General features: G+C 40.3%; 1 protein-coding gene and 1 pseudogene across 2 annotated transcripts; one reads left to right on the top strand and one right to left on the bottom strand.

Moving 5' to 3' along the window:
- The first annotated feature begins 5,292 nt into the window (after positions 1–5,292).
- FTCDNL1 (formiminotransferase cyclodeaminase N-terminal like) lies at positions 5,293–49,380 on the top strand. Of its 2 annotated transcripts, none has more exons than XM_055397698.2 (6): positions 5,293–5,375; positions 7,466–7,592; positions 10,261–10,356; positions 11,738–11,890; positions 38,642–38,827; positions 48,436–49,380. In XM_055397698.2, exons 2-6 carry the CDS (start codon positions 7,478–7,480, stop codon positions 48,870–48,872), a joined length of 987 nt encoding a protein of 328 aa, XP_055253673.1. In that variant the 5' UTR covers positions 5,293–5,375; positions 7,466–7,477; the 3' UTR covers positions 48,873–49,380. The 2 variants fall into 2 exon arrangements, with proteins under 2 accessions (XP_055253673.1, XP_055253671.1); XM_055397696.2 differs by lacking the exon at positions 5,293–5,375 and adding an exon at positions 5,571–5,710.
- LOC129537863 (deoxyuridine 5'-triphosphate nucleotidohydrolase-like) lies at positions 33,030–33,559 on the bottom strand (annotated as a pseudogene).
- Positions 49,381–72,089: the final 22,709 nt, after the last annotated feature.

A 72,089-nucleotide genomic window follows, 5' to 3' on the forward strand; every position in this document is an offset into this window, starting at 1 on the left:
TACTATTAAAACCAATCCAATAATTTTAAAAAGTAGTGTGGATTTTCTACAGTGCTTGTGTTTTGAGACAGTATCATAGATTCGATTCAATATAGAAGGTTAATCTTCAAAAGATGAGAACTTTGCATGATGTTACAAAAGGGTTTCAAATCCCAGAAAAGTAGTTGAACTAGTCAGTTGTTTTCAAAGGCACCTTAGAGTTCAGGGGGCCCATGGAAGCAGCAGTTGGGGGGTTAAAGTGCAGGACTGCAGGGACACCCCCACTGCCTAGCCTAACCCTACTCTATCACAAACTCTGCTTCCAACCCTACTTCCTATTTGTTCCAGGTCCAACACTGTTTGAACAAACATTACGAGAATTTCTAAGGTCCCTTCTGACCTTAGATTCTATGAGTTTTTATTTTCAAATCTTTTTTAAAAACACAGAACTTCAAGTAAGATTTCAATAATAATGGAGAGGCTGAGGTAGGATAAAGAAAATATGAAAAATAACAGTACCAAAAAGTTTTAACTTTTCCACTTCTTCCTCTGAAATTAGACATTTTCTATTTAAATGTAATGAAAAGACATGATTTTAAAAAGTTAAATCCTTTCAAACACCGAACCAGACAGTAAAAAACAAACAAATCAGCGGTACAAATCCAGAAGTTTCAAAATCCCGTGAACCTTCAGTTTGAATTCCCTGCAGAGACAGACCTTGCAGATCTGCCCAAGAACAGGAGAACTGGTTCTCTCCTTTTCAGAGCAAGGGATGGCTCTGAACATACGTGGGAATTAGGGCCTGCAGACATCACAGGACGCTTCTGCTCAGGGTCTCAGATTCCTGTGCATGCGAGAGGTTATCCTGTTGGTGTCAATAAGAGCTGGCATTCACTTGCATGTACCTAGGACATTAAACAACAATAACACAAAAGTACCTACAAGTGCACAGAGCATGACTGAACACCACTGGACTGTCTGTCACAAGATGTGTCATTTTTCTTAATGAAAGTTGGCAGTCATCACCTAGTTGGATTTCTTAAGTAGATACCGATTAAACCTCATAATGCACCAAAAATTCATGCTACTTAGAGGAAATGTTTCTAAAGATTCTCAGCGTTTTTGTGGATAAAATAAGATACATTTTATGAATTAATGTAGTCTCATAAATTAAAACAAATTTTCAGCAAAAACTCAAGTCAATTTAGGGATTGCTTCCTCTGCAATATAAACAATAGGTTGTGTTTTTTTTTTTTTTTAAAAAAAAACAGCTTTGGAGAGAGGCTCTGGGAGACACTTCCGTCCATTTGACACCTAGGCTGCATAATGAAGGAATGCATAAAGAAATGACCATGTGGAAGGCAGAAAAGGAAAGGATGAATAGATCATAGACTAAATTTTTTTTGGCTCGTTACAGGAGATATTCCAGCTATGAAGGAATAGAAAGCATAACAAGGGATTCCAACTTAAGCTAATAACTATGCTTACATCGTAGTCTACTGGTCTTTCATGATAAAGAGATCAGTCAACTAAAGAGGAAGAATCCAGTCCATGTTGTGTAAAGGGAAAGATATTTCCCAAATATTTATAAGGATGAACACTTGTTAATTCTGGCAATTTCTCTGTTTTTTTTTTTCCCCTTTCATTAAGACAAAAATGTCTAGAGATCCATTTCCCATAATTAAAGGTAAAAATGTAAGGCCAATGGAATTATTTCTCTTGTTTATTGTAACTTCTTTCTGGATATCAAGCTCCTTTTCTTTGTTTAAAATGAATATCACAGTTTCCCCACACTAAATAAGGGAGCACTGAAGCCTATTTGCTATTTAGAAAATGACTAATAGAACACATATTTCATAATATCACATAATTCAAATAATTTAATCCAAACAAGTAAATCCGCTTCTGCACTTAAACTTGTCCCAGAGTGACAACTAAAGTCGCTCTTTTTTAATTCTTCATTTGTCAAACCACATTTATATGAAAGAAGAAACAAAATTCTTCTCAAGTTCCCAGTGGAGGGAAGAAGGCAGAATGAAATCTGACATAGTGCAAAAATATGGTGAAAGTGTAATTTTATAAAAATTGCACAAGGAATTAGACTTCTTTTTTCCTTTTTTTTTTTTTCTGCACTGCTTAGGATCTTAATACCCACCTCAAGAATTGAACTGTGCTCCCTACTGTGGAAGCTCAGAGTTGTAACCACTGGACTGTCTGTCTTTCCAAGAGAAATTTTCTACTCATATTTCCCTGAACACAGATAAATGCTAGAAGATGAAAAGAGAAAATGATTCATTGTATTAATTAAAATGTTCTTTGAAACATTATTTCAAAATTCCACAGCACAATAGGAAGCTTTCTGATTATCACATTCTGAAATGCATCAGGTAAGTAGGTTGTGAAATGGATTGTTAGTAGAGTTGATTCTTTTGCTTGTCCTAATAAGGATCTGTCTTCAAATTGGCCAAGTCTCCTATACATGAAACTCTTGTGTGTGTGTTATGTGAGTTGCTCAGTCGTGTCTGACCCCCTGCGACCCCTTGGATTGTAGCCCATCAGGCTCCTCTGTCCATGGAATTCTCCAGGCAAGAGTAATGAAACTCTTGAACAAACTATAAATTATATGTATCTGCTTGCCTGGAAATTTCTACCCTTGATATTTTTGGTCTTGCTGCCCATTTTCAGGGGCAGAAGAGAGAATGTAGGCAAGGTAGAGTGGCGTGTTTCTTCTTAACCCTACAATCAGAAGCGGGCTGGCACGAAGCAGAACACAACCGCAGGATGAGGTGAGTGTGACTGAGCCGACAAGTGCAAAACAGGCTCCTGATGTGACTTAAAGTTTTGATATTTTGTTCAGCACTGATTTATTGTTTTGTATTGACTTCTTAAAGTATTGCATTACTAAAGTTTTTGGCACCACTTGTATTTTGTGCCTGAGCTGAATGGCTCCCTCACTCACCCTAGTCCCAGCCTCACTCAAGCAGCACTGGGCTCTGGATTCAAGTGGATCTGTGCAGCCCCGCCTGAACGCAGCCTCCCCCTTTGACCCGCCTCAACTCTGATGGGCCAAGAGCAAGAACTGTTTCCTCTCTGCTTGCAAAAATGAAAATGAAGAATATAGAAAAGTTTCCTTTTGTCTCACAGGGAAGCTATGGGAGTGTTCGGAAGCAGCTGTCATTGATAGAAGTGACACTGGGACTTTGAGCTGTTTTCTCTTTCCAGTCCTTACTTGTTTCTGGACAGAATCCACGATGAGCAAAACAACTAATGCCCAGAATGTGGATTTACAGCAGGAGAAATGAGGAATCAAAGTAACACACTCACTCAAACAGTATGAAAATGTCCCTCCAAAGCATGCTAAGTTAAACAAAAATGAGATGTTTAATATGTGTAATTGTAAATGTGACGTACACTCTTTTAAAACAGGGCAGAATTACATGTGATAAACTAACACCGAGGGTACTTTTCCATTCCTGAAGACAGCAAAAGACTTTCAATCTCAGTGCTAAACTTCGCATCAGTCTTGCTGCTATCCATCTCCTTGTCTTTTTCAAAAAGATATGCTTACAGTCCTCAGGCACGGGCAGATGCTGCCCCCACTTCTAAAAGAACCCTGGGCCCTGCTTTCTCTCCATTTGTGTTTGACATGACTAGAGTGGAGAAAAGGACAAGGTTTACTGAGTAACTCCTCTGTGTTGATGCTTTCAGAGGCCTTATCTTACTTGATGCCCCAGCAGTCCTGGAAGCAAGAGTGATTCTCACAAAGAGGATTAGGATATATGGCGAGGAAGATTTAGTCCTGGCAGATGCTACAGCTATAATCATGAAGCCCGTCTTCTCTGGAGGGATATGAGAAGACTAGGTGTAATGTTACTTCTCTGTTTTTTGTTTTAGCAAGTTATCTCATGGGATTGTTGGGAAGGTGAAAAATAAGGGCTTCACTTCTATTGTCCTCCATGGAAAGAAACTTTGGATACTTAGGTACTTTTTGGAAACTGGAAGTTAAAGCTATGGGCAATAAGAATTTCTGGAAAGCAGGGAAAGGTAGGGATGTTGATCTAGTTAAAGAGCTCTCAAAACTATCTGCTGACATTAGATAACAGACATATAAATCTATTTTATACATTTTCTTTGCAGATTCAATAGGAAAAAAACCCTCAAATATATATTTAATTCCTTAGGGTCCCAAAGCGCTTTGAGGATTTAAACTGATAAACCAACCTCAAAGGGACTGATTCTTGCAACTAAAACACAGACACCTCTGGGGTGAAATGTGGCAACAGTTTGACAGGCATAGCAGTAGCTTAGGCCAGAAAGGATTTATCCAATTAAAATTATGGGATGAATTTTGGCTGGCAGAATGTAATTACCAGCCTTGGAAAGGATCCAGGATCCTGAGGTTAACACCCCTCCTCTTGCCAACAACCCTCCTACCTGCCAACACTCTGAGATGGAGAAGGCTGGATCTGACACAATCGCACATAATACTGTTGTGACATCTAAGTACAATGATGATGATGTGAGAAGCATCATGAACCTGATTTTTTTTAACACTCATTATGTTACTTATTTTTATGCCACATTAGGCTAGAAACCAAATGTCCACATAAATGTTAATTTCCTCAAATCTGTGTTTAAAAAGTATAATTAGAAAATAAAAAATAGATTTAAAAATTAATGTATTCCGCCCAAGTAGTTATTTAGTGATTATTTCACTTCAGGAACAAAATTGGATCAAAATGGTGACATTTAATCCTTTTTACATTAAAAAGAAAAAAAGCAGGTCCTGATTTTTTTTTTTTTTTTTTTGGAAGAGAAATGTATTCTCAAGGTTCACTGGCCTAGAAAAAAGGGAAATGCTTAATGCCTGGTTCCTACTCGTTGTAATTTTGACTAAACGGGGATATTCTTTTGTCTTGGTCCAGATCATATTCACAGTCGCTCGCGGACAGTGTTTCTCAGGAGGGAATTTATCAAAGGGGGGGTGTGTGTGCGGGGGTGGGGGTGGGGGTGGGGAATGGGGGGCGGGGGGACGTGTGTTTCTGTAAATAGAGAAAAGAGCCCCCTGCTGGTGTACTATCAATGAGTAATGACCTCATCATTAGATTCTAATTCCCTTTTAAAAAGTCATTCATTTGCAAGAGAACCGTCGAGAGTTCCAAGTTAAAGCAGGCGGGGTGGGAAGGCACTTCTAGAAGAAAGGTTAAGCTCTCCCGGACGCAGCACGTGGTCGGGTCGGGTCGGGTAGGGTCCGGAAGGAAGCTCCGAGCCCAGCCAGCGGGCGGCGGGGCTGCAGCGCGCCCGGGAGGCGGGGCCGGCGGCGGAAGCGGCGCGCTGGTCACGCGCGGCGACTGGGGCTCTGCGCCGTCCTGCCCCGCCGCCGGCCGCGCGCGCAGGTGGGTTCCCTGCAAACCGCGGAGCGGCCGAGGTGGCTGCAAGCTCGAGGCGGGCCCCCGGCAGCGCCGCCGCTGGCCGCCTCTGGCTCCCGGCCCCGCCTCCCGCGGACGCTGACCCCCTTGCTGGTTTCCCCCGGGCGCCCACAGCGGGTCCCTCGGTTGTACCCCTCGGCCCACGCCTCGTCTCACGTGGCTCTGGGCCTCTCCACGCTGGAGCCCGCGCGGAACCGCACAGGGAGTGCCAGTGGCGGCGTCTGGCCCACACTGCGCTTTGCCTCCTGGACGAGCGTCTGCGGCCCTAAAAGTGCTCACGGTGGTGCGTGCGCCGGACGCAGGTGATGTGGCAGAGCGTTGGGGACTGCTCTGCTCCGCACAGGTCCACCCAGTTCCTCCGAGGGAGGCAGGTTTTGGGTCTCTAGCCGGAAGTAATCCCAAAGGTGATCGAAGGGGTGGGCGAATTACGATCATCCTCTCAAACCACAAGTGTTTGGGGTCTTGCTCGGGGTCAAATTTTTAGAGGAGGAGGAAGAGAAAGACTTGCCCTTTCTACTAATAAGCCTGAGTGCTTGCCAAAAGCCTGATATTGCCGCTAATTTCAGCTTTTGCAGTGAAGGTAGATTTTTCTAACACCATCTTTGTGTGATTTAGCTGTCCACAGGGAATCAAAATGTGGAATGAGAGGATGAAACTAATCCTTTCTTTTGCACTGTTAGGGGTTGCCATAAACACCATTTGTTAAAAAGCATAATTATGTTGGGAAAGTGCCTGATGAGACAATTAAGCTACATAAACACACTGAAAACAAATGAAAGCCAGAAGACGCCCACACCCCTTGTGTAAAGCAATTTTTTGTTTACATAAAAACGAGAGAGGTCTGAGCTGCTCTATTGCAACAGTGTTATTAATGTCTACAGAATCCTAATGACCCTGTTTTTTTCTGAATTTTCAGTTGTGAGATCATGGTCACAATGTGAAAACTTGAACGAACAGTGAAGCCCTGTTATCTCCTCTTAGGTTAAAATGATCAGGCCAATGAACAGTCCTAGTGAACAGAAGCCATTGGATTTATACACAGAGAACACTATTAATTACACCACAGCATGTTAGCTTTAACTTATGAGCTTAATGTGTGTCTCAGAGTTGTACACCATTCTCTGCAGTATTCCTAACAGGGAGGACTTTACCTGTCACAAAATGTTCCACAGTAAAATTTGCTAAACAAGTTCATGAGGGCCACGTTCACTTTAGCTATATTTAAAAGAGGTGGAAATATGATGACCTGATCTTAAAAAAGGGGAATTTTTTGTTTTGCAATATTTAAACTTAAGTTCATAATATAATTTGAAGTTTGGAAAGATAGCTAGTTGAAAATACCATTCTGGGGTACTGAAGAAAGTCAAAGCAAGCTCCAAAACTTGTATGATGATTCCATTTTCAAAGAAATCAGTCACATTTTTGGCTGATTGTTGAGTAACATACCCGAGTACTCCAGTTAACTTTCAGTTCAATGTACAAAGTCCTGTGAAAGATTTTAAACTGGTTTAGGGACTATGGAGATCAAAGTACAAGGGGAACTTAGTCAAATAGTTGTCATTTAAAACCTCCAAGTGAATCTCCTTTATTTGTTCATGTACTATCCATGGCATGGCTGGTGGAAGTACCCTTTCTGTCAGAATAGTTTTTGTAAGAATCAGCATATTACATAATCTCTCATTTCTCTTTTCTGTATTTCCCCAATAATCTTATAAACAGGATTAAACTATAGAAGGAAATATTTAAAAGAGAGTGACATACTTTAGTGAAAAAGTCTCCCATGATAGAATTCAGACTGAGTACTTGATGAGTATCTTCTGGTGTGTGACTGTCTTCACATGTTCATATGTGCATGACTGCATGTGCATGGTTCTTTGGCTGAGTCAATGTGAGATATTATCCTTTAGGTGTTACCTACGAATGAAATAGTAAAGTATTCATGTTATGGCTACCTGGCTTCCAAACAAACAGCTATGACTTTTTAAATGTTCAATGAATGTGAAAATATGAATAAACTGTGGAAACCAAAATGAAGACTCGTTTTTCCCCTTTTCTAGAAGAAAATCACCATGTCTTCTTGCCGAGTGGGGCTCCGTTTGGCTGCCTGTTTATTAAACATTTCAGAAGCCAGAAAAATGTACATTGTTGAGAACATAGCGAAAGCTGCTCTTCTTGAAAGAAATGGTAGGAACAACAGGCTATAGATGTGAATATGTAGTGTTTTGTTAATAAGAATAATTTTTTTATTCTGCTGACAGTGTCCATAGAACACACTTCTGCTTTCTTCCTGAATTTACTTCCTTGTTCTTGGGCTATCGTAGCTTGGCTCCAGAATGCTGAGATAGATCACTTACTCAGATGTCCGCATACACCCTCTTCCAAATGCCTGCATACCATCCATACGCAATTTCTTCACATTGGAGAGGGTGTCTGAAGTGCACATTGTCTGGGATATTGACAGACTCCTTAAGAGGATATATTTACATACAGGTTTAATGTTTCCCTCATGGGCCATGTGTATGATCATTAATAGAATGAGCATAATTCATTATGCTTTTTATTCAGCAGGTTAAATAAAAAATAAACTTGTCAAATACCAAGTATTTTCAAAAGCACTCCTGCCAGGAAAGCCCAAGCTGTCATTACAGCATTAATATTTCTACTCCATTTTCTCTGTATAAAGACTCTTAGGCATTTAAGTGATGTGTGTAAGATCATTCAGCCATTCAGATTCAGAAGACTGAAACTCAAGTCTCCTTTACCCCCTGGACCTCATTTACTATTAGAGATGCTACTCTTCTCTCTTTTCTTAAGCTTTGTTAAAATGTTCATGTGATGACATGTAGTTATAAATATTGTTTTTACTTTTACACAAACACAAAACAGTGTATTTACAGGTTTAGCATCACTTAAATACAAAAGCTTTGTTATTAAATCAACAGCTTTTTGGCAACAGGTGAGTATTAGGGTCATAGCTCTGAAGCATTTGAAACAATCTATTTTAATTTCTGATGGTCATTTTTGATTTGGTTATTGCTTTTCATGAGAGAGAGGTGCTTTTCCTAGGCCCATTTCTAACACTGAGCACATTTAAGTTACTATCTAGCAACTTTGGGGGGCTAGGAATGTTTGTAAAAATTCCTGATAATTGATAGGAAAACTCCTCTGGAGTCAGCATGCAGCTGTGCTTTTGCATTCTCTTTCTGGGAAGAGCCAGCTTGGGCCCCACGTTGTCAGATAGTACATCTGATGGGATTGGGTGAATGTGCAGAGACACATTCTGTGATTCAGTGACTGGGCAGAGACATTTGTGGAAGTCACACACTGATGGATGCCTGGGTCTCAACTCACAGTCTTTATCAGCTTATTAGTGGCAGCAGCTCAAATGGAATTATAGCTATTATACTCTATTACAAATACCAAACAATTTACTTCTGCTGAGATTCATACTGACAGCTCCTCCTGCCAGAAGTAATTTTTTTTTCTATATGCAGGCTTAAGAAATTGCAAGAGAGAGTGTTTCATTCTTTCAGCATTTGAATCAATTGAATCATATGAAACTGAGAATAAAAGCTTTTCAGAAGAAGATTTCGGATAAAAAAAATAAAATTATCTCTTTTCTTCTAAAAGCTAAAGTATGTTGAAAAAAAAAACACATAAAAAGGAGGTTGTATGGTCTCGTTCCTGCTCTGTCTTTCATAGTTTTAAAAATGCAGGGAAGGTAGCACTAGTTAAGAAAATGACCTGCTGTTTTACAGATACTTTAAAGGCATTTATTTTTAAGTGAGTGGAATCAAACTGTATCACCTATATTTTTTCCAATTAAGCAATGTGAAAACATTTAAATGGTCTGAAAGGTCTTATGTAAAGAAAGCTGAGTTATAAATTTTAGACCTACACCAGGGTAGGTCTCTGTAGATGCTCATTTGGCTATGAGTGAGTGACATAAGTTTATCTTTTCACATTATTAAAATTAATAGTGTAGGGCTGCTGTAAGCTCTGTAGTTCCGTATGTAACTTATTTTCCCTCTCCTTGAAAAGATTAATTGTTAAGCTGCCAGGGGACAGGGTGACAAAGGTATAATGGCATAGTGAAAGGCTTAATTACCGCCTGAAAACTTTTGTCCTTCACTTTGAATTTGCTTTTGTAGGCATACGAGTAACTTTTAAGGAGCTTGAGCAAGGCTTGTAAACTTCAAAAATAACTACAGGGTTATGGGTGGCCACCATACAAGGGTATGGCAGCTTTCTCCTCCAGGTTACACGTTTCAGTGAGTCACACGTGGCTGAAGGCTGGAAGTCGTTAACATCTAAAGGCTGTTGGTGGCCTTTGAAAAGGAGATGCTGGAGTCAGAACAGTTTCTAATAGGCAGGTGCATGTATCCCAGGAACCTCTGCTCTAGGCACTAATTGGCCTATCCTAGTTTTTCCAGATGTTATTTTTTGATCCGGTTTGATCTCTGGGTTTGGAAGGAAAATTTGACAAGGCATAGAAGATGAGATTGAAAGGGAACAGAATTTAGTGTGATACGATTTGGTAATAGAAGAGGCTATCATCTTGGACTAAGTTAAGAGAACTTTGACAAATTCAGAAGCAAGTGCAAGAGAAGGTCTCTGATAGACACCAAAGTCTAGTATCTGAGCTGAGCCGTCCGATTGTAAAGGAAGACAGTGTAGGAAGTGGACATTACTGTCTATGAATTTCATGACTAGTCAGTGTCACTTCAGAAGTCGCCCCTTTCCCCAAATTTTTCTGTTAAGCTAAATTTTGTTGTATCAAGAAAAATAAAGTGTTAAGGTTTCACCAGAGAAAAAAATTTCTTGCATTTACGTGTTGTTTTTTTTTATATAGGACAGAGACATCCTGAAGTATCAGTGCTCAATATATTTTCTGATCCAGAGTACAATAGATCAGTCATTACAATAGCAGCTTCTATTGATGAGTTAGGTAAGATTTCAGTTTCTTTTTCTATATATGTCTTTTGGTGAAGGGTCGGCTTCCAGTAGACCCAAATGCTCCTTAATCATTGATTTCCTGTGTTAATCTGAATACGCTTTTCCATACATAAGAAGTTTACCTCAAAATTGCATTTCTTCATTTTTCTGAACAGGTACATCTTTGAGAGATGCATTTCCTACTTCCTCTTCAATTAAAATGAATCTTGGGGTCCCGTATTTAATAACATTCTTTCCCTAAAGATGATCACATATTTTTTTGTGGTTAAGAAAAATATCTTCAGGTTTTAACCTGTGAAGTCGTAGTGTGGAATTTGATTTCACTAATAAGTTGACTTGAAATGAAACACACTAAGCAGTTGTGTTTTGAGTCAGGAGGCTGAAATCTTGAGATGGGCCACCGGGTGAAATGAAATGGGTTTCATGTGTCCTGTCGTAAGGTTTAGTGGGACAGCTTGAATTTGAAGGATCATAGTTGATTAAACAAAAATCTGTATTATCCTTAGCATTGCTTGGTAAAGAATTTAAATTATTTTTAGATAAACTTGGTTTCAACTTAGCAGATTGTCTTTTCTTAAAAGGTATGTTTGTTTGGAAAGCAAAGAGCTGATGGATGATTCTCAGCAAATGTAGGACCAAAATGGTCATACTGCACTGCTAATGAAAACTCAAGAGTAATAGCACTCTGAGGTGTCTATATGTATTTAGATAGAATAATCAACCTGGAGAAGGAAAATGCAACCCACTCCAACATTCATGCCAGGATAATTTTATGAACAGAGGAGCCTGGTAGGCTGCAGTCCATGGCTTTGCAAAGAGTTGGACAAGATTGAAGAGACTTAACACACACACAAAATTTAATGAAAATCTAGTTATAAGAGCAAAACTAAAATACTTATGGTATACTTTTAAAAATGTATTTTTGTCTTTGTTGTTCAGTCACTAAGTCATGTCCGACTCTTTGCATGAACTGTAGCACACCAGGCCTGACTGTCTCTTGCTATCTCCCGGAGTTTGCCCAAGTTCATGTTCATTGAATTGGTGATGCTATACTATGTTTGTCTATTTTAATATAAACTCATAAAATATTCTGAAGATAACAAAGAATTTTATCAGATTAATTTGATAAAGATGACAAATTTGAAAGTAACCAGTTGTTAAAAAAAGATACAAAGTTGTGAAACTTTATGACACTTGGGAGGTGGGGAGAGGGGAAATGTTGGATCTTTCATTTTTCTTTATTTTGGATGAAAAAACAATATACATTTTACAAAAGGAAAACAAACTGGTAGGACAGCAATAATTATAGCTGCTTCTTTAGATGCAATTGCGAGCTTAATGATTTTATTTTTTTTTAATTTTACATTTTTAAGGCAATTCCATTCTGGCTGCCTGCTTGGAAGCCTTCCAGTCTATCGATATGGAGGTTCAGGAGGGGATCCATCCTTGCCTGGGAGCGGTGGACCTGATTCCCATTTACCCTCTCTCTGGTGTCGGACTGGAAGAGTGTGGAGCTGTGGCCAGAAGTAAGAGAAAGTTTGGGGGAAGTGTGTTATTCCTTAATGGAAACCGTTTTTACAAATCAGAACAGCTTGTGACAATATAATCACTCCTCAGTTCCCTGGGAAAAATCGACCTTGAAGAACCGTGTCAACAGTAAGCTTTCAGGGGTTGCAGTGGCACACACTGTGTCTTTGTGACTCATCCTTCCACCTTCCACCCCACGACGCTGTGGAACGCTCAGTGCTGTGGATGCAGCCAGGCAGTCATTGTGTCCCCTTACAAATCCACGATAGACCACGAGGAAACAACACTAGTTTTTAATGAGTTCCTTAGACTCTTCAGGGCAGAACGATGGTGTGTTTCGCCCATCTGTGTTCTATTTTCTTGAGCAGGGGTAATGATGAGGTTGAAAACCCACTTAAATGTTAACTCCTACCCCTTTTTCCTCTGATTTTTTTTTCTCCCCTTTTTTTCTTGTTCACAACTCTCTTTAAGATTTTCTTTAGAATTGAACTGTCACATGCTTGATTTCAGCCCCAGGGGTAAGTTTAATTTGGAAAATTTGAGCTATGTCACTTGAGGTGTTTTTGAATTAAGCAAATTGGGAGAAAAGAAAGACCTTTTGCCTGGACTGTCTCGCTGGTTAATTATGAGATTCAGAGGCCCATAAGCTTTGGGGGAAAGTCCGCTGTAGGATGATTGCAGACTTCTCTCTATGACCTCAGAAATCCTCTGCGGTATTGCCTCATTTTTAGGTAACAGGGAGGTGTGTAACATTTGGAATGTAGATTTGGACTCTAGTTGAGCTACGTCAAGCCCTAGAAATAGGAAAGGAGGCTTGTTTCCAAAGGTGTACCTCACTGCTTCTGCTGCATTTTTAACATGACCTGACAATCTGTGGATTATTTCTCCAGGGAAATCTTGGCCCAAAATTTGGTTTACTTTTCCTCTAAGAAAGAGTTAAAATTTAGCATGGGGGGAAATACATTTCACACAAAAATGAAGAGTTCAGAATTGTTCAGACCAGAATAATGATTTTAATTGTCTTCAAAACAGTTATGTTTGGATATATTAAATCTCAAATTAGCTAGTACATGAAGTTCTTCATTACATCAGGACTGGTCCACCCCAGATTCTCGGCCAGCATAGGAGACGGTTGACAACAGGAGGGTCTGGACAGAGTATTTCTCCCTTCCTTTGCCCTTTTACTTCATTGGCAGCTACTGTACCTCATGATTTAAACATGGACATTTCTAATTAAATGTGAGCTCAGCTGCATTCTTGAACTAATTTATAACATTCAATTTGAAATGTAATAGCTTCAATCTTCATCTGATTAAAAACAGTCATATACTGTACATGGTTACTATTTTAATGCTCCAACATGCAGTTTTTGTTTTTACATTCTCCTTTCTACACAGCTGTTCATCTAATATCATCCAATTTTTTTAAGTTTTTAAAATTTTTTTGGTAACAGCATGCTCAGGCATTCTTATGAGGAAGAAGTGTACATATTCTAGGATCTCACTGTTCTCAGAACAGTGATAGGATGTTTTCTACTCGGATAACTGCTTCTCAGGGAAACTACATTAAAATAATATTTAACTAACTTTCTTTGGGAAGAAGGGCCATGGAGAACATTCCAGTGATATAGAATATAGTTAATATGTCTGATTCACGTATGCTTTATGTGCAAAAATTCTGAGTGATATATTTCAGGACTTTTTGATATCAGTTGGAAGCTTGCTTATTCCTTAAGGAAGGGATTCTTAAAGTAGGGTCCAAAGTTGGTATTCAGGGAACTTATAAATAATGTTACAGTCACTTGCAGTTTTTTATGATCTGCATTTGTGTATACATACATAGCTACACACACATCATTTTGCATATAATTTTAGTTTAAGAACTTACACCGCTCAGTTCAGTTCAGTTCAGTCGCTCAGTCGTGTCTGACTCTTTGCGACCCCATGAACCACAGCACGCCAGGCCCCCCCATCCATCTCCAACTCCTGGAGTCCACCCAAACCCATGTCCGTTGAGTCGGTGATGCCATCCAACCGTCTCATTCTCTGTCGTCCCCTTCTCCTCTTGCTTTCAATCTTTCCCAGCATCAGGGTCTTTTCAAATGAGTCAGCTCTTCGCATCAGGTGGCCAAAGGATTGGAGTTTCAGCTTCAACATCAGCCCTTCCAATGAACAGCCAGGACTGATCTCCTTTAGGATGGACTCATTGGATCTCCTTGCAGTCCAAGGGACTCTCAAGAGTCTTCTCCAGCACCACAGTTCAAAAGCATCAATTCTTCTGCGCTCAGCTTTCTTTATAGTCCAACTCTCACATCCATACATGACCACGGGAAAAACCATAGCCTTGACTAGATGAAACTTTGTTGACAAAGTAATGTCTCTGCTTTTTAATATGCTGTCTAGGTTGGTCATAACTTTTCCTTCCAAGGAGCAAGCATCTTTTAATTTCATGTCTGCAATCACCATCTGCAATGATTTTGGAGCCCAAAAAAATAAAGTCAGCCATTGTTTCATCAAGAGGCTCTTTAGTTCCTCTTCACTTTCTGCCATAAGGGTGGTATCATCTGCATATCTGAGGTTATTGATATTTCTCCAGGGAATCTTGATTCCAGCTTGTGCTTCCTCCAGCCTAGTGTTTCTCATGATGTACTCTGCATATAAGTTAAATAAGCAGGGTGACAATATACGGCCTTGACGTACTCCTTTTCCTATTTGGAACCAGTCTTTTGTTCCATGTCCAGTTCTAACTGTTGCTTCCTGACCTGCATACAGGTTTCTCAAGAGGCAGGTCAGGTGGTCTGGTATTCGCGTCTCTTTCAGAATTTTCCACAGTTTATTGTGACCCACACAGTCAAAAGATTTGGCATAGTCAATAAAACAGAAATAGATGTTTTTCTGGAACTCTCTTGCTTTTTCGATGACCCAGCAGATGTTGGCAATTTGATCTCTGGTTCCTCTGCCTTTTCTAAAACCAGCTTGAACATCTGGAAGTTCATGGTTCACGTATTTCCGAAGCCTGGCTTGGAGAATTTTAAGCATGACTTTACTAGCGTGTGAGATGAGTGCAATTGTGTGGTAGTTTGAGCATTCTTTGGCATTGCCTTTCTTTGGGATTGGAATGAAGACTGACCTTTTCCAGTCCTGTGGCCACTGCTGAGTTTTCCAAATTTGCTGGCATATTGAGTGCAGCACTTTCACAGCATCATCTTTCAGGATTTGAAATAGCTCAACTGGAATTCCATCACCTCCACTAGCTTTGTTCGTAATGATGCTTTCTAAGACCCACTTGAATTTGCATTCCAGGATTTCTGGCTCTAGGTGAGTGATCATACCATCGTGATTATCTGGGTCATGAAGATCTTTTTTGTACAGTTCTTCTGTGTATTCTTGCCACCTCTTCTTAATATCTTCTGCTTCTGTTGGGTCCACACCATTTCTGTCATTTATCGAGCCCATCTTTGCATGAAATGTTCCCGGAGCAACTGTGAAGAGATACCCCACGTCCAAGGTAAGAGAAACCCAAGTGAGAAGGTAGGCACTGAGAGAGGGCATCAGAGGGCAGATAGACTGAAACCACAATCACAGACAACTAGCCAATCTGATCACACAGACAACAGCCTTGTCTAACTCAGTGAAACTAAACCATGCTGTGTGGGGTCACCCAAGATGCATGGGTCATGGTGGAGAGGTCTGACAGAATGTGGTCCACTGGAGAAGGGAATGGCAAACCACTTCAATATTCTTGCCTTGAGAACCCCATGAACAGTATGAAAAGGCAAAAATATAGGACACTGATAGATGAACTCCCCAGGTCAGTAGGTGTCCAATATGCTACTGGAAATCAGCGGAGAAATAACTCCAGAAAGAATGAAGGGATGGAGCCAAAGCAAAAACAACACCCAATTGTGGATGGGACTGGTGATAGAAGCAAGGTTCGATGCAGTAAAAAGCAGTATTGCATAGGAACCTGGAATGTTAGGTCCATGAATCAAGGCAAATTGGAAGTGGTCAAACAGGAGATGGCAAGAGTGAACATCGACATTCTAGGAATCAGTGGACTAAGATGGACTGAAATTGGTGAATTTAACTCAGATGACCATTTTATCTACTACTGTGGGCAGGAATCTCTTAGAAGAAATGTAGTAGCCATCATAGTCAACGAAAGAGTCCAGAATGCAGTACTTCCATCTCCAGGATGCAGCAATACAGCATTCTAGAGGTGAAAGCAGCCTGGACCTACAAAGGATTGCAGTGTGCCTGAGTGGAGCTCAGAGATGGGGAATGTTTAGAAATAAAGCTCCAAAGGTGATCAGAGGTGAAATCATGACATCTTATATACCAGGTTAATGAGTTCAAACCTTATCCTAAAGGCAGTGGAAACTGTTGAAGAGTTTTAAGAAAGAAAGTCTGTGATTGGCTTTGAACTTTAGAAAGATTACTTGCCTTCCTGGTGGAGTTTGGGCAAGAAGCAGGCAGACCAGTTTGGAAAGGAGATAGCCTAAGATAACAGAAAAGGGAGAGAGTGGGGAGACTCTGTAGGAGGCTGAGGCATGGGGAGCAAAGCAGTGATGAGAAAGTGTCTTCACTTACCAATACTGCCATGGAAAAAAGCAGACACAGGGATCTAGTCTATATTTAGTTAAAGCTTATAATTTTAAAAAGAACTTTGATTCGTTTTCTCTAAAAACCATATCTGATCTATTAGGCCTCATTTCATTTTTATCCATATTATTTCTCTTAACACTTTTCTCCTGCCTGCTTTCCCTTCCCTCACTTCATCCTTCCCTCTCCCCCTTCTTTCTTCCTTCCTTCCTTTCCTCCCTTTGCTTCTTTTTCTTGCTGTCAAAAGGATGCCTAAACATGGTTAAAAGTCACATGTACATAGTTTGTTCCCCAAACTCTGAAGACCTACATAACTTCCCTTTCCCCCTCACGATGCACATGTTTCTGTTTCCTTCTCCCCTGAGCCAGGTACTTTCAATTCTTTTATCTTGTTATTTAGGATTCAAATCCTATTTTGGTACTTCATTTCTTTGTTTGTTTGTTTTAAATTTTAGGCATTGTCTATTGACTTCTCACTGCAGAAGATGAGAATTTAGCTTCCTTTTACCACATCCCTCACCCCCAGTGTGCGTGCAGACACACACACTCTTACATTTTTTGGATCAGTATATAGTGGTCACATTATTGTCACTATGTAAACATTATTCACAACGAAGCATTTAGACTTTTATTATTTTACCCTTTCTGTAAAACCTTTTTGCTAGAATTGATTATCTTTTTGATTTTTTGTTTACTTACGTTTTTTATATACATACCACTGATTTCGGAGAAGGCAATGGCAAGCCACTCCAGTACTATTGCCTAGAAAATCCCATGGATGGAGGAGCCTGGTAGGCTGCAGTCTGTGGGGTCGCTAAGGGTCAGACACGACTGAGCGACTTCACTTTCACTTTTCACTTTCACACATTGGAGAAGGAAATGGCAACCCACTCCAGTGTTCTTGCCTGGAGAATCCCAGGGATGGGGGAGCCTAGTGGGCTTCCGTCTATGGGGTCACACAGAGTCGGACACGACTGAAGTGACGCAGCAGCAGCAGCAGCAGCAGCAGCACCACTGATTTAACCCCAGATTCTGTCAATAATAACATTTATCTATGCATTCGGATAAAACACATCATGTATTGACTCTTCTATAATTTTTGTCTTCTTAAACAACTATCTTCTAGAACTCTTTGATCTGATCCAGTTAGAACCAGTTACTCTAAATTGGTTGAGGATAACTGTCATCATAGCATTTCCTATTACGATTTTCCTAGGTTTTCCCTTCATCTTTTTGCATTTTGGATACCCTGGTTCCTGAAGCCCACATTTTCTCTCCCCCCACCTTATTTTATGCCCTTGTTTTAGTGGAATGTATCCTCTTCTGGCTTTCTATAAAAAGGAGGAGAGGAGGAGAATAAATTTTTGAGAACTTACATGTCTGAAAATGCCATTATTTTGCCTTCATACTTAGTTTTTAGTTTGCCTAGGTATAGAATTATACGCTAGCAATGATTTTCCTTTATTTTGAAGACATTGTATCAATTCATATTTCCATGTTACTGTTGAGACTTCTGAAGCCATTATGATTCCTGATCTTTGTATCTGATCTGTCCCTTCTCTCTGGAAGCTTTTAAGATCTTCACTTTGTTTCTAGTGTTCTCGAATTTCTATGATGCGCCTTTGCATGCGTCTGTTTTCATCCATTATGCTGGACACACGGTAGGTCCTTTGAGTCCTTGAAACTCCTCCCTCATTGCTGGAACTTCTCTTGAGTTATTCCATTGATGACTTCTGTTTTCCCAGTTCTTTCTGGAAGCCCCATTATTTCGTTACTGGAACTCTGTACCGGTTCTCTGCACTTACTTTCTCTCTCTTTTTTTTTTAATCACTTTGCATTTTTACAATAATTACTTGCAAATATCCTCTACTTTATATCGAAAGCCTTCAATAAGTTTTTCATTTCTTCTATATTGGTTTCCAGGTGCTTTTATTTACTCTCTGAGTGTTCGTTTTTCTAAATAACATCCTGGTCACACCTCACGAATATAGTAGCAATGTATAGTTTTTGAGAGTTTCTTCTTTCCACATGTTGTCTGTTTCCCACCTTCCTACCCCCATTTACACCCCCAGGTTGCTTTCTCCTGTTTTAAAACCTTCCTCAGATGTCGGATGACCATTGGTTGGCTGCTTACTCCAAGAGTGGACACTGAAAGACTGAGTGGGTAATCTTGAGGATGTAAGTGAGGTTTGTGGCCAGGTTGTTTCTTTGGAGAACTCCTATTTCAGTATCTTTGGGGTCTTTCTTCTTGGGTTTTTCAGGTTTCCTAAAGAAGAATCCACCAGTCTTCAGCCTGGAGTATTCAGCTGTCCATGATTTAGGAACTGAGTTGCAGAAGAGGCTAGAAAAGTCTCAGTAGTTAGTATGTCAGTGTTCCCTTTGTTCCCCTCTTTTCATGAATCCCCACTGCCCTCAGCTGTATCCCCTAGTCCAGACACACATAGTGTTTCCCTCTTATGTCTTCTGCCAGTTGCCCATCCGTGTGGAGGTGGTGGGATCTAACTGCTGCTTAAACAGACTTTCCACCAGTCTCCCTGTTTGGAGCTGTGCCTTTAGCTTCTATCCCAGAGTGAGGTCACCAGTTCTGACCGTTTCCAAGTGCCTGTGCTGTAAGTCAGGCTGCTTCTCTGCTGTCCACGGTCTCCTGCTCATCTTATATCCGTTCTCCAGGTTCCAGTGTCATCGCTTCCTCTTCCATTTCTGTTTGTTTGAGGGAATCAGTGCTCTCAAATAGATCTCTTTGACATCTTTTTTCTGGGAATTTTGGAAGAAGTGAAAGTAAGCATAGAGATGGATCTGTACTCTCATCTTTACTTGGAAGTCCCTACTTCTCTGATTCCTCTTGGTGATTTTGATTACCTTGGATCCTTCAAGAGCGCAATGAATTCACCTAATTGGAACCAAAGATAAATTTACAGGAACATTATTCTTTTTTCTGACTTCTAACTCATAATCAAAGGTATTTAGTCTCAATTTCTAGACTTCAGTTATTTTTTTATAGACTGATTGTTGTGGTCCATTGCACTGCGTGTATGTTTTCCACTTCTTCCTTGCTCAGTGTTTCACGTGCCAGAGACAGTGTCTCTGAAATGTGACCTTGTTTCTCACTCACACTCAAACCTTCCTAAGAAGGACTAAATGAAGATGGAGGGGCGGGGTCAGAGCAGGAGGTGCTCAGACAAATACCCCCAATGATCTGTCAGTGAAAGTGGGCTTAACTAACCTGTGATTTCATAATATTCTGCTTTGAAAGTCTAGACCATAGCTATGAATATTGTAAATCATATGGAAACTTGCTTTTTGTTTTATGTCATTAATCAAATGAAATGACGTTTATATAATGCTTTGTGAATTGACATTATTTAGAAGATTAGAAAGATAAAATGCTAGTTAAATAAGTTACATAAATAAAGATTTAGCTCTTACATGATGGGATTTTTTAATTTACCTTAAAATATATGACCATTAATGAATTTGATTAGATTTATCAGCCTTGTTAGGTGATGTTTCAAGTGTCTTTATGTCTTGGAGAACATGTGCCATGACAGATTCACACGACATCAACACTTGTGTGGTAGTCTTAAGACCCTTCGATTACCTTATTACAGATTGTCAAAACATGGGCTTATCTGGCAAATCAGGAACAACTTTTCACTTCAAGAATTTCCTACTCTGATTCTCCAGTTGCTATGGAGATTGTCTCATAAAACAGCCTTGGATTTCATTGCGATTAGTGAGTTTAGATGTAGAGTTCTGATATTGTTCTGTCTACCATTAACACTACCCTCATTGCATAGCATAAAAACAATGGTTGATTTTACAAGCATATGTTAAGATAGTTAGCATTTACTTTGAGATTTACAGGATACTGCCATCAGACAAAAAGCTGGAAAAAAAGGGATTATGCATTGGGAAAGTACTTAAAATATCCAAATTGATTTCCAGCAACTTGAGTATATTTTAACTACAAAGAAGGGTTATTAGGTTGTTCATAAATGCATATTGCTACAGGCTTAATAAATGCAACAAGATTATATCTACCACTGTAAAACAGAGCTACTCATGAGGAGGAAAAAGTCCAAATGAGAGGACTGGAATAAACTAGGTTATTCTGCCATGACTGGCAGTTACCGACACACACTGTCATACTTGCAGAAGCTGCTCTCTTTCTATCACTTTGGCTCGGCAGCAACCTGAAGTCCAAGTAAATTAACAAATATTCTGTGGGCACCCCTTGGCCAGTGGGGTACCTGAGCTTGTGGATGGACAATTCTAAGGCCCATTCCAGCAAGACCAAGCCCCAGTTGCTCACAGCAATGACTGGTGTGATAAGACACCCTTGTATTGGCTTTTCTTTCTTCCCTGTTTCACTCTTAGTGTGTACTGAATAGACTTTATTGAAAATTGTGACAGGAATAAGTGTATTATTACTTTATTTAATTAATAAAATAATTGTTATGCTTCCCAGTTGGTGCTAGTGGTAAAGAACCCACCTGCCAATACAGGAGACATGAGACACCGGTTTGATCCCTGGGTTGAGAAGATCCTCTGGAGAAGGAAATGGCAACCCACTCCAGTATTCTTGGTGTGTAGGCAGGTCTGGGGTCTCAAAGTTTAGAGGTTCTAAGTTTTCTGATTTTCAGTGTGTGTGTGTGTTTGTGTGTGTGTGTGTGTGTCTCAAAGTTTAGAGGTTCTAAGTTTTCTGATTTTCTGTGTGTGTGTGTGTTCAGTTGAGTTCAGTTCAGTCGCTCAGTCGTGTCCAACTCTCCGCGACCCCATGAATCACAGCATGCCAGGCCTCCCTGTCCATCACCAACTCCTGGAGTTCACTCAAACTCATGTCCACAGAGTCAGTGATGCCATCCAGCCATCTCATTCTCTGTCATCTCCTTCTCCTCCTTCCCCCAACCTTTCCTAGCATCAGAGTCTTTTCCAGTGAGTCAACTCGTCGCATGAGGTGGCCAAAGTATTGGAGCTTCAGCTTTAGCATCAGTCCTTCCAATGAACACCCAGGATTGATCTCCTTTAGAATGGACTGGTTGGATCTCCTTGCAGTAAATTACATTTCTGTTATTGCTAATGTTGTGTGTGTGTGTAGCACCCAGAAATTACATTTATGTTATTGCTAATGTTGTTTTAGATAATATTGCCCGATTGGTATGATGCTAACTTTTTTGAGCCTAGACCTCTAACCTTGGCTATGCTTTTCCTGAATTTGTTTCCATCTCCTTCCTAGTATATGCAGTGATTTCCAGGCCACTAGGATAAAAATGTTCTGAAGAAATAATGTAGTGATGCTAGTGGCATTGATGGGCCTGTAAAATTAAGTGCATCAGCACAAGTCTCTGTACACCCTCATGTGTCCACCAGCCTATCCCCCTGGTCTCCACTTGGCAAGTGAGGGTGTGCTTCTCAGGAGACCCAGAGTATGTGATAATAGTAATGATGACAACAGTGGTTATCGTGAAATGCTTTTATAATAATTACAGCATTATTTATTAGATTTTCCTTTATTGTGTGATTCAAAATTGCATATATTAAATAACTCACACTCCAATTTTAATTAACCAAAATATATCATCAGGTAATATCTCAAGATAAAAATGGTTGTGCCTCTTACCCTCATAGTCTATACATGACAGTTTCCTGGATAGTCTAAGTTATCTGCTACCTTGACGGAAATAGAATTGTTATAATGAGAGTGAGGAAGTAGCTGTGAATTTCTAGGAGTCATTTAATTTTTAAATTTTTTCTTAATTTATACATTTCATTGAAGTATAGTTGACTTACAATGTTTTAGGTGCACAGCAAAATGATTCAGTTATACCTATACACATATATTATTTTTCATTATAGGTTATTATAAGATTGATTATAGCTCCCTGTGCTATACAGTAAATCTTTGTTGCTTATTGCATATCTATTGTTTTCATTAGAAATCTAGCATTCTTTTCACACTAAGTCAAACACGTGAGTCAAAATGTTATAAATTTTTTAGTTAGGCAAACATTCATAAATTTTCTAAGATATATTATTCATAAAATTTATATATGTATATACAAAAGCTTTTCTACTATGCTTGATAAAAGCTTGGAAAAAACATCAGAAAAATAAAGGAGAGATGGAGAAATTGGAAAACATAAACAAAATAAAATGGGAGCACTGAATATAAAATGGAAAAAGTGAAACAAAAAAGTAAAAGATCATCATATAGTCCGGTTGTTTTTAAACATGAGTACTCATTAGAAATATATCTGGAGCTTTGGAGAAAAAAAGCAGTATCTGGGCCTTTGTATTTTTCAAAATATTCCAAGATAACTCTGATTTTCATCTGGATGTTAAAAAGTGATCACAGGTTTTTCTATTAAATGATAGTTTTGGTGATGTAGAATTCTATTGTTTTTCTGTTGACCAGTCATGATACAGTGGTATTAAGTGAGTAATAGTTACATAATCACAGTAGTAAAAGATGTTAACCAGTTTTTACAGTCAACTGCAGGACAAAAAAGATAATTACAATTGCAAGCCATAATGGGAACGTGATTAACCTAACAATATAAAATAATTACATACAGTTTTGGGGGGATCAGTCTGAATGATGTGGTAAGTGGAAGTACATACAAGCACATTTTCATCCACCAAGCCAGTCTGTGTCTTTTGGTTGGTGCATTTAATCCATTTACATTTAAAGTAATTATTGAGATGTCTGATCCTGTTACCATTTTCTTAATTGTTTTGAGTTTATTTTCTGTAGGTCTTTTCCTTCTCTTATGTTTCCTGCCTAGAGAAGTTCCTTTAGCATTTGATTTAAAGCTGATTTGGTGGCGCTGAATTCTCTTTTGCTTGTCTGGAAAGCTTTTGATATCTCCATGAAATCTAAAGGAGAGTCTTGCCAGGTTGAGTATTCTTGGTTGTAGCTTCTTTGTTTTCATCACTTTAAATATATCTTGCCATTCCCTTCTGGCTTGTAGAGTTTCTGTTGAGAAATCAGCTGATAACTAGGTGGGCGTTTCCTTGTAAGTTTTTTGTCATTTTTCCCATGTTGCTTTTAATATTTTATCTTTGTCTTTAATTTTTATCATTTTAACTGCTATGTGTTTCGATATTCTTCCTTGGGTTTATCCTTCCTGAGACTCTGTGCTTCCTGGACTTGGTTGACTATTTCCTTTCCCATGTTAGGTAAATTTTCAGCTATTATCTCTTCAAATATTTTCTCAGGTCCTTTCTGTTTCTCTTCTGCTTCTTCAGTTCAGTTCAGTTCAGTCACTCAGTCATGTCCGACTCTTTGCGATCCCATGAATCACAGCACGCCAGGCCTCCCTGTCCATCACCAACTCCCGGAGTTCACTCCAACTCATGTCCATCGAGTTGGTGATGCCATCCAGCCATCTCATTCTTTGTCGTCCCCTTCTCCTCCTGCCCCCAATCCCTCCCAGCATCAGAGTCTTTTCCAGCAACTCGTCGCATGAGGTGGCCAAAGTATTGGAGTTTCAGCTTTAGCATCAGTCCTTCCAATGAACACCCAGGATTGATCTCCCTTAGAATGGACTGGTTGGATCTCCTTGCAGTCCAAGGGACTCTCAAGGGTCTTCTCCAGCACCACAGTTCAAAAGCATCAATTCTTCGGCACTCAGCTTTCTTCACAGTCCAACTCTCACATCCATGCATGACCACTGGAAAAACCATAGCCTTGACTAGACAGACCTTGATTGGCAAAGTAATGTCTCTACTTTTTAATATGCTGTCTAGGTTGGTCATAGCTTTCCTTCCAAGGAGTAAGCGTCTTTTAATTTCATGGCTGCGAATGTTGATGTGTTTAATGTTGTCCCAGAGGTCTCTTGGGAGAAGGCAATGGCACCCCACTCCAGTGATCTTGCCTGGAAAATCCCATGGATGGAGGAGCTGGTAGGCTGTAGTCCATGAGGTCGCTAAGAGTCGGACATGACTGAGCGACTTCACTTTCACTTTTCACTTTCACACATTGGAGAAAGAAATGGCAACCCACTCCAGTGTTCTTGCCTGGAGAATCCCAGGGACGGGGGAGCCTGGTAGGAGGCCGTCTATGGGGTCACACAGAGTCAGACACGACTGAAGTGACTTAGCAGCAGCAGCAGCAAAGGTCTCTTAGGCTGTCTTCATTTTCTTTTCATTCTTTTTTTCTGTATTCTGTACTGTGGTAGTAATTTCCACCATTCTGTCTTCCATCATTTATCCATGCTTCTGCCTCAGTTATTCTACTATGGATTCCTAGCATAGTGTATTATTCATCTCTGCTTGTTTGTTCACTGGTTCGTCTAGGTCTTTGGTAAACATTTCTTGCATCTTCTCCATTGTTTCCCTGAGACCCTGGATCCTCTTCACTATCATTATTCTGAATTCTTTTTCTGGAAGGTGCCTGTATCCGCTTTATTTAGTTTTTCTGGGATTTTATCTTATATCTTCATCTGGGACATAACTTTCTGCTTTTTCACCCTGATTAACTTTCTGTAATGTGATTTTTGTTCTAGTTGTGGGATTGCAGTTCTTCCTTCTTCTGTCTACCCTCTAGAGGAGGTAGCTAGGAGGCTTATGTAAGCTTCCTGAGGGAAAAACTGGGTCTTGCCATGGTGGTCAGGGCCTTGCTCAGTAAAATTTTAATCCAATGATCTACTGATGGGTGGGGTTGCACCTTGTTGAGTGTTTGGCCTCAGGTGACCCAGCTCTGGGGTCTGTGGGCTGTATAGTAGGGTTAATGGTGACCTCCAAGAGGACTTACACCAAAAAGCACCTTCCAGTATTGCTGCTGCCAGTGTCCCTATCCCTGTGGTGAGCCCTTGCTGACCCACACCTCCACAGGAGACCCTCCCACACTGGCAGGCAGCTTTGGTTCAGTCTCCTGTGGGGTCACTGCTCCTTTCCTCTGGGTCATGGTGAGCACAAGATTTTGTTTGTGCCCTCCAAGACTGGAGTCTCTGTTTCCCCCAGTCCTCTGGAAGTCCTATAATCAAATCCCACTGGCCTTCAAAGTCAGATTCCCTGGTGATCCGTGGTCTCTTTGTCAGATCCCTAGGCTGGGAAGCCTGACATGAGGTTCAGAATCTTCACAACAATGGGAGAGCTTCTTTGGGATTATTGTTCTCCAGTCTGTGAGCCACCCACATGGTGGGTATGGGATTTGACTTTATTGTGACTGTGCCCTTCCTGTCGTCTTGCTGTGATTTCTTCTTTGTCTTTGGACTAGGGTGTCTTTTTATAGTGGGTTCCAGCATCCTTCTCTTGATGGTTGTTCAACATGCACATGTCCTTCCACTCTGCCATCTTGAACCAGAGTATCATACATTTTTTAGTTAGGCAAAAATCAGTAAGTGTTTTAAAATATAGATAATATATATAGTGTGTATATATATATATATGTATACAAAGGTTTTGATAAAGGCCTTTTGCTATAAGCCTTTTGATAAAGGCTTGAGAAAGAAAATTTTTCAAAAAGAAAAGATGGAGAAATTGGAAAACATTAAGTCGTGTGTGAATTTTTGACAACCAAAAGGATAGGACTTGTGAAAGCAGGTTACAAAGTGTATTCCATAGCAATATAGTCAAGAAAGAAGGAAGGCCACCTCACTGTTTGCTCCCAGGAAGATGAGGACTGGGGCTGGGCTTTGGGAGGAGAGCATTACAAATAGTACTTGTCTTCCTTTCCCAAATCTTGAACCAATTTAACAGTAGAGAAAGGCAGATGAGAAGTGGAAATACTAACTTTATTACTGATAAAAACTAATGTGACAGCTTAGCTTACCCACCTGGAGAATTAGACATCCAGCCAGTTGCAAGTAGCACTAGACAGCACAGGCCTGACCCTGGCAAGCTAATGGCAAGGAGGAGACAGAATGGAATGGACGTTTCCTGCTGACAGCTAGCTCTGAAGAAGGAAGAAAGGAGGGAGGAGCAGGCCTCTGCACACCCACTTCCCTCCCAAACTCTGCATCAGGGAATGGATGTTGGGAGTGAGCAAGGCCAAGTGTTGTAACTTCCTAAAGGCTGCAGTAACAAAAGTGCCACAGACTAGGTGATATGGGAATTTATCATCTCACAGTTCTGGGGGCTAGAAGTCCAAGCTCAGGGTGTCGTCAGGCCTGGTTCCTTCTGAGCACTGGGTGGGAAGGAAGGATCGGTTCCATTTTGGCTTGTGGATGGCTCTCTTCGTGTTCACATGGCATCCTTCTTGTATATTGTCTGTGTACAAATTTCCCTTTTTTATGAGGACACGAGTTGTGTTGGATTAGGGACCTGTTCTAATCCAATATGTGACATCATGTTAACTAATTATATCTCAATGACCCTACTTCCAAATAAGGTCACATTCTCATATCCTCAGGGCTGTGACTTCTACAGATGATTTTGGCAGGAGCACAGTTTAACTCATAACAGCCAGTAAGACCAGCAGTACTCTACATGTGGAAATAAACATCAGTAGTGAGCAAGAAGGCAATGGCAAGCCACTCCAGTACTCTTGCCTAGAAAATCCCATGGATGGAGGAGCCTGGTAGGCTGCAATCCATGGGGTCGCTAAGGGTCGGAAACGACTGAGCGACTTCACTTTCACTTTTCACTTTCACACATTGGGGAAGGAAATGGCAACCCACTCCAGTGTTCTTGCCTGGAGAATCCCAGGGACGGGGGACCCTGGTGGGGTTCTGTCTATGGGGTCACACAGAGTCGGACATGACTGAAGTGACGCAGCAGCAGTGAGCAAGAAGCATTTTCCTTTGAAAGGAGATTTATTTATTTATTATCCCACACATGGTACACTTTATTGTGTTTAAATAGCACAGAGTTCTGACACATGTTATTGATGGTAGATAAAATATTGTCTTCACTGAGTCTATGAAATATTTATTTTTACTTGTGAGAGATATTTTATTATTTTTTTAAATTAATTTATTTTAATTGGAGGCTAATTACTTTACAATATTGTGGTGGTTTTTGCCATACGTCAACGTGAATCAACCATGGGTGTACATATGTACCCCTATCCTGAACCCCCCTCCCACTCCCTCCCTATCCCATCCCTCTGGGTTGTCCCAGAGCACCGGCTTTGAGTGCCCTGCTTCTTGCATTGAACTTGCACGTCATCTGTTTTACATATGGTAATATACATGTTTCAGTGCTATTCTCTCAAATTATCCCAGTCTTGCCGTCTCCCACAGAGTCCAAAAGTCTGTTCTTTATATCTGTGTCTCTTTTGCTGTCTTGCATATAGGGTCATCGTTACTGTCTTTCTAAATTCCATATATATGCAATCAGATGCATTCTTTTTTATAGCTGAGTAATACTCCATTGTGTATATGTAGCACAACTTCCTTATCCATTCATCTGCTGATGGACATCTAGGTTGCTTCCATGGCCGAGCTATTGTAAACAGTGCTGCAGTGAACATTGAGGTACACGTGTCTTCTTCAATTCTGGTTTCCTTGCTGTGTATGCCCAGCAGTGGAATTGCTGGGTTGTACGGCAGTTCTGTTTCCAGTTTTTTAAGGAATCTCCACATTGTTCTCCGTAGTGGCTGTACTAGTTTGCATTGCCACCAACAGTGTAAGAGGGTTCCCTTTTCTCCACACCCTCTCCAGCGTTTATTGTTTGTAGGAGATTTAAAGTGGTGGGTATGGGTGCCTGGAAATGGGCATCCCTGAGAGGTGATAAAAAGGGCACAGATTGTGGATGGGGGATGGGAGAACTTGCCCTGTTTTGGGGGCAAGTGATGAGAGTTAGGGCTAGAAGTGAGACTACTAAGAGGTTGTTGAGTGTTGACACTGGCCAGTGGCCAGGAAGATGGAAGATGTATGAGAGTCAGACACGCATGAAGAGACCAAACTATTTGTTTGGCATTTGGGTATCTCTGGTTGGGTGGAAGAGCCACCTTTACTGTCCCTTGCTGTGGGGAGTTGACTTTATACTGAAGGCTGTTTACACATTGCTGATCCGTTGGCCAGCAGAAGGATTCCTGGCCATGCCAAAGCTTAGCCATGTCTCAGCTGAACTACTCTTTTGGGGAGTCCCAGCTTCTTAACATCCTCACTGAAAGAGAATGAGAAGTCCTTATGAAATGGATGCACCATAAGGAAGCCACAGGCCAATTTCAATCCCACCCACCATTTACAATATACATATGCCCATGAGTTTTTGATCAGTGTGACCTAAACAGTTACATCATATTGAATGGCTAGACAGGGAAGCCAGAGGGTAAGCAAACAAAGTAAGGATTTTGGAGCTGAATAAACCTGAGCTCAGACCTAGATGTTCTACTTACTTGCCAACTGACTTAAGGAAAATTGTCTAATCTCTTTTATAGTCTTTTTTGGTCTTATAGCTATACCATGGGGAATAATATCGTCCTGTCAGGATGGTTATGAAAAATAATGCCCATAAGTAAAGCCCCTGGTCCCCTGCCTTGCACCAGGAAAGAGCTGTCACTATTTTTAGTGATTCTCTGTGGCCTCATGGAGGGGGTTGCTGAGCAGTGGGCTAGGCTATCCCCCTCCACCATAAAGAGAGTGGGTTCCTCTTCTCTGTTTTGTATTATTGAAATTCTAAATAAAGTACCTCTTGAGAAAGGAATTGCACGCCAAGATGTTTGCAAACCTCTCAGGCAGAAGATCTGTGAAGTGCTTTCAACTCTAAAATTCTAAGTCCTATAGCAGACAGCTTCTTCCATGTCAGTTCTTATCTTGCAGAATGGTATTCGGCTCCTATTTCAGAGAACTGCTATGCAGGTAAATGAAGAGGTATTTGTGAGCATCCAAGCAGTGTTGGAGTGCCTGTTATGTTTCCATTTACCGTAGGACAGGCTAGGGGACTATAGGAGAAGCTAATAGAGCTTCTGCTCCCAAGAAAGCTGGGCCGTGAAATCTGCACCTGAAAGAGGTGAGAGCACCATTTGTTGTTGTTTACATGGGACACAATAAAGCAAGTGACTGAATGCAGTGTAAGTTCCATATGTTAGGTCACTCAAGGAAGTATAATTCTTTAAAGAAAGAGTATCATGTCTGCACGAAATCTGCAGCATATTCCCTACAAAGGAATAACAAGTTCTCTGTATACTCATCTCCATGAAAGTATATGTTATGTGCAAGGAAACAGTAACATTCTTGGATATAAAGATCTATGTGTGGGGGAGTTCCCTGGTGGCCTAGTGGTTGGTGTTCTGGACTCTCACTGCTGTGGCCCAGGTTCAGTCCCTGGTCGGGGAACTGAGATCCAACAAGCCATGTGGCACAACCAAGAAATAAAAAATAAAAAGTAAATGCATATGTGTAAAATGTGTCCTAGACTACTAATACACCATATGCATGCGTGCTGTGTCACTTCAGTCCTGTCTGACTGTGTTGCCCTATGGACTATAGCGTGTCAGGCTTCTCTGTCCATGGGATTCTCCAGGCAAGAATATTGGAGTAGGTTGCCATGCCCTCCTCTAGAGGATCTTCCTGACCCAGGGATCGAACCTGCATCTCTTATGTCTACCTGCATTGGCAGGTGGGTTCATGTATTTTTATGGATACCTATATTGCCATGAAATTATATAATTTGCTAAGGTTTTTGGGGCACATGAGGATAGGTCCAGTTTTTTCATTCTATAGCTGGAAAACAGACCGAGAAATATTAAGAAACTTACTCATAGTTTTCCAACAAGACAGCAACAGAATAGAGGATCCTCACAATTGTTTATTTACTCGACCTTGCCTAGAACTTTTTGTTCTTTTTCAAAATTTCAACATTACAGATGTGGTTAAAGTTCACCTCTGTCCACCAGCTACATCCCTGCCGAGTTATGGCATAGTATGCTCACATTCAGTCAAGAATTTTCCCCATACTTTTATTTCTACCTATGTATATACTCATAAGTCCAATATAGTATTTGTTGTATGTGTCTGTAGTCTAAATGCTATTGTACTATCACTTAAAATTTTTTTATTTTATTTTTTTTGAAGTGTAGTTGATTTACAATTGTTTGAAGTATATGACAAAGTGATTGTGTTTTATATATGTATAGTGTATATATAATATATATACATGTTGAAGATTCTTATGCTATAACTTTTATATTCAGCAGGATATCATGGAAATCTATCTATCTAGTTCATTCCCTTTAACTGCTGTATAGTTATCATAATATGCATATATCACATTTTTTCTATTCTATTTATAGACATTCAGGTTGTTTCTCATTTTTTCCAATACAAATAATGTAGCAGTGAACATTCTTGAATATACTTTCCTGTATACAAATGTAAGGATTTCTTCAGAGCAAAAAAATAAAGAATGGAATCTTTAGGTACAAATGTTTCAAAATATTTTCACAGATTAATTTTTATATGAAAATCAAGTGTTTATTCTGACCTTGTTTCCATTAATACATAACAAGTTTTTTTCTTTGCATTTTATTTTTTACTGCCATGCCAATGGTAAATTGACAGCTCAGAGACACAAGTGAAATGAGGTTCTTTTAGCAAGTACTATTCATTTTGAATTACAGACACTGTTGTCAGCGTAGCATTATTTATAAGCTTATTTGTCCTTTAGAAAGGAAATGCGATAGAGTAAACAGTAGCGTCCAGTGATATGCAGCAGAGTTTTGCGCCCCCCACCCCCAACCTGGCTAAATTGTTTTCTGCTCCCTCAAGAAAGAACAGACCACAGAATGTGTCAGTAGAAATGCAATTTAGGAATTGCACTTGATCTTGTTTTTCAGAATAATGTTTCTGTTCTTTCATCATAAAGATCAACTGCATTTTATTTTTTTCCAGTCCGTTAGAATAACATCCAGTTCTAGTCAGCATGTTTAATGTACTTCTCAATGATGTTCTAGCACAATAAATTTTTGTATCTCGTGCATGTGTACATATGGTAAAAATTTCTCCAAGTTCTAGCCATGTGGGGGAGGAATATTGTGGTTGCTTTGTTAATGCAGTGTTTGTGTTGGAGTGGTTATGGCCCCGCGCTTTAACTCTCAGCGCTGGGCATAATGAGATGGCTTTGATGGTGGCGTAAGAGTCTGGTGGGATGGTCACAGCTTCACACTTCAAAGCCGAGCATATGGGGCGAATACTGGGTAGCTTTGTGCTCTTTGGGGATGGTTGGGAGACAATTCTTAACAGCTCTGTTTAATGAAGACATTGGAAAAGAAACACTCCATCTTTAAAATAATTTTGAATTGCAAAGAGAGAAATTACCACCACCCCCCTTCCATAGACTAAACTAAGAATAATTTTTCCTAGTCTGCACTTAATTAGAGAGAGTGAAGCATCACAACTACACTGTATTTTCAAATGTCTTCTTTTTCAAAGTAGTGTAGCAAGATTAATCGGCCAGTTTTATTTTAGGTATGTGTATGAATTTAGGCAAAAACTTTTAGGGCTATCTGTTTTACCATCTGAGAGATTTTTATGGCTTCTGGTAGAGAATTTTTTTTTTTTCCTTCTCATTAAAAAATACATAAATAAAAAAATCAACTAAACAAGAAACTTGGCTATATTAAGATAGCTATACTAAAACTAGAGGATGCTTGTAAGATTTCAAGTCTAGCACTCAGTTTAATTTTTAGATTCTGTGCTTTTTTTCCCTCTGCTTTTTATTGAGTATGAGGTGATGGGGTTGAAAAATACACTTTTTGATTGGTATGTCCTGATGAGAATGTTTCAGTAGGCTTTTTTGAGTATCATTAGAGTTCTGGTTTAAAAATAATAATAATAAGCCTTACTTTCAGACTGTGGGCCAGGGAAATAGAATTTATCTATTCCTAGTGGAAAGGGAATGACAGGCTTGAGGTTTTTCCTAGCTGTGCATTTTGACTGCTATCAAAAATGTAACAAAACCAAGCATATCAGTTATGTTCTTTGAGCTTCTGAAATGCAGTTTCTGTTTAACAGTTAAATCTTAACTCCATTTACATCAGTAGTCCTGAAATGCTCCTGACAGAAACAAAAGCAGAAAGAGAAAGAATGATGTCAGATACCTCTATAGACATGAAGTATGTGTTAATGTAAGGCAGGTGAATACCTTTAATAAAATGGATTCTTAAATACTGCCTTAAATATTGTACATTCTCAATAAACTACTACATTTCAGGCACAGTTGAGTCTGTTACGGGCTCAGAAATAAGCATTTGTGTTAGGGGTATGAAGCTCCTGTCTCACTGTGCTGATCCTCCTTTTGCAAAGAGTAATAACGAAACTAATAGAAGTCTCTAGAGGTAAGGCTGTAAATGATAGTTATACGTGTGCAGAAATGACTAAAAATCATTTTCAAGTACAGAAGATCAGCTAACTGTAAAGGTTGCATTATGTTTTATAATACTGTCATTAAATTAGCCTTTTTAGAATATGACTAGTGAAAATGGAAAGATCAGAAATATGAATAATAATGATAGGGAAAAGTTGTCAAGAATGGCAGAGAAACTAGGAAATACTGGTCTTTTATTTTATTTTTTATATTTTTCACTTTAAGCAAAGTCTTTATTTTCAAGAAAAAAGTACATTCTCATTTCCTGTTCTTGGCATAAGTTTTAATTACTTCCAGTGGAACCAAAGCCTCCTGAACCCCTTTCAGTGTCATCTAAAACTTGGAACTTCCTCTATTTCTGGGTAAAATATCCGTTCACAAATGAGCTATGCAATTCGATCACCCTTTTTGACTTCAAACTTCTCTTTGCCAAAATTAAACAGGACAACACCAACATTTCCTCTATAGTCTTCATCTATGACACCAGCTCCTACATCTATGAAGTGTTTTGCTGCCAAGCCAGAACGAGGAGCCACTCTTCCATAGCACCCAGAAGGAAGGGCTATCTGAATGTCAGTTTTCACAAGCACTTTCTCCATCGGTGGTAATGTGTAATCATAGGCACTGTACAGGTCGTAGCCCGTGGCGCGCGCGGACCCCTTGGTGGGGGCCGTGGCGTGCTCCGAGAGCCGGGCAAAGTGGAGACGCATATCGCCCGCCTCTGTCGCCCAGGCCCGCTTGCTGGGGGAGACGACTTGTGCCTCTTGGGAGCAGGGCATGGCAGCGTAGAACGTGGGCACAAGAGGGAGCAGGGTGAGCTGGTCTTTTAATAAAGAACAATTTAGGAAGCTGCAGTTTTGCTTTATCTGTTTCAAGCCAGCATGATGACATCATACCCTGTTGGCACAAGGTGATTCAGATGTTTTTCCTCTCTGAGGCGACTGACTGTCTCAGGTAGTCCACAGCTGCAAGAGTCTCTGACAGCTGGGGGCTGGAAGACAGCTCGTAAACACGATGGAAAACTGATCATACGGTGTCTCACTGGGGATGCATCGAATGCCTGCTCGTCTTAAACCCTGTTCTCCTTTTGTTGGCATAGCGACCCCTTCCTCTCATGTGTAGGTTTGGAATGGATGCTGCTATTTTCAGGTCCCACATCTGCAAAGTGCTTCGGAACCAAATTCAATTCATTCAGCTTAACAAATGTTGATCGTTTAGGGAGTTTAAAACCTAGATAGAGGAAAAAAGTCCACGATTAACTGTATAATACAAGTAGATTAGATTTGATGTTCTATCAATAAAAGAGAACATGTGTTCTCCAGGTAAGAATACTGGAGTGGGTAGCTATTTCCTTCTCCAGGGGCTCTTCCCGACCCAAGGATCAAACCCAGGTCTCCTGTATTGCAGGTGGATTTTTTTTTTTTTTTAACCATCTGAGCAACCAGGAAGCCCACTATATGAACATGAGAGGGAGAAATGAAATCAGTGGAAGACAGGGGGAGTGCAGTGACAAAGCAGGGATAAGGTCAGAAGTTCTGGTTTCTTGGGACTCCTTGAAAATGTGGAAAGTCCCTGCTCTGGAAATGCCTGGTTCCACTATTGGGGGAACACCCGATTTACAGGAAATGCACACAGAACTATTCCTTTAAACAATGCCACTTACCTAAAAACTGTGAGACTTGAGCTTGAAGATTCAATAATTTTATCTTCTTTAACAGGCCTGTTTGCATGATGTGAGCATTTGTAATTATAGTACAGGGGATAATTTTTACACAGATTAATTGTGAAAATAAAATGATAAAATTAAAACCCTTTTTAAAAATGCAGTTCATATAACAAGTAAAATACCTTGCTAGCAAGTATACTTCTGACCAAATTTGAGATACTTCTCTGAAATTCAGGCAATCTAATTTACTCTTCAACGACGTTACAAATACTTAACCTTCCATGGGCCTTGGGGTTACAGTCATTAGAAACATAAAAGTTACTTCCTTGAGTATGAAGAGTATAGTGTACTATCTCTAATGTTAAATATTATTTTAGCCTTGGTTGTTTTTCATTGCATGAGAATAATGAAATGTCTTATTCATTATTAGAATTATAAGAATATAAATTAAGAATTTATAAGAAAAAAATTTCATTACAAGAATAAAAATTAATTCTTTCCATCACGAATTGCTGTAGAAGAGATAATGGCAGAGGAGTGCTGTTTAAATATGTGGGAATTTCGAGTAAGTAGGGACACACCAATCCAGGAAGGTATTCGGAATTTTCAGAATTCAGAACAGTGGGGTAGGCTTGCAGAGGGGAAAGGAAGCAATGTATACTAGGTACTGTGCACCCAGCATTGTGTTCAATCCATGCTTTTCTTAGTTTATCTATTCTTAATCTCTCTATCCATTCTATGGGATAGCTTCTTTTCTTTCTTGTTTCTTTACTTCCTTTATTTTTTTTTTCCTTTCCTCTCTCTATCTCCCTCTTTTATCTTTTAGTTTTATTAAAGGTTTTTTAAAGCAGGTTTCAGAAGTCATATTCTTTCACCCTGGCTTATTTAAAATATCTAAGCAATGTGGACATATTTTTATATCACCACAATGCCATTATCTATCAAAATGATCATTTTTTTGGTACCATCTAATATCCAGTATGTAATCCAAGCAAATGTCTTTCTGTGATTGGCTTGTCTGAATCTGAATCTATACGTGATTCACACATAGAGGCGATTGTTGTATCCCTGTCTCTTTTGACACAATCCAGTTCCCCGCATGCGCCCCCCCCCTCCCCGCACCTTTTCCCTTTTGATTCACTGGTTGCAGAAACTGGGTCAGTTTTCCTGTGGAATTCCCACTTTCCGGATCTGTTTGCACCCTGGTGGTGTCATGTAATTTGTATCTTTATCCCTCTCTTTTCCTACAAACTTTAGGTTAGCCCCAGAGATTTGATTGGCTTGAAGGGTTTTTTGTTTTTGTTTTTTTGGCAAAAGTTTTTCAGGCGTAGGCTGTGAGCTTTGTATGTATCCTATGAGGAAGCCATAGTATCTGATTATCTCACATCTAGTGATGTAAAGATGAACTGCCTTTGTTCGTAATTGATTTTTCAGGAGGGTTTCATCCATTGATGATCTTTGCCCTGAAACAGTTATTTTCTTAGGAGATCCAAAATAGTGATCTTCTAATACTTTCTTCCACATTTACTAGTTAAGAGTTTTTTCCTAAGTTAAAAAATCTTTCCCTCATCAGTTCAGGCTATCTGGCTACCCTGAAATACAGTTTATATAGGAAAGGGAAGGTAAATGCTTATTTTTGTTCCTTTTAATCACCAGATTTCTAGATAAGGATTTGGTGCTTTAGAGGAAGTTTTTTTTTTTTTTTTCATCTTATAGATAGAGAACTTGAAGCTCAGAGATGGCAAAAAACAAAAATTTGCTCAAGATCTCAAACAGCTCTTAAGGAACAGAAAAGGATTTCAAGCCAGTATCTTCTGGCCTCAAAAGCTTGTGCTATTTCTGCTATGTACCCCTGCCCTCAACCCTGTCAACTGCTACTGCAGCTGTCTTTGTCCCTTGCTTTGCTCTTCAGGAACCAGCTTCAAGACGACTCCTTTACAGCACTGTGGGCTTTGTACGCTTATACAGTACTCTAGAGCTGTAGTTCCAAATGGAGGCACTGGCCTTTCTAGGTCAGAAGCTGGGCCAAGCCAGGAGACAGGTCACATTGTCTCTACTTAGGAGAGGCTTTCCCATCACAGTTTGTGCTTTAGGCTCCTGCAACAGCCAAAGTGTGAGTCACTGTAAGTGACGGTTGGACCGAATATCAGTGATGGGAACAATTTGGAGAGTCGTCAGATGTTAAGATGTCTTAACTAACTCTTCTAAACCATTTTCCCTTTCTTCTGCCACCCCAGCTCTCTGCCATTCCAGACTTGAGGGGAGTATTTAGGTAACTGCCTAAAGATTATCCTGCAATTCCTAAAGCCCTGTAGACTGTTTGTGTCCCTGGCATCTGGCCCCAGCCACCCCCCAGAAACCTGTGGTCCATTTGTATCTTAAAGTAGTGTTAAAAAAGCAGAGATCACTTAGTGAATTTGGGAGATTTTCTTGGCTTTGTGGTGTCGACAATATCATGGGTTTCCAATGCTGGTGTCTCTACCTGACTCAGAGAAAGAACATTTCCCTAGATTTTGTACCACCCAGAGGTACAAAATCTTTTCTTTAATGTCCTCCACATTTTACCCCTCCCAGTCAACGTGGCAACCTACATTATAAAGAAACGAATACCAGGCTTCACAATTGCAGTTTGAGGTTTCCTGTGCTACAAGGAAATCCAACCAGTCCATTCTAAAGGAGATCAATCCTGGGTGTTCATTGGAAGGACTGATGCTAAAACTGAAACTCCAATACTTTGGCCACTTCATGCGACGAGTTGACTCACTGGAAAAGAGTCTGATGCTGGGAAGGATTGAGGGTAGGAGGAGACGGGGACGACAGAGAATGAGATGGCTGGATGGCATCACCGACTCGATGGACATGAGTTTGAGTGAACTCTGGGAGTTGGTGATGGACAGGGAGGCCTGGCGTGCTGTGGTTCATGGGGTCGCAAAGAGTCGGACACGACTAAGCGACTGAACTGAACTGAACTGATGCTTGTTATGGCTAAAGATTCCGTCTCAGCCTTGGATGTCCTGTGATGCACCTCTAAATCAAGGAGGCCCACCCTCTTGCTGTCCCAGGCCAGCACCCAAACTCCCTAAATACCTACAATAAAATTCCTAAAATAAAATATCAGGAAAATAAGTTATGTTATCTCTATCTTTGCTTACCAGGGACTATACTGAGTGACATGAAAACAGCAGTTCCCTGAAGCAGTTCTCTAGAAAAAAACAGGAATACAATTCTGTAATCTGCTTTGAGAAGATATGGTCAGAGACAGAATCTAGATATAAAAGTAGAAGAAGGTGAAAAAGCATTGATATTCAGAGTAGCCTCCATAAAATTGTATTTAGATACTAGGCTTCTTACAGAATATCTGTCACAGTGCTTCTATCCAGAAGGACTTTCTGTGATGATGGCAATGTTCTGTATCTATGCTGTCCAATAGGGAGACCACGTGTGGTTACTGAGCACTTGAAATGTGGCTACTGCAACTGAAAAAAAACTTACTGCATTTTAATTAATTAAAATTTAATGGCACATGTGGCTAGGAGGTGGCATATTGGACAGTGCAGATCTGGCCCTTGTATTCTTAAATTTTTCTTTCTTCTAACAGTATACACATTTTGGAGCTGTTATTGTTCAAAAATTGAAGGTACCGATTTCATTCATCTTGGTGATAAATTTTCCTTATGGGATTAGATTTGTAATGACTTAGAAATTCTAGCCTCCTTTAAAGTGTAAAGTGTTGCTCAGTGGTGTTCCACTCTTTGCGACCCCATGGACTGTAGCACACCAGGCCCCTCTGTCCATGGAATTCTCCAGGCAAGAATACTGGAGAGGGTTGCCATTTCCTTCTCCAGGGGATCTTCCTTTGCCCTTTTTCAGGGGATCTTCCTGACCCAGGGATTGAACCCAGGTCTCCCGCATCACAGGCAGATTCTTTACCATCTGAGCCACCAGGGAAGCCTTGTACATAAATTTTATTATGAGACTGACCAAGGAAAAGTTAATTATGCTCAAGCTTTGAGTTTTAAAATTTGTGTGAATTATATACCCTTTAGTGGTGATGATTATAACAGTGATGGGAATGCAGTTAATGTGACTAAACTATACACCTAGAAATGGTAAAAATGGTAAATTTTGTGTTAAGTGTATTTTAGCACAATAAGAAAATTCTGTGCTTTATTTTCTTTCACCAGAACTGATTTTGATTTAGTCTTGTTAAAATTTCCCGCTGCCCATAGGCCTCGCTGAGAATCTGGTCCTGAGTGTTCCTGGCTGCAGTGTGTTTCTCTTTGGTGAGGCCGACCTGCCCGAGAAGCGCCCCCTTGTCCAGAGAAGGAAGCAGCTGGGCTGGTTCACAAGGAGGGATTTCAGCGCTCTTAAGCCTGACCTGGGAGCTGCACCTGCCAGAAGATGTGGTTTGACAGGTTCGCAGTCTGGATTTTTTTCTGCTTTGGTTTTTAAACTTGAGAATCCTGAGGTTGCCTTCATTTGGTCTCTCCCCACATAGTGTAGGAGGGTTACAGCTGGAACTTTCTTGACTCGCTTGAAGGTCTTCTCTCAGCTTTTTCTACTCACGCCTTCATGAGCTGCTTGGGGAGGCTGGAAGCCCTCACTGGATACTCGATAAGAGCCCCCAAGAGGGATGTTCAAGATAGACCATGAGCCCTGCTCATCAGTGGCTGTACTGATGATGAGAATGGTTATCACTGGGACGATGGGTCCTGTTGGCCAGGCATGAGGCTGTATCTGAAGACACCTGGCGGCTCAGCATGTGGGTGTAGCTTAGTTTTAGCTGGTGGGAAAGGCTTTCAGTACTTAAACATCCAGAGTGTCCAGGTTGATGCTTACACCTGACAGTCGGTGGTGGAGGCACCCTAGAGAGAGGCTTTTCTACACTGCAGGGCTCTAGAACAGAGAAAACAAACAGAGGGAGCAGTATTCTCCCTTGCCCTGGATCTCATCCACTCTTGTCTCTCTCTGCTACTCCTGCCCACTCCTTGCTTACAGCATATCTTCAGAAAAGGCAGTGGCACCCTGTCAAAAACTTCATCCCTATTTGCTGCACTTCACACATCCCAAGGCCATTTATTTGAGTCTTGATTCTTTTATCCTCTAATATCTTCTGTAGGGATCACTAGTTAAACCATGTTAGGTCACATTTTGGTAGTTAATATTTTAGCTGTTACTAAAATACTAGGTCCCAAGAAGCAAGAGGTGGGCAACCATAAGAAACACATTTCCTCAAAGCACAGTTACACATAGGCTTTTGGTTACTAATCCCTGGTGCAGAATTCTGCTCTCAAACCAGTGACATCTATCATCAGCTAGAGCAGTGCAGTGCAAAGATTACAGGCTTTGAAAGTGAAAGTCACTTAGTTGTGTCCCACTCTTTGTGACTACCTCATGGACTGCAGCACACCAGGTTCCTCTGTTTGTGGAATTCTCCAGGCAAGAATACTAGTTGCCATTTCCTTGTCTGCGGGATCTTCCTGACTCAGAGGTAGAACATGGGTCTCCTGCGTTACAGGCTGATTCTTTACCATCTAAGCCACCAGAAAAGCTCAGAATGCAGGCTTTGAGGCTGTGCTCAAATCCTGACCTTGCTCTTCATTGGCCATGTGACTTCAGAATATTCCTTAGCTCAAGAAGCCTCAGTTCCCATATCTTTAAAATGGCCATATTAATTATTTTTCCCTCATGAGACTGTAAAGTTGAAATGATGGCTATTAAGTGCCAAATGTGGTACCAAGGGACCATTTTTTCCTTCCGTTTAGAGAAAAGACTTATTTTAAAAGTGATTATAAGTGTGTTTTAGTCTTTACTTGTGGAAAAAAAGGAAGAAGCTGATTGCTCCCTGCCAATTTGAACCTCACATATTTTCCCACGATTTGTCTCACAAATGGAGAAGTGTAAGTTTGTGACTAAGTTTTCAGAAAGCTATGTCCTGGTTTCTACTTTGAGCCTCACTGAAGACTGAAAGGATTATTCCACAAACCTAGTCAGCACAGTGCCGGGTGACTGAGATTACAATTAGAGGACGGGAATTAGAAGCAGGAATTCTAGTACTAGAGAACAGAAAAACTGGATTTAGTGTTGGGTTAGACAGTCCCTGGGAAAACTTAACTCTCATTTCTGCAGTGTTGTGGGGCTGAATGGGTTGGTGTTTGGGAAGAACTTTAACCTGCTCTAAAAATCATATCTGAATTAAAAACTAAATTTTCATGTTATCACTAATCATGTTCAATCTTCTAAGAACTGACTCAGTTTGTAACTGTTTAAACCAAAATGAACAGTGCTCCCCCCCATCTCACCTAATGATTGTCTGATAATCTCACCTATTTTATATTGTTTGTTTGGAATGGACAACCCATTGGGGATTTTGATTCCTTCTCAATTTTTTACTCCACATGGAGATCTGTGATTTACATGGAGAATTTCATCAACATCTGAAAATCCTAAGTTTACTTTAAAATGCCAAGATTGACACAGAAATGTTTAAAGATGGTATTTTAAAGGTAATATTTGACACTGGTAAAGATAGTTAGAGGCACTCACGTGACTAATGTTCAGCATCAAGTGGTATAAACTTTTTGGAAGTGAGTTGGTGATGTGTATCAAAAGCTCTAAAAATATATGTAACTGCTTTGCAGAAATTCTAGTTCTAGATTTATCTTAAGTAAATAGATTTATTCCCGAGGAAGCAATAAAAGGTACATGCATTTATGTACCAATATGTTTATCAAAGAACTATTTATAATAATAAATACTGGAAATAATATAAATGTTCAGAATTTGAGAGTGATTAAATAAATTATGGAATAACTTGGTGAGAGAACATTATGCAAGCAATTAAGTGTGAAGGTTTGGAGGAATTTTTAGACAAGTGGAAAATACAGTACAATGAATACAGAATTTTTAATTTATTAATTAACACAACAAATATTTGTTAAGTACCTAAATGTGCCAGGCACTATTGTCAGTGGGAAAAATAGAATTTATTTGCTTTCAAAGAATTTATATTCAGTGGGGAAGGGGTGAAGAGAGTGAAAAGAGAAACAATAAGTTACAAACTTAATAAATAATTAATTATATAATATGTCAGAAAATAAGTGTTGTTGTTTAATCACTAAGTCATGTCCTACTCTTTTGTGACCCCATGGACTGCAAGCCTCCCAGGTTCCTCTGTCTATGGAATTTTCCAGGCAAGAATACTGGAGTGGGTTGCCATTTCCTTCTCCAGGGGACCTTCCCAACCCAGGGATCGAACCCAGGTCTTCTTTTCTGCTGAGCCATGGGGGAAGCCCCTAGAAAATAAATGCTACAGCCAAAAAAAAAAAGAAAAATTAGACAGGACAATGGACATCATGTGCCCGGAATGGGAGTGAACTATGGTTTTTCAGATGGGATAAACCAAAGTAGGTCTCATTGTGAAGGCAGCATTGGAGTAAAGACCAGGAGAGAGGCAGCTGGCCATGTGGAAATGTGGACAGGAGACTCAGGCGGAAGGAGCATCCATGGTCAAGGCCAAAGGATATAAAGCAGCATAGTGTGATTTCAATGTTGTAAAATATATATGCACTTGTTTATTTTATTTATCTTATATGTTTGTAAGGGAAGGATATTCTTAAAGCTTCCAACTTATTTTCACTATTTCTCTAAATTGATCTTGTTATTATTTCCATTATGTTTTATAAAGGGCAATTGTTGAGGTTTATCAGGTCTGTAGAAGCTGGGTTTCAGTGCATTCATTCATATTGCTGACAAAAGAGTCAAATAAGAAAGGAAAAGCAGCAAAACTTTCCCCCCATATGTCTTTTTTGCTAATACCTCCTTTCAAGTGGTCGACTCTTTAGTTTGTGCAAAAGACATGAAAATTATAAGTTGCCAAGTTTAGGTAGCCCGTTGCTCCTTGAGGGACTCATTTAATAGGCTCAAAGCAGATTCTAATAGAAAATTAAAATGTTTCAGAGAGGAACATAGATAGAGTATAGATAAATGGTTTCATGAACAAGATTGTAATTTGAGTTTAAGTCACATGATCAACTGAAATCTTAGGTTACCTTTACTTGCCCAAATTATCTGTTAAGAAAGTCTTATGTAAGAAGGAGTAAAGCGGTTTCATTTTTAAAAGTAATATCTGTTGCAGTAGAATTTCTAGCACCTCTGTCACTAGGGTAGAAATATTATTCATCTAATTTTTCAACAAGCTTAGTTCCCAACCATGGCAATTTCCCTCCTTATTTTTAAATTTAATGGCTTTATATATTTTTCTAACATTCTTTATTTACATCAGTGTTTCTCAACATAATTTTCCACTTTTCCCATCAAAACAGAAAAGCTTCAACACATTGTTGCTATGTTTATTTCTTTTCCTAAAAAATTTAAATAGAAATGATTGGTGCTATGAACTGAACACTTACAGTTAACTTTCCAGTGACAAATTAATCTATACAGTACCCGAAAGGAAGCAGCATCTATAAGGGAACAGGTTTCTGTTTTGAAGTTCCTTGAGAATATTATAAACAGAAAAGAAAAAAGTGAGCTCAGAAATGATTAACACCCAGAGTCAGTGCCAAACACACAAAATCTTTTAAACCAAATTCCTTTTAAAAGTTTGTAGTTGGCCAGCTCATGAAGAACATAAATAAGGACAAAGCAATAATAGTTGATACTTTTAGATATATAAATAAATACTTTATACATATATATTTTAAAACCCTAAACATTTATGGGATAATTTAAACACTGCTGGCTGATATATTGTATGACTGGCCTGTATATATGCATCATTGTTTAAAAATGAGGGACAATTCTTTGAACTGTAGTTTCCCATGATGCCGTAGGAATCATAGACGGAGGTAATTGGCACATCTTGGAATCAGGGACTTCTGTTTAGTTATTTCAGTGGGTTACTGAGAGCTGCCCCTGCTTACTTCTTTCTTGCTGTAAATGAGAAGCTGCAGCATCAGGCACTTTTCTTGACATTGAATAATGCCATTTACTGCATACCCCAAATTTTACCTAGTCTTTGAAAAATAATTTCTAGCCTTAGAATGAGTCCTGTTTTCAGGAGCCTATATCTGTAATTTTCTATGTTTGCTTGTAAATCTATTTGAGATGATGGAAGATGAAAGTCTCAATGTGTAATTAAGTGTGTCACCCGTAATTGAAACATGAAGGACTATGTCTCTGCATGAGCTAGTGATAGGCAATTTTCTGTAGAAAACCCGGGAGCAGGGAAGTCACCTGAGGTTGCTTTCACCTGGACTGGCTTCATTCCATGATGATATTAACATGTGTCTACCTCTGTGGTTTCGTTTCTGAATTGCTGTTACTCTGAAAGATTCAGAGTTGAGAAATTGAGGCTTACGGTTCCTCACAGAGTGGGAAAATGTCATAGCTATTTTGCAGAAAGACAGCTGGGCAGAGGCAGTGTCCCTGAAGAAGTGGAACTTGAACTCAGACCCCTGGGGAGCCGTTCCCAGCCCTGTGCCCCACAGTGTCACTTAGCTTTCTCTTCTGTGGATTTGGCCACATGCACAAGAGTCCTGCGTTCTTCCCACCGTGGGAGTATCGGACTTAGCAATTATGTTTGAGTTTTATGGCTTTAGTCATCAAATGTCCTGTTTCAGCTGTGGTTTCTCTTTAATACACGTTCTAAAAAATGTAAAATACCAATATGTAATGATGACTAATTGCTTTCAGTGTAATAACAGCTGTTTATATTTTTGAACCTGGGCTCCAAGTCTGTCGTCTTGCTCTGTTACCCTGAAGCAAGGCCCACAGTTAGGCTAGGTTTTATCTTTGTTTAACCTTCATGTTTTTACACCCAGTAACCTGCATGGTTCCTGGCACTCAGCAGGTTTCAGTAAAAACATATTTAATAAGAGAGCCACACATTAGTTCATGAGAATCTCTTTCTTTATTCAAACTGTAATGCAATCCATAAATTTGAAGTTTTCTCTTCAGACATAAAAATGCCAGATACTCCAAAACACCACCTCGGCTCCCTCCTCACGCATCTTTTAAAGCTAAGCCATCAAAGAGGAGCTTAATATAATAAAGAGAACTTTAAAATACATCCCTTAGCAAACTTCTGACCCCCTAAAACAAAACCCTTTCTGTTGGAGGAGAATATTGAGAATCTTTTCACCATTAATTGATTGAAGGTGATGGTGCCTGGAACAATTTTCGATAATAATTTTGATCTAAAGGGAAAAAACAATGTTTTTTCTGAGTGCTGCTTTTCCATTTTTCTAATGGGCTCTTCACTATTGTTTTGTCTGAATGCAGTTTTTTATTTGTGTTATTCCAGACATGGTCCTACCACAAGCATCTTTAAACCAGACATTAATAGCATAGTTCACAGTCATTACTGCCAGTGCTCAAACACAAATATTGCATTTGTGTTTGTAAAAACTACACATCAGATGTTAATTAAGTGCATTTGTTTTTTTTATGCTTAAACAATCTGGCATAAAGAGTTTACATCTATATCAGTTCACCATAAGGTCTCTACAATATCTGAATCACCAGCCGTACAGTATATGATAAATACAGTGTTTCCACACAGGAAAATAACAGAATTGTCAGGAAAACATCAGGCCTGTTATATTTCCCTGTGAAATAATAGCAACTGAATCTCAGTTTCTTTTTGATAAAAAAAAGTATTTAACTAGGAGTAAACACCAATATTTAGAATGATAAATTTTTCATTAAAGAACACATGGAAAGTGAAATCATACCAAAGATTTTTTTCCTTGTTTTTAGCTTGCTTCAGGGCGTTGTGACAGTTGCTTTGGAATAAAATTGGAATTTCAGCTTTGCAGTGAGATTCATGCTGCCGCCAGAGCAGCCGAGTGCCAATCTGCGGGAGGCAGGAGCCGAGCGAAACCGCAAACTGAGAAACAAACTTTCACATCAGGTTTCTAATTTTAGAGTAAAAAATGGAATTACTTTAATTATATGACATTTAACTAGAAATACGATTTGCTGGGATTAATTGCCTCCCTTATTTAAAAAATTTTTACTAAGTTTAAATTAGCACAAAAAGTCAAATTCAGCATCTTAAATAAGGTCAGTGGGACTGCTGGATTTAAATGTAGAATTTGATTGATTAGAATTGGATCTCCATATTGATGTTGGATTTGGGAAGGTTTAAATGGAAGAATTAGAAACGTGTGCATTTGGGCAGAAAACAGTTTCTCTCTTTTTCCTTCTTTCTTTCTTCTTTTCTTCCTTCCTTTCTTCTTGTCTTTTTTTTCTTCCTTTCTTTCTTTTTCCTAGGACAGAAATGGATCATGGCCTTATGACCCCTCAGGGTGAAAACTACTACCTGCTTAGACCGGAAACTTCTCAGCTTCATTGACTTGTCTCTGTTTATTCACTGCTTGAATAAGATATAGTGGTAAAACAACATCAATTATTGTATGCTGCTGCTGCTGCTGCTAAGTCACTTCAGTTGTGTCCAACTCTATGCGACTCTATAGACGGCAGCCCACCAGGCTCCGCCATCCCTGGGATTCTCCAGGCAAGAACACTGGAGTGGGTTGCCATTTCCTTCTCCAATGCATGAAAGTGAAAGTGAAGTTGCTCAGTCGTGTCCGACTCTTAGTAACCCCATGGACTGCAGCCTACCAGGCTCCTCCGTCCATGGGATTTTCCAGGCAAGAATACTGGAGTGGGTTGCCATTGCCTTCTCCCAATTATTGTATAGCTAAAGCTTAATTGAAGAATTTTAAAATACACATAACAAGGACATATACCAGAAAGTATCATTCTTATATAAGTGATTATTCTTACTTTATTCAAAAGAGGATATAAAAGTTACTTCTTATGTTTAATTTTATTTTTCTAAGAAATAATTTTAAAGTATGTTTTTGAAGAAATTTTTTAAGTAGAGTTTTATTTTAATTGATTAAGTCAGTGTTGGGACAGTGAATTCTTTGTGACACTCTTGTGCTCTGGACTTAACATCTAAATTTCTTATACATTTAATAATTTATCTTAGGTAAACTGTTGTTTACATTATCTTTTATCTTAGGTAATGAATTCATTTATTAGCAAGAATGATCCATTTTAGAACCTCTGTGACAAAAGGGACAGTTATTGGGCACATGGGGATAAAAGGTGCTTTGCAATCTGCTAGAGGATTTAGAAGAAGTCCTGTCCCATGTATTTAGGGATCGAATGGTCCATGCTACCATATTGTCAGGAGGAGAGGCCCTGGGTCCATATGAATGAACTTGTCTTGAAAGTGACTTGCTCCCCCAAGCTGATAAGTTAAATATAAATATCTGAACGTTGGCTAGGCATATCAAAGTTCTGGAATAGCAGAGCACAATAGGTCCAATAGATATTTTGAATAGTACTTAGCATAAGCCCCCCCATTATGAAACTCTATATATGTAGATTTATATACACACACACATACTTTTCAGCAAAATCTGAGCATTATCTAGCTATTTGTTTGAATAGTGATAAAGGTGAGGCCACTTCTTGAGTCAGAATAGGGTATGTGTATCAGATACAAGGAAATGGGATTGTTTGTAACACTACCTGTTCAGGGGTTGAGGGGAGAGAAACTATGCTTGGATGCTTTTCGATTAACGAATGACATTAGCATTGACAAAAAAAAATTTCCAGTTGTACTCTGTGAAATGTTAAAACTAATATAATTCTCAAAGATATTTAGAGTAAGTGATTGGTGTATGAGGTTGAGAGAGATATGTATTGACTGTTAGGAAATTTAATTTTTATGAAATCAGCATTATGGAGAAATACTGTAATTTGATTCATTCCTGCAGAATTCCCAGTAGAAAGAGGCCCAGCCTTGGGAGTTGAAATGTTTCATTATATACATGTGTGGGAAAAAGATGAAATGTGGTTTCTGTGTGCTGATTTTCTGTAAAGCATATATTAGTATGAGAGTACCCAGGCTAGGCAGCAAAGCCCCCAAACCATGGCTGTCGAGGGGAGAGTGAATTCAACAGGATCTCTCGTTGGATACTGACATCATGAGCAATAAGTTTGAAAGTAGTAAGAAAAAGCAATGACAGTAAAATGATGTTGAAATGGTAGCTAAAGAATTGTCTTATGCTGAAGATGAGGTCAGTCTTTTATCCCTCATCAATCCCTAGTCAACTTTGCTTTTAGAAATGTGAAGTTGCCCCAAAATGAGGAAACTGCAAACCTAAGCTTTTTATACCAATGATAATTTAACCAAGTTGTCCATCTTATAATGTAAACTATAATTAGAGCAGGGATATTTATGTCATATGAGCTGCATCATCCCTGAGGCAGGGTAAAACATGCTCTAGAGTAACTGGGCTCTGGAATAGCAATGACAGTCCTAGTCCCTTGGGAAGCCGAGGATGGAAGAAAGAGATACCTCCAACTGGTTATACCAAGAAGGTATACACAGTGCCCCAAATCCTGCCCTGCCAAACCTACATCGTCATGAGACATGAGTCCCTTTGTCCTTCCCAATTCCAAGGCTATTTGTCACGTTTTAGTGACCTCCTTTACTAGCCAAGACTGTTGAGGTTCATTCAAATCTGGTCTTAACCTAGCTCAGTGATGACAGGTCTGTGTTTGGGGAGGAAGAGATGAGTAGAGTATGATTTATTCCTGTCTCCCAGACCCATAGACCTGGCACTAAATTCCAGCCCCTGTGGAGATGGCCTTGGAAATGAATGGAAGGCCAATACCTTTTACTGCTATTGATATTTAATTTTCAAATGTGCCTTTTGAAATATCTGTTGATACTTTCAAAAGTCTGAGCTTTTCTTTACCATTCTAGAGTAAACATCCAGATACATTTAGAGTAGATATATCTACTTGTAGCTCAAATAACTCTGTTGGTGAAAATATGTATGACCTTTAGAAAATTCTGGAGTTGATAATGAGTATTTCTGTGTATTATTTTAAAATAAAATCAAGTAAAGTTAATAGAATAGAAGTGGGTAAAGAATAGAATTTTCAAGATGAGGCTTTTACTTTGCTTGACTAACATGCTTTTCTAATGATTTAGGCATCGGCGCTAGCCCGTACGTGATGAACTGCAATGTTACCATAGATTCTCAAGACTTGGCTCTGGGAAAAGAAATCGCTAGTGCCATTCGGGGCGCAAATGTGAATGGACTGAAGGGCGTCCAAACAATGGCTTTTCCTCATGAAGGGAAAATTGAGATAGCTTGCAATGTAGAGAGTTTTGAAGATCAAGAAGATACAGAAACCTCCGAAGGCTCTCAATACATGGCTTACAGTGTCCTTGGGGACCATTTTTATTATGTATCTCCTCATTACATAGAAGCTCAAGTTAAAAAATTGGCAAGTGATCGAGGAATTGGTACGATAGGGAGAGCATTAATTGGATTTACACCCCAAGAGTGCAAGAGCTGTGCTGAGTATGCGATAAAAGAAAGTATTGGGGAGTTCTGGAAGATACGTGGAGGTGTTTTCATGTGATCCAATCTAAGGTTTCATTGAAATTGTAAGGAAAAACATATCAGCCATTGCAAACTTTTCATATTGGCCTGTGAAGACAAGGAGAAGATCCAAGAGCTTGGTTCCAGGTGTGAATTGGAAAACTAGAAGTATTCTCTGTCCAACGGCAGCAGCAGGTGTTTATAGATTATAATTGCCTTATGGTATTTCTAGTTATCACTGAAACTTTTTGAAATCTTCCTCTGTATCAAGTTCATGCACTTGGGTGTACTAGAGGCCCCCTGAATGAGCTGGATAAAATGGCCATAGTTACTGAATCATCTTTGATTATCATGAACTAAACTAAAAACAGATTCCGTTTATTTGGTGTTCCTAAGCTCTTTATTCCAGAGTCTTGTATTCAACTCTCATTTTTTGAGTAATCATTTTTTTTTAATGTGCACTTTTAAAAATCAAGTACTAAGTAACTAAAAAATGGGGAGAATTATAAACTGAAATTATCAAATAAAAGACTAATCATGTTCTTTTATTCTTTCTTGTCTTGTTTAGGATGACCTACTGTTCATTCTGGAGATAATTCCAAAAGCCAGATTTGTCTAATTTTTTTATGTTTATGTGGGGAGGTGGAATGGCGGTGTTGGGCATGACTTCAAGGGATTATATTTATCCTTTTTGGAATTTAAATGGAAGCCTGAAGGTTTAGGGAATTTATTACTCTTGAGTGAAGTGAAGGGTATTGGTGGAAGAATTTTATTTGAAAGAAATAAAAATATGTTCCCTCTTTGTGAACTAAAAGAAGCCACTCGCTAATTCTGGCAATTTTATGTAAATCCTTAGTGCTTATGTTTTTTAGTACAAGGCGTTTTTCTATCCATAAAACACAAAGAAATAAATTTTTCCATAGATTTTGTTTAGCAAATAAATTGTGGTTTTGGCTAATAAGAGCACATAATGTGAATTTAAGTAATTAAAAATAAAAGAAGTTGAACTCAGTCTTTTTATAGGATCCAGTGCATGCATGCGTTCTCAGCTGTGTCCAATTCTTTGAGACCCCATGGACTCTAGCCCACCACACACCTCTGTTCATGGGATTCTAGAGGCATTAATACTGGAGTGGGTTGTCATTTCCTCCTCCAGGGGATCTTCCTGACCCAAGGATCAAACCCAGGTCTCTTGTGTCTCCTGCATTGGCAGGCAAATTCTTTATCAGTGAGCCACCTGGGAAGCCCATAGGATCTGGTAATCTATCCAATCTATATATTGGCTGCACTAGGTCTTCAATTGTGGTGTGAGGCTCTTCATCCCAATGCATAGGCTTTCTCTAGTTGTGGCGTGTGGGCTTCTCCTGTTGCAGCCCATGGGCTTAGTTCCCCAACTAGAGATTAAAACCGCATCCCCTGCATTGGAAGGCAGATTCTAAAACCACTGGATCACCAGGGGAGTCTGTATCCTAACATATTTTTTTTTACTTATATTTGACTCTTGACTGCAATTGCATTAATTTTGTTTCAGAATTATGCTTTTTGGGTGTTTTCTTTTTGCTGTCAATATAAATACAACAAAGATGGAGTAATGATGAACCACGTGTGGTTTTCAGATGCAAGGAAGTTTAGTTGCTATGGTGAAAAGAGCAGATGCTCTCCAGTTAGACCTAGTGGATCTGGGAGAGCTGCAAAGTAGTCATGCCTTGCTTTTCTCTTGCTTTGGCAGAGGCCATGTGGCCTAGTAGGACAAGCACTGGACAGCAGATTCTGGCTCAGGTTCTGGCCCTTGTGTTATCTTTCATGGAGCTATAGTTTCAGTTCAGTTCACTTCAGTCGCTCAGTTGTGTCCGACTCTTTGCGACCCCATGAAACACAGCACGCCAGGCCTCCCTGTCCATCACCAACTCCCGGAGTTCACTCAAACTCATGTCCATCGAGTCAGTGACGCCATCCAGCCATCTCATTCTCTGTCGTCCCCTTCTCTTCCCGCCCCCAATCCCTCCCAGCATCAGACTCTTTTCCAGTGAGTCAACTCGTTGCATGAGGTGGCCAAAGTATTGGAGTTTCAGCTTTAGCATTAGTCCTTCCAATGAACACCCAGGATTGATCTCCTTTAGAATGGACTGGTTGGGTCTCCTTGCAGTCCAAGGGACTCTCAAGAGTCTTCTCCAGCACCACAGTTCAAAAGCATCAATTCTTTGGCGATCAGCTTTCTTCACAGTCCAACTCTCACATCCATACATGACCTGCATTGTGGGTGGACTCTTCACCATCTGAGCCACCAGGGAAATCCCATCTGCTTAACGTTGATGACCAACACTGAAGCAAAGCTCCAGGTGAGATCTAAAAAGAGTGCTGATATTTCATTTTTACATTACAGCTTACAAAGTACTTCCACTTAATTCCCCAGAACAGAATCTGGGTCGAAACTCAAGCTGGAGCTATAGTTTAATTACCTGTAAAATAGGGAAAAGAGTTTCCACCCAGATTCTGTTCTGGGGAATTAAGTGGAAGTACTTTGTAAGCTGTAATGTAAAAATGAAATATCAGCACTCTTTCTAGATCTCACCTGGAGCTTTGCTTCAGTGTTGGTCATCAATGTTAAGTAGATGGGACTTCCCTGGTGGCTCAGATGGTAAAGAGTCCACCCACAATGCAGGAGACCAGGACTGATCCCTGGGTTGGGAAGATCCCCTCGAGAAGGGAATGGCTACCCACTCCAGTACTTCTGCCTGGAGAATTCCATGGACAGAGGAACCTGGCAGGCCACACACCATAGGGTCACACAGAGTTGGACATGACTGAGTGACTAACACTTTCATTAAGCGGGTGATTGAGAATAAAAATACAGGATGTCACTGTGTCATTTGGGCATGTAGTAGCAGTTGATTCATTTGCCATTTCCCTTCTTAACCTCTCCAGATTCATATCACTGTAGTCCAGACTGCTGATTTTGAGCAAGGCTTATTTACAACCAAATATCTATTTAATGGGTATATAGAGTTTCAGTTCCTGAAGGCAAAAAAAAGCAAAATTCTGGAGATGGACAGTAGTGATGATTGTACAGTAATATAAATACTTAATGCCATTGAACTACACACTTAAAAATGGTAAATGTTATGTGTTCAGTTCAGTTCAGTCGCTCAGTCGTGAATGACTGTGACCCCATGAATCACAGCACGCCAGGCCTCCCTGTCCATCACCAACTCCCGGAGTTCACTCCAACTCATGTCCATTGAGTCGGTGATGCCATCCAGTCATCTCATTCTCTGTCGTCCCCTTCTCCTCCCGCCCCCAATCCTTCCCAGCATCAGAGGTCTTTTCCAGTGAGTCAACTCGTCGCATGAGGTGGCCAAAGTATTGCAGTTTCAGCTTTAGTATCAGACCTTCCAATGAACACTCAGGATTGATCTCCTTTAGAATGGACTGGTTGGATCTCCTTGCAGTCCAAGGGACCCTCAAGTCTTCTCCAGCACCACAGTTCAAAAGCATCAATTTTTCGGCAATCAGCTTTCTTCACAGTCCAACTCTCACATCCATACACGACCACGGGAAAAACCATAGCCTTGACTAGACGGACCTTTGTTGGCAAAGTAACGTCTGTGCTTTTTAATATACTACCTAGGTTGGTCATAACTTTTCCTTCCAAGGAATAAGCGTCTTTTAATTTCATGGCTGCAATCAGCATCCGCAGTGATTTTGGAGCCCCAAAAAATAAAGTCTGACACTGTTTCCACTTTTCCCCATCTATTTCCCATGAAGTGATGGGACCAGATGCCATGATCTTTGTTTACCACAATTAATTATTGAAAATTATGTGTTAATTTCATAAAAGTTTAAAACAAAAAAATCTGAATAAGATAATTTCACTAACCCCACACTTCCTAAATAAAATTTTGTCAAATTTCTAAAATCCATTAAAGTATACAAGCATATAAGACCTGTTTTTCCCTTTTTCATCTATTATGATGAACTCAAGTACTGTAGTACTTGAGGCTTGAGTGAGTGAGTGAAGCCGCTCAGTCATGTCTGACTCTTTGCAACCCCCTGGACTGTAGCCCACCAGGCTCCTCTGTCCATGGGAATCTCCAGGCAAGAATACTGGAGTAGCTTGCCATTTCCTTCTCCAGGGGATCTTCCCAACCCAGGGATTGAACCCAGGTCTCCCACATTGCAGGCAGATGCTTTAACCTCTGAGCCACCAGGGAAACCCTTGAGGCTTAGTTCACTGGTTTCAAATAGAGTGATTAAATTTGGCCTATGATACAGCTATCCATTTAAAACAATAATTTACTATTTTTGTTACAAATAATTTTCAAAACCAGGACAATTTTACTCCTTACCTCTTATTCATATTTTAATTCCCCTGTTTTTTCTACTGTCTTTCTGTCTTCCCTTTCTTTCTTGCTCCACCATGTTTCCCCAGAAAATCTGAAACAGTTGTAAGTTGCTGAAGGTTTATCCTAGGGACAGACGTGGCATCATCAGCTCTTTCTATGTATGAGCTGACAGAAGCAGCTGGGTTGGATCTATAACGATAAAGATTATCAAACTGGGTTGAGAAAATCTGACCAAACTACAGATGCACAAACTAACAAATACCCTAATTCATATTAACCTTTTCTCATATTGCTCTCTTACAAGCAGACCAACACTTTGTGCTAATGTTCTGCAGTATCTTGTCCATTGGACATTGTATGGAATGTGGCTTCATAGCTTGTTTAACTGCTCTCTCCTGCCAGATGACTTTGCCCATGACTTGTGCCAGTTGCAAATGGGACAGAATTGATGTGGACAAATAGAGTTTACGTTTTATTTTGTTAGAAGAGGGATAAGGAAAGCAAAAAACTAGTCTATGAGGGTGATAAGGGCTTTTGGTGGTGGTGGTAAGAGGGGGGATGTCATTTGTTTCCATCCTCTATTTGGGCTTGACTCCACAATGTTAAAATGTCTTTAACATAAGGGGGAGGGGCGGGCTAAGTGAAACATAACTGTAAAATAAAGCAGAATGAGGGGTGATATTTTCATTCCTCAACATAATGAAAAGCCTTGCTCTGTAATTGGTTTGTACTGTCTTGGAAGTGGCGTCCGTGGACCACAAAGGACCACTCTATGAGAGATCTGCAAAGAATTTATCATTCCCTCTGGCTGAGCCAAAGCAGGCTTGATATACAGTTTTGTTTAGTATAAATATTCTCATGTTACTGTTTACTTTGTGGGGATATGAGGATCTCACTGACAGGGTACGTGCTCCACTGCCTCGCTTTTAAAAGGCATTTATTTGACTCTGTTGTTTGTACTTGCCCAGACACTTCAGAGAATGGCTCAGGAACTTGTTTGATAAGCATCCAGACCATGCTCCCGGAGTATGTCGCGCTTGGGGGTTAGAAAAGCTTATTGTTTTAAGCAGGCCCGCACATGGTTTCGCGGGAGCCCATTTTTCATAGGTAAGAACGTTTAGGACACTAACAGCAGTCTCTGAGAGTGCTCCCCTAAGGTACACAGAAAGGTCCTGGTGAGCGTGGCTCTGGTTGAACTCAGCCTGATGTTGGATTACTCTGTCACTTCTTTTGCCCTATTTGCAATATTTTGGGGCAAATTAGTTTATTGTGAGTTAAGATAAGCATCAAAGACCTATGAGATGAGTTTCTCTTTTTAAATGCATGGTGTGTGTATGGTTCAGCTGATGTCTCTCAGCCCACACCGACCCTTCCAGCCCACACCGACCCTTCCCTGCACTGCCTATGCTGCCAGGACCCTGCACACCACCTTTCTTCTTTGCTAGCTGGTTCCCCAGAGGCTCTGCCTATATGGGGGAGCCAGACGCGAGGCTGCAGGACTAAAGAAGGATAGGGGCTTGCTCTTGCTGCTTCCTTCCAGTTTCTGGCAGCCCCGCCACAGCAGTGGCTCTTGACCTGATACAATGGCTCTTGGTTCCAGGCTCTAGCTTTGTTTCTTGGTACTTTAGGAACTGGCTTCATCAGGCCCCTCAGAAGTACCAGCAGTGGCTGAGCCCCGGCTCCTCTGCAAGGCCTCTCTAAGCTTCTAGGCTCCAAGTACACTGCCTCCTCCCATTGTTCCTCCAGCCTCAGGGCCTGGTGCTTCCTGCAGTTACTTAGGTCTCTGGTACCAGGTTCTCTCTTAGCTCTTTTAGTTCTCCAACAACTGTTGACAAAAATTTCAGTGTTATTTCTTTTGAAATACTTAGTGTGATTTCTGTCTTCCTGACTGGATCTTGTCAGAAACAAACTATCAACAGACCAAATGGAAGGAAAGGAGAAGGCAGAAAATATTCAGTGTGGATCTGTAGTTCCTAATGAAAACAGCTTGTTGATGATTACTCGCCTTCTTATTCGCATTGTATTCCCTGAATTTCATTGTTTTCTTGTTGTCACATTCTGCGTTTCCTCTGACAGTCTTGCTTTTCTTTTGGCTAATGGGAAGCTGAGTATTGAATTGGGATAAGGATGGGAAATATGGTAAATCACTGGATGGAGTTTTCCAGTGAATGTCTTTCTTATAGTAGCTTATTGCACCATTAAAAATGTAGACTAATATAATTTAAAGAATTAAAGTCTTTTCAATCTTTTAATAGGGCATGTCTTTCCTTTCCTTCACCTACCAGGTAAATGATGGTTTCTAGCTGGTGGTAGGCTTGGAAGGAAAGTTATGACCAACCTTGACAGTATATTAAAAAGCAGAGACATTACTTTGCCAACAAAGGTCCGTCTAGTCAAGGCTATGGTTTTTCCCATGGTCATGTATGGATGTGAGAGTTGGACTGTGAAGAAAGCTGATCGCCGAAGAATTGATGCTTTTGAACTGTGGTGTTGGAGAAGACTCTTGAGAGTCCCTTGGACTGCAAGGAGATCCAACCAGTCCATTCTAAAGGAGATCAATCCTGGGTGTTCATTGGAAGGACTGATGCTAAAGCTGAAACTCCAATACTTTGGCCACCTCATGCGACGAGTTGACTCACTGGAAAAGACTCTGATCCTGGGAAAGGTTGGGGGTGGGAGGAGAAGGGGACGACAAAGAATGAGAGTCGGGATGGCATCACCGACTCTGTGGACATGAATTTGAGTGAACTCTAGGAGTTGGTGATGGACAGGGAGGCCTGGCGTGCTATGATTCATGGGGTCGTGGAGAGTCAGACATGACTGAGCGACTGAACTGAACTGAACTGAACTGAGGCGCCCAAACATCTTTCTCAAACCTGTGCACCACCCTACTGACTGTTTCTTAGGAAACCCCATAGGCAACTAGTCACTGTTTCCTAACTTCTTAGGTACCTCTGACTTCATGAAACTAACTGCTCTGAAGAAAGTAATCACTACGATTGATGTAGTCTAGAAATGACCTATTGTTATAAAACTATATTGTTTCTAGTGAATATAAAGAATTTTTAGTAATTGATAAGTATTACTCTCTGTCTACCCTAAATTTATGTTTGATAGTTCAGCTTCCTGCATATCCACTCCACTATTTCATAAGGGTAAAAGCAAGATGAAAGAGCAAGATGCAGGAAAGACGTCTTCCATGAACTCTTTTCACATCGTTAATTGTGGCTATCTTTCACTGAATTCCAACTAAGTGTCAAGTACCATTCTGTGGTTTTTCCCAACAACCCTTTGGAGTAGAGGACTGTAAAGAAATAAAATCCCCAAAGTTCTTCTTAGCCCACCCAGTCAATCAGGAGCCTCCTCCCACCATAATATATGTTTTACCACCACTCTAACCCTAAACAGTGCCCTTAGACCCACACTGTCAGGACTTCAGGCCTCTCCGGCCAGCTTTTGTCTCTAGATTCAGAAACTGTATATCCAGTTGGTTGAACTTCCCCTTCCATGGCAGTTTCATAGGATGGCCCACCTCAGAATCCTGAAACTTCTAGACCTTAGACTGCTCTCCAGTGCCTCTTTACTCTTTTCTCATTTAAAATTTCTCCCAGATCTGTGTTTGACACAATTATGGTATATGGAGTTCTTGCCCATTGCTTCCTTACTCTTCCTGGAAGATCCATCAGCATCTAGTTTCATTGTTTCCTCCCCTAGACTGGCTTTGCCTCCTCTGTAGGACTGAGCCAGTGCTGCTGCTGAGCACAACCCTGCCTCACCAGCTGAGGAGGTAGAGTATGAAGCTCCATATCCCCAGGTTTTTCCCAGATGAATTTCCATGGCTTGAGTCACAAAACTTGCTACAGTTAATGGGGAGATTCCTGGAATCATTCCCACTGTCCTGAAAGAGCCAAGATGGCCACAGGACCCAGGGTGCTCCACACTGTGCTGTGCTGCGCTTAAGTCGTGGTCATGTCCAACTCTTTGTGACCCCATGGACTGCAGCCTGCCAGGACCCTCTGTCCGTGGGGATTCTCCAGGCAAGAATATTGGAGTGGGTTGCCATGCCCTCTTTCAGGGGATCTTCCCAACCCAGGGATTGAACTGGGCTCTCCTGCATTGCAGATTCTTTACCAGCTGAGCTATCAGGGAAGTCCAGGGTGGTCCCCATCGATATTTAAATCAGGGAGGAAAATTGCCACCAGATGGTGCCAAAACTGCAGCTAGGACCAGGGTGAATCTGAATTGTGCAGCCAGCACCCCAGAACTCCTGGCCGACTGTAGAGTCTCTTGTTTTTTTCTACTTTGAATTCATGTCCCCACACTTCATACAATTCTGTTTTTTGGACTTGATATGCTGGGTTGTGATCTCTTGTTTGGCTTGCTGGCTAGACTGTAAAGTCTCTGAGGGTAAGGCTTCATTCCCACGTATTTATTGAGCACCTACTGTGTTTTAGCAGGGAAAATATACCACAGTGTGAGTGAAATTTAAACTGCAAGTGCCCAGGCTTGTGTGAAGCCCTTGTGAGGCCTGGGACAGGCCCTGGTCATAAACTCATGGGCTTGTATGATTTTGTAAAACTTGTAAACATAAGATCTTTAGTCACAGTTTATTGAAACTGCTGCCTCTTCCTAGTAATACTTCATGAAACTTCTCATGACAGGTGATGTTGGAGCGGCCAAACCAGCTTCATGGGCTTACAGCCTGCGCAGGTTGTTCAGCGTGTTTTAGTGTTCTGTTGTCCTTGAAATTCTGAATAAGTTTTCATTTCACTGGGCCCCACAGATTATGTAGCTGGTTCTGGGAGTAGCCATGGGCACTTGGACCAAGTTAAAGGGAGGTTGGGTTGGGGATAATTAGGATTTAGTGTGATACATATATGTGGCTCATAGTCACTTCCATTCATAGTTAAGTTACTGCCAACTCTCCCAGTGGGGAAATGGCTTCCAGGAATTACCCCCTACCCCCTGCCAACTGTGGTGGCTCACCCACAGTTGTGACACACAAAACAGGGCCAGAGGCTTGTCACAAATGAATATGTCCTCTGATGTGCAGCACCAGAAATGCCTAAGTTGAGTAAAAACAAAAAACTGAGGCTGAGAGAGGTTAAGTGACTTCCTTGAGGTCGTACACTTGATAAGTTGCAAGACCAGATTCCCATTTAGGTTTGTCCTTTAGGTTTGTGATTTTTACCCATTGCTCTCTAGTTTCTGGAGCAATGAGTCATTTCCTTGGAAACATCTTCTAAGACCATCGGGTTAGGATATAGGCTCCGTAATACCTGCTGTTTCTTTCAGAGTCCACATCACAATAGTTTACTTACTAAAGTAAATGTCATTATTATGCTTCACCTTCCATGGAGGAAACCTTCTCTTTCCTTTGCAGCATAGGGTCTTGGCATGTATAATCAGTATAATCCTTTCAGTTCAGTTCAGTCACTTAGTCGTGTCCTACTCTTTGCGACTCCATGGACTGCAGTGCACCAGGCTTCCCTCTCCATCACCAACTCCCGGAGCTTGCTCAAACTCATGTCCATTGAGATCCTTTAGGTCTACTAATTTTCCGAGATACCTTTGAGTGGCTTCTTGCTTCAGACATTTTCTTTCTCACCTGTCCTCTTCCCCACCCCGAGTGGTGGTGGTGGTGGGGTCTGGGCACCACAAAATGTTAGGCTGTGAGTTCACACCAGGGTGTGTTCGGGCGCCGCACTGGGTAATGGAGTGGTGTCATTTCTCCATTCTCACCTTCGCATGGCTGCCTGGTTCCCATTCTAGGTACCAGGTACCCAGTTCTAAGGGGGTAAGGGTGCTGGCCACATGCCATACATGTATCTATTTCATCGTCTTATGGTTTTGTAAACTGAGGCTTCTTAAAATGGGGGAACACCTGTATCCAATTTTCCCTGGAATGTACAACTGAGTTCTCTTATACTCCTCATTTCAAACGAGGTTTTCTGGATAACACCATCTGGGAAATGTCACTTTGATTAAAGTAAATATGCAGCACAGTTAACACTGGGAGCCTATGTGAATTTCCCTAAGTAGCCACATCTTACAGAAGCAGAAGGCAGCCAGCCCTTTGGGTTGGGAGAACTTAAGAGTGTTGCATTCCACGCTTTGGTGTCAGCCGAATGGCAGTGTGTGGCCGACTAAGCTCTGAAGGGTTTTGTGTATTTTTCTTTTCTTAACATTGGGCATTTTTTTTTTCTTTTTCAGTTTATTTTGACAGTAAGAAAAAAATATATAAAAATAAAAAACCGAGCTTTATGATTGCCAAGTTTTTCTTCCAAACTAAGAAAAGAAACCAGTTGTTGAAAAATATGATGAATGGCATCCTTTGTGTTTTATTTTCAATGCAGCACACGAGGGCACTGCCATTGGAATGGGGCCAGATTCCCCAGGCAGGAGGGGGTCTTGGGCTGAAAGGAGACCCAGTGATTTTGTGGGGAGGGGGTCAGGTTGGTGTGTCAGGATTTCTTCTCAACTCTCGCAAACATCTCTTTGCTTGCTCACACGCCCACCCCTCCTCTCTTTCAGTCATTCTTTGTGTTTTCAGCACTTGCTACTGACTAGGATGTCGTCTGTTTTTAAGGAAACACCATTGGTACAATGTGGGTCTTTCAGCCTTTAAGTTGTGGTTTTCGCAGCTTCCACAGCTACTGACTTATTTGACTGTGGGATCATGTATGGTTGAGGGCAGTAGTCGGTTGTTAATGTGTAAGCAAAACCCTATGATTGTTAGCGTTATTCCTCCTTTATTGTTGTCTTGTCACCAAGTGGTTTGGGAGAGCCAAGGGGCAGAGTCTTAAGTTCTTCATCTGCAAGTCAGCCTCAGAGCAGTCCCCTTCGGATCTCCCTCTGCCACCCACCCACATGCTGGAATTAAGGGGAAGGGCTGGGTAGGGAGGACCACGCTTCACTCTCAAGGAAGAAAGGGAAATGTCTCAGATGCCTTCAAAGCATCCACGTGTTTCCTAAGAAATTAAATCTAAAATTGCTCTGTGGATTTGGGTAAACCATAACCCAGCAGAACCTATAGTGTTTCCCCAATTCGGAAGTCCCCTCTAAAACCTTGGCTGGCATATTTAACTCCTCTGTTATTAATTTTGTTTGCAAGGATGTTTTCCTTGCTAGACTGTGAGCTCTTTGAGACTGTTTCATTCACCTTGGTAATACCAGTGCCTAGCATGAGAAAATCTTTGTCAAATGAATTAATGTCCAAATAACTGAATTCAGAGCGCTGAGAACGTCAGAACTGGTCAGCTCTTAAACAGAGATGGTTTAATCATTCATCAACAGACTTGAGGTTTTGTTGCATGGAGTTAAGTTACACCGAGGAGGTACATTTAAGGGAAGGGACCATGTGGAACTTCCGGGGAACAGAAAGTCTGGCTCAGTGTATGTATGAGGCTGTAGGGTGGAGGCAACAAAATTCTTCATGAAGGCACACAGGAAAGTGACTCCAAATGCAAACACCTGCCTCTTAACTCCCCATGGAAAGGTCAGCAGAGGGCAAAGTGTGTGTGAGTGCCTCCCACATCTTCCTGCTGGCATTACACTTAGATTCAGACTGTCTTTTAAATGTCCTAAAGATCCACTTGAACACTCTTTAGGCAAACATGATGCCAGTTTCTGTTCTGTGGGTACCAGATTGGAGCTTTTCTCTCCCCGTTTCATTCGGTTAATTGAGCTGTACTGTAAGGTTCAGTAATTTATTCTATGGAGTCTTTCTGTGCAAACAATTGCAGGCTGAGGCAAAGAGACTTACCCGAATCTCTCCAACACTTGAAATGCAGAATTCATGTTTTGGAAAACACCAGTGAGTCACTGTCCTCAAATGTCATCAATAAAAGACAGTCTCCATCATCAGCTTTTCATTAACTGAGCTCAGAGTTGCCTCTTCTTATTGCTTTCTACATGTTTACAGTATCTCATTCTTTCCTTGATTCTGGATTTTCACACCATATGGCCACATCTTTAAGTCATTTTTCAGCTGCTCTATTAAATAGTAGAATGAGATTCAGAACAGATTTCTTTGATTTTAAAATAGCATTTTGGGTGTGTGACTTTTTTTGTAAATAAAAAAAATTAAAGCACTCCAAAGCATGAAATTTCAGGTATTCCTATCCAGACAGTGGAAGACATAGCTTTTTACTTACTTAGAGTAAATATATGTTTATCTCATGGAATTTCAACTGCAATATAAATTGATTCATTCATCCTGCATATAGAAATTCATTTCTACTTGATTTAGCCTCCACTATTGCTAATGAGCATAGATTGAAAAGGAAATTGAAAGTATATCTTTTATCACTATTCAATATCATATTTCTCATTAGAAGTGATTGCTATAGCTTATGAGCAAACATGCTACCCATCAATAATGCTCTATTGCAATAATTGTGGCTGTGATTCTAATAAAATGTAGGATTTGTTGATGTTTTACTTTTTTTCTGGGATATTTAGTGTAAGTTTCTTGAGAAGCTGAAAAGGAAAGAGTATTACTGGTCACATTTAGATCTCACCAGTGTAGAGCTGATTCATGCGGCTCAAAGCATTGAGTCCTACCATTTAATACAGCTTACTTTGTAAAGGATTAGACATTTAAAAAGCTATTAAATATTTACTGCTTTTTTTCTGAGCCAGAAAGGACATTTGAGGGTAAGCAGATTGGTTTTCTTTTGTTTTTTTAAAGAATAGCACTTAAAAAAAAATCACTGCATGAAAAAATTTTGTAATATGAGTAAATTTGCCATTGATCCAGACTTTAGCAGCAGAGACTGTGTCAGTCACAATTAATCAGCTTATGAGTATGTGATCTGAAATCTTCAATTACCCATTAAAATCTAGACATCAACTTGAAGAAATAACTGACCTAGAGTTGATTGTTTAAAGTTAAAACCAAGTGCACTTAACATCCGGAAGGTCAATAGTCTCTTAATTGCAATCCAGTGAGGTCAGCTTTAAAAAGTAGGAGTTTTATAAATAAAGTTCACATGTTTTGACTCTAATGGTGATACTATTTGCTAGAGAAAGATGCTTCAGTTGAGAATAAGTCCACTGAATGAGTATATTTTGTTTATCAATATTTTCTTAGTTCATTATTTAATGTGATACACAGGAAAGTAGCAATTTGGAGCAACCATTCTAAATAATTCTGGTAAAGTTATGCTTTTTCTGAATTACTTGGTATATTCATTGTTTTTATTGTCACCATGATGAGCTTACACAAAACCTTAAATGACAGTAACAAAAAAATAAAACATTATTTTTATCTGGTGTAAAATATTAAAATTGCAGTTATTTCCATGTATCTATTGTGTCTTTTTTATAACATAAATCTCAAAGACATAGGAAATATCACCGAACATGCTGTGTACTATTTCCAGGGTATAAAGATTATCTTTAATAAACTAAAATTCAGAGGGCTTTCTGTTTTCCACAGAGCAAAAAATCCTCACCTCTGAGCATTTACTAAGCACCTAAAAGTTATTGGTGGTAGGAAATAATATAGACCCAGTGCTTTTTCCCAAAAGTTTGAAATTAAGAGAGATGGCACTTAAATAAGTAAAAGAAGGGTGAGTGACAAAGTGATAAATAGAGCGACCATCATTCCCCAGATTCTGCATTTTCCACCTGAAAGTAAGCACAGAGATCTCCTCCTTGATAGACACCCCAAAGCGGGGTTGAAAGAGGTGCCTGTCTACTGTTGCTTTCAGGTCATTACCTGACAGGAGGCAGCTTATTCTTCTCAGAAGAGTATTTATTCAGTAACTATTAATAGAACATCTTGTGTGTGTCAGGCAGTGTTCTGGAAGATAGAACTGTGAATGAGACAAGGCCCTTGCCCTCAGGGAACTTGCTTTCTAGCTGTTGTTCGGTCCCTTAGTCATGTCTGACCCTTTGCAACCCCATGAACTGCAGCACGCCAGGTTTCTCTGTCCTTCACTGTCTCCTGGAGCTTGTTCAAACTCATGTCCAGTGAATCAGTGAGGCCATCTAACCATCTCATCCTCTGTCGCCCCCTTCTCCTCTTGCCCTTAATCTTTCCCAACATTAGGGTCTTTTCCAGTGAGTCAGCTCTTCTCATCAGGAGCTTTAGCTTCAGCGTCTGTCTTTCCAATGAATATTCAGGGTTGATTTCCTTTAGGATTGACTGGTTTGATCTCTTTGCAGTCCAAGGGACTCTGAAGAGTCTTCTCCAGTACTACAGTTCAAAAGTTTAGCGCTCAGCCTTCTTGATGTTCAACTCTCACATCCATACATGACTACTGGAAAAATCATAGCTTTGACTATATGAACCTCTGTCAGCAAAGTGATGTCTCTGCTTTTTAAAACTTTCTAGGTTTGTGATATCTATTCTTCTAAGGAGTCTTTTAATTTCATGACTGCAGTCACCATCTGGATTGATTTTGGAGCTCAAGAAAATGAAATCTGACACTGTTTCCACTGCTTTCTAGTAACAGTCTACAAATAAATAAGTGAATAGAAAAAATGGTCAGGGGACTAACCGGTGGTCCAGTGGGTAAGACTCCACACTCCCAATGCAGGGGTCTGGGTGTAATCCTTGAGCAGAGAACTAGATGCCACATGCCACAACTAGACCCAACACAACTGTCAGATGAAGTTTGACATAAAAATAAAAGCAGAATGAGGAGGATGTGGTTGTCTAGGGCAGTTTGCATCTTTCTAAGGTGGTCAGAGAATGCCTCACTGATAAGATGCCTTTTGAGCTGAGACAAGGCAGAAAGAAAGAGTACTTGTATGAAAGAAAGGCAGGGCAATAAGACAGCTGAATAAACCAAACAAAACCCTCCTCTCGAGCTGCCTTGTGTTCAGTGATTGTGTTTGACATGGCATCACAACTGGGGGAGGGACAACTTACAAGAGTATTTAGGACAAACAGTCCCTGATTCTCCAGTAAATACCGAAAGATCTATTTATTGAATGCCTTGTGTGGCAGGCGTTGGGTTCGGTATTTTGCAGCAGTCTCCAAGTCGAACAAATTTTCAGTTCAGTTCAGTCGCTCAGTTGTGTATGACTCTTTGTGACCCCATGGATTACAGCATACCAGGCTCCCTGTCCATCACCAACTCCGAGAGTTTACTCAAGCTCATGTCCATTGAATTGATGATGCCATCCAACCATCTCATCCACTGCCATCCCCTTCTCCTCTCGTCATCAACTTTCCCAGCATCAGGGTCTTTTCCAATGAGTCAGCTCTTTGCATCAGGAGACCAAAGTATTGGAGTTTCAGCTTCAACATCAGTCCTTCCAGTGAATATTCAGGAGTGATTTTCTTTAGGATGGACTGGTTGGATCTCCTTGCTGTCCAACGGACTCTCAAGAGTCTTCTCCAACACCACAGTTCAAAAGCATCAATTCTTCGGCGCTCAGCTTTCCTTATAGTCCAACTCTCACATCCATACATGACTACTGGGAAAACCATACCTTTGACGAGATGAACCTTTGTTGGCAAAGTAGTGTCTCTGCTTTTTAATATGCTGTCTAGGTTGGTCATAACTTTTCTTCCAAGGAGCAAGCGTCTTAATTTCATGGCTGCAGTCACAATCTTCAGTGATTTTGGAGCCCCCCAAAATAAAGTCTGTCACTTTTCCCACTGTTTCCCCATCTATTTGCCATGAAGTTATGGGACAAGATGCCATGATCTTAGTTTTCTGAATGTTGAATTTTAAGCCAACTTTTTCACTCTCCTCTTTCACTTTCATCAAAAGGCTCTTTAATTCTTCTTCACTTTCTGCCATAAGGGCAGTGTCATATGTGTATCTGAGGTTATTGATGTTTCTCCTGGCAATCTTCATTCCAGCTTGTGCTTCATCCAGTCCAACATTTCGCATGATAAACTCTGCACATAGGTTAAATAAGCAGGGTGACAATATACAGCCTGATGCACTCCTTTTCCTATTTGGAACCAATCTGTTGTTCCATGTGCAGTTCAAACTATTGCTTCCTGACCTGCATACAGATTTCTCAGGAGGCAGGTCAGGTGTCCTGGTATGCCCAACTCTTTCAGAATTTTCCACAGTTTGGTGTGATCCACACAATCAAAGGCTTCGGTATAATCAATAAAGCAGAAGTAGATGTTTTTCTGGAGCTCTCTTGCCTTTTTGATGATCCAGCGGATGTTGTCAATTTGACTCTGGTTCCTCTGCCTTTTCTAAAACCAGCTTGAACATTTGGAAGTTCATGGTTCATGTACTGTTAGCCTGGCTTGGAGAATTTTGAGCATGACTTTACTAGTGTGTGAGATGAGTGCAATTGTGTAATAGTTTGAGCATTCTTTGGCATTGCCTTTCTTTCGGATTGGAATGAAAACTGACCTTTTCCAGTTCTGTGGCCACTGCTGAGTTTTCCAAATTTGCTGGCATATTGAGTGCAGCCCTTTCACAGCATTATCTTTCAGGATTTGAAAAACTCAACTGGAATTCCATCACCTCTACTAGCTTTGTTCATAGTGATGCTTTCTAAGGCCCACTTGACTTCACATTCCAGGATGTCTGGCTCTAGGTGAGTGATCACACCATCGTGATTATCTTGGTCATGAAGATCTTTTTTGTACAGTTCTTCTGTGTATTCTTGCTACCTCTTTTAATATCTTCTGCTTCTGTTAGGTCTGTACCATTTCTATTTTTTATTGTGCCCATCTTTGCATGAAATGTTCCCTTGATATCTCTAATTTTCTTGAAGAGCTTTCTAGACTTTCCCATTCTATTGTTTTCTTCTATTTCTTTGCACTGATCACTGAGCAAGGCTTTCTTATCTCCCCTTGCTATTCTTTGTAACTCTGCATTCAAATGGGTATATCTTTCCTTTTCTCCTTTCCCTTTCCCTTCTCTTCTTTTCTCAGCTATTTGTAAGGCCTCCTCAGGCAACTATTTTGCCATTTTACATTCCTTTTTTGGGGGGATGGTTTTGATCACTGCCTCCTATACAATGTCACAAACCTCCATCAATAGTTCTTCAGGCTTTCTGTCTATCAGATCTAATCCCTTGAATCTATTTCTCACTTCTACTGTATAATCATAAGGGATTTGATTTAGGTCAAATCAAATTGATTGAGGATACTGAAAATGAGATGGCTGGATGGCATCACCGACTCGATGGACATGAGTTTGAGTGAACTCCGGGAGTTGGTGATGGACAGGGAGGCCTGGCGTGCTGTGATTCATGGGGTCGCAAAGAGTCGGACACGACTGAGCGACTGAACTGAACTGAACTGAACTGAGTGGTCTAGTGGTTTTCCCTACTTTCTTCAATTTAAGTCTGAATTTGGCAATAAGGAGCTCATGATCTGAGCCACAGTCAGCTCCCAGTCCTGTTTTTGCTGACTGTATAGAACTTCTCCATCTTCGAGAATATAATCAATCTGATTTTGATTTTGACCATCTGGTGATGTCCATGTGTAGAGTCCTCTCTTGTGTTGTTGGGATAGAGTGTTTGCTATGACAAGTGCGTTCTCTTGGCAAAACTCTGTTAGCCTTTGCCTTGCTTCATTCTGTTCTCCAAGGCCAAATTTGCCTGTTATCCCAAGTAGCTCTTGACGTCCTACTTTTTCATTCCAGTCCCCTATAATGAAAAGGATATCTTTTTTGGGTGTTAATTCTAGAATATCTTGTAGGTCTTCATAGAACAGTTCAACTTCTTCAATTTTACTGATCAGGGCATAGACTTGGATTACTGTGATATTGAATGGTTTGCCTTGGAAACAGAGATCATTTTGTTGTTTTTGAGATTGCATCCAAGTACTGCATTTTGGACTCTTGTTGACTATGATGGCTATTCCATTTCTTCTAAGGGATTCTTGCCCACAGTAGTAGATATAATCGTCATCTGAGCTAAATTCACCCATTCCAATCCATTTTAGTTCGCTGATTCCTAAAATGCCGATGTTCACTCTTGCCATCTCCTGTTTGACCACTTCCAATTTGCCTTGATTCATGGACCTAACATTCCAGGTTCCTATGCAGTATTGCTCTTTACAGCATCGGACTTTACTTCCATCACCAGTCACATCCACAACCGGGTGTTGTTTTTGTTTTGGCTCTGTCTCTTCACTCTTTCTGGAGTTATTTCTCCACTGATCTCCAGTAGTATGTTGGGCACCTGCCAACCTGGGGAGTTCATCTTTTAATGTCCTGTCTTTTTGCCTTATCATACTGTTCATGGGGTTCTCAAGACAAGAATACTGAAGTGGTTTGCCATTCCCTTCTCCAGTGGACCACGTTTTGTCAGAACTGTCCACCATGACCCAACTGTCTCGGGTGGCCCTACACAGCATGGCTCATAGTTTCATTGAGTTAAACTAGGCTGTGACCCATGTGATCAGATTGGTTAGTTTTCTGTGATTGTGATTTCAGTCTATCTGCCCTCTGAAGGATAAGAGGCTCATGGAAGCTTCCTGATGGCAGAGACTGACTGAGGGGGAAACTGGATCTTATTCTGATGGGCGGGGCCATGCTCAGTAAATCTTTAATCCAAGTTTCTGTTGAGGGGGAGGGCTGTGTTCCCTCCCTGTTGTTTTACCTGAGGCCAAACTATGGTGGAGATAATGAAGACAATGGCGACCTCCTTCGAAAGGTCCCATGCACACACTGCTACACTCAGTGCCCCCAGCCCTGCAGCAGGCCATCGCCGAACCATGCCTCTGCCCTGGGCTCTCACGGGCAAGTCTAGGTCAGTCTCTTGTGGGGTCACTCTTCCTTTCTTTTGGGTCCTGGTTTGTGCCCTCCAAGAGTCTGTTTCCCCAGTCCTATGTAAGTTCTGGTGGCTCTATGGTGGGTTTACGGTGACCTCCTCCAAGAGGGCTTATGCCACACCCAGGTCTACTGCACCCATAGCCCCTGCCCCCGCAGCAGTCCACTGCTGACCCATACTTCCTTAGGAGACACCCAGACACAGTTCTGTCTCAGTCTCTGTGGGGTGTCTGGGTCCTGGTACACACAAAGTATGTTTGAGCCTTCTGAGCATCTCTGGCAGGTATGCGGTTTGATTCTAAATGTGATTTCACCCCTCCTGCTGTCTTGCTGGGGCTTTTCCTTTGCCCTTGGATGTGGGATATCTCCTCAAATTTGCTCCAGCACTGTGCAGCTGCTGCTCCAGCACCTACTGTCTTGCTGGGGTTTCTCTGTCCTTGGACGTGTGTTATCTCCTCACAGTTGCTCAAGTGCCAAGCAGCTGCCACACCAATGCCGAGCAGCCACCACTCCAGTGTTAATGATATGTTTTTCTCTAACAAGGAAACTGATGCTTAACCAAGGTTAAGTGACTTGCTTAGACCCACATAGCTTTGAATGGTGGAACCAGCATGTGATCTTGTGTCAGTCTGACCCCAAAGTCCCTTTCTGTATGCTCTTGCCTACCCAAAAGGGTAAAATGCCTGGTAAAATGGCCATATGAATGCGTTATTAAAATAGCTTCAAAATGTGGCAAATGTTAATGTTCTTAACTGAGTGAGGAAAGTTGAATTGTCTACTAGGAAAAGTCAGAATAGCAAGTGACTACCAAACTTGGTTTGGCTTCCATTAGAGGCCCCAGGATTGTTAGCCACAGAGAAGTGGTAGCATGGCTATTATTTTGTACATTTGACTTTTTGGACCACTGATCCACATAATCTGTGATTTCTTTCTTCTCTCAAGTAGGAAATATCTGCTTTGGCCACAAAGCTTTTTTATCTCTAAACTTGCTTACTTTATTAGGTATGTTGGTTCATCTGTACAGATATAGACAACTCACTGGGGCTTCCCTGGTAGCTCAGTGGTAAAGAATCCACCCGCTAATGCAAGAAACATGGGTTCAATCCCTGGTCTGGGAAGATCCCACATACCACAGAGCAAGTAAGTAGGTGCTCCAGGACTACTGAGCCTCTGTTCTAGAGTTGCAGAACCGCAGCTATTGAGCCCAGGCACTGCAGCTACTGAAACCCACCAGCCCCAGAGCCTGTGCTCCACTGTAAGATAAACCGCCAAAATGAGAAGCCTGTGCAATGCAAGGAAAAGTAGCCCTTGGTCCTAGCAGCTAGAGAAAAGCGCGTGCTGCAATGAAGACCCAGCACAACCACAAATAAATAAAGTTTCTCTTTTAAAGAGATATAGACAGTTCACTGTTATGCATAAAAACTGCTCAGTTCCTTTATTCATACTTGAAAATATATTAAAGATTTGCTGGCTCCCACCTTTTGCAGTCTGTACTCAAATATATATTAGTAAGGTTAATAGCCATTACTGTTCATCTGGAATTATACATTTTTTAAGGCATCTGTATTTTCAATGATGAAGTTTAGGTATTTCTATCCATCCAAGATATGTCAGCTGGGGTACTGATTCATGTGAACATCAGTGTATGGAAAAGTGATCTTCAACTGGGATGATTAGAGATGCAGATCTTCCTCTTTATGTCTTTCTGTAAGGTTTTGGTCCTACACTTTGAACTAACCTTGCAGAGAAAAAAGTGATAGCAAAGTGCAGTGCACATATAATGAGTATCTGTTAAAATAATAGCTCTGGAAAGAGACCGAAGTTTAATGCAATACAGAAATATTCTTTACTTCTTTAGCAGATTTCACATTACAGCTGGTTTTAGGTCTTGGTCCAAGTGGTTATGAGTTCTTGATGTCAATGCCATATGTGTAGGGGGAAATATCACTTCAGAAGCCATTTAGACCCTCTCTTCATTCATGCGTGCTGTGCATTTAATACTGGATTCTGCTTTTTCTGCTTAATGCAAAGGTCTAGCTCAAAATTGGCTTAGAGTTTTAACTGTCTTTGTAGTCAAATCATGTGGTTAGTTTTGAAGAGTGGATATTTTGTAGTAAAGATTCACAAAAGCAAAATGACTGTATAAATGTACTTATAACTTCAGCACTTTTATCCCTTTGTTCTCTAGTTATTTTTTGGTACTTTTATTAAGTTGATGATGATCATTCATACAGGTTTTATATTTTTGTCAGTTGCTTCTCAAGTAAATACCCACCTCCTTGATCTTTTCCCAGGCAATTCACACTAATCCCCAGAGAGTTTCTGTGGAAAACCAGGCAAGAATTATGCTTTGGATTATATGTTCTTTATTCCTATCTCACCTAATTTATTATTATTTTTCAAGCTCATGTATTCTTTACATTTCCAGCAGTCTTATTATGCTTCTAAGGGAAGTCTGGACAGAGAGATACTTGCAGGCAATTTGAGATGTTAATTTCATATGTATAAGGATGGCAATTAGGATCAAGGACTATCTCTAGTTTAGGAGGAAGGTTTGAATCATGTTGTAGGGATATGAAGAAAGATGACTCATTTCATCACTTCCCCAGGGTCTCCTTGGGCCATTTTGTGATTCTAGAAGCGTTTTGAAGTCATTGTGTTGGTGTGTACACTCCTGAATCCATCCATTAAATACAAATCAAAGAATTATAAATTTAATAACATATCTGAGAGTACAATGAGACTCTAGAGAGTGAAAAATACATTTGTGCTCCTTAGTTTAACCATAATTAATGATTAAATTACTTGTGCTTGGTACTAGGATATTTGAAAATTTAAAAAGCAGTCCCCATGATTTCTGTCTAGGATCTAGCTTTGGATATGAAGTATGAACATATGGAGTATTAGAGAGCAATTTGAAGCAGTGCATGGACATAAGAAGGAGATAAATCTCTATGCTGGGCATAAATGGTCTGTAGAAATAAGAAATCATCAGAGGGAAATACATTCAGTTTTTTAGGAGACAAAAATTACTGAGAAGGGTGAGAATATTAAAGAATGATATACCATAAATAAGAGTACAGAAATGGGAAATAAGTGGTACCTAAATGGGCTGTTTGTATGCATGTATGCAGTCAACACTGCAGGTCTAGAATGTCCCAGGCCTTGGTTTTTTCCCTGAAGGAGCTCACAGCCAAGCAGGGAGTAGAATATGCAAGCCACCTAATATAGCATAATTAGGTAAGAATAGATGGTAAGAGTAAAATATCCTATGTTGCTAGAGGAGTCTGGGCAGGCTTCTTGAAAGAGAGGTAAAATGTGAAGAACAGAGCAGGGACATTCAACAAGAGAAACACCAAGATTTCATTGGACGGAAGTGATATCTCTGATGAGAAACAATCTTCCATGTTCTTTAATTATCTAGTAATAATTATTTCTAAATTTAATGAAAGACCTACTACTTTGTGAGACCCTGTTGTACAATTGCTTTGGGACTTCATTCTTGTGAAAACTAAGTACAATAGAAAAGTTTTAACTTTCTCCAAAATTTATCTTCCATCATTTTTGGGCTTTTTCTTTTTAACAAAATTCACAGTGAATTATTTTTATACATAAAATTATAAAGAGAAAAAATACAAAATTCATAATGAAAACACTCTGCATTATTCATCTACAATTTTATCTTGTAAAGAGGGTAATATGCATGTTAAGTCGCTTCACTCGTGTCCAACTCTGCGGCCCTATGGGCTGTAGCCCACCAGCCTCCTCTGTCCACGGGATCCTCCAGGCAAGAATACTGGAATACTGGAATGCTGTTTCCTCCTCCAGGGGATCTTCTTGACCCAGGCACTGAACCTGTGTCTCTTACCTCTCCTGCATTAGCAGGCAGGTACATAAAATTATAAGGAGAAAAAAGATAAAGTTCATAATGGAAAGCACTCTGTATTATTCATCTACAATTCTGTCTTCTTAAAGCGGGTAATATAGTTAATTCTTTTAGTACCACCATGGAAATGAACTCACATAAGTGATGTGATTTTTTTAAAATCTGATAACATATACAAATATGGTATAGCATGGTAAAGGACAGGGAAACCCCGTGTGCTACAGTCCATGGGGTCACAAAGAGTCGGACATGACTTAGTGACTGAACAACACAGTGTATGCAAATATGTATATATGCATACCTTCATGTGTATATGT

Source organism: Moschus berezovskii, chromosome 2 (genome assembly GCF_049115385.1).
Source record: "Moschus berezovskii isolate FMDL1 chromosome 2, NW_MosBer_1.0, whole genome shotgun sequence".
In the NCBI taxonomy this organism is placed as follows: domain Eukaryota; kingdom Metazoa; phylum Chordata; class Mammalia; order Artiodactyla; family Moschidae; genus Moschus; species Moschus berezovskii.

Bases quoted from the DNA above. Each gene is read 5' to 3' on its own strand.
- FTCDNL1 (XM_055397698.2), top strand. From the start codon at position 7,478: ATGTCTTCTTGCCGAGTGGGGCTCCGTTTGGCTGCCTGTTTATTAAAC. The intron at 10,357-11,737 runs GTAAGATTTCAG...TACATTTTTAAG, and splicing joins AGCTTCTATTGATGAGTTAG to GCAATTCCATTCTGGCTGCC. The intron at 11,891-38,641 runs GTAAGAGAAAGT...CGCTGCCCATAG, and splicing joins GTGTGGAGCTGTGGCCAGAA to GCCTCGCTGAGAATCTGGTC.